At 46.1% G+C, this 58,895-nt stretch overlaps 1 protein-coding gene and 3 long non-coding RNA genes across 4 annotated transcripts; 3 read left to right on the top strand and 1 right to left on the bottom strand.

Annotated features, from left to right (window-relative positions):
• The first annotated feature begins 13,616 nt into the window (after positions 1–13,616).
• On the top strand, positions 13,617–14,807 carry LOC144114209 (uncharacterized). Its single transcript, XR_013310980.1, has 3 exons — positions 13,617–13,709; positions 13,792–13,965; positions 14,141–14,807. It is a non-coding gene; the product is annotated as an uncharacterized LOC144114209 (long non-coding RNA).
• Positions 14,808–14,887: 80 nt separating this feature from the next.
• Positions 14,888–18,192, top strand: LOC144114207 (uncharacterized). The gene is made up of 5 exons (XR_013310978.1): positions 14,888–15,046; positions 15,362–15,893; positions 17,116–17,287; positions 17,846–17,994; positions 18,074–18,192. It is a non-coding gene; the product is annotated as an uncharacterized LOC144114207 (long non-coding RNA).
• LOC144114208 (uncharacterized) lies at positions 17,996–23,027 on the bottom strand. Its single transcript, XR_013310979.1, has 3 exons — positions 22,772–23,027; positions 22,222–22,373; positions 17,996–18,201 (listed from the first exon to the last, which is right to left on the bottom strand). It is a non-coding gene; the product is annotated as an uncharacterized LOC144114208 (long non-coding RNA).
• Positions 23,028–25,371: 2,344 nt separating this feature from the next.
• LOC144114206 (uncharacterized) lies at positions 25,372–57,290 on the top strand. Its single transcript, XM_077647799.1, has 4 exons — positions 25,372–25,396; positions 26,186–26,226; positions 45,388–45,444; positions 48,577–57,290. Exons 3-4 carry the CDS (start codon positions 45,402–45,404, stop codon positions 50,319–50,321), a joined length of 1,788 nt encoding a protein of 595 aa, XP_077503925.1. The 5' UTR covers positions 25,372–25,396; positions 26,186–26,226; positions 45,388–45,401; the 3' UTR covers positions 50,322–57,290.
• Positions 57,291–58,895: the final 1,605 nt, after the last annotated feature.

Below are 58,895 nucleotides of genomic sequence, written 5' to 3'. Positions count from 1 at the left end.
TAAGGGGACCGAAAAATGGTTCTTTCACGCTGAGTTCAGAATAGAGAGAGCCCGACCAGAGGGGTTGGTACGGGTCTATTCGTTCTTATGCGACCGCTCATCAGCACTGACAGCATTAATAGCGGCGCCTCATAGATTCCACACTCTATCGGCCCCGCATGTGCTAAAATAAACTGGTCCCACGTCGTGACAGGAACAGGAGTGCAGCTGGGGAGAGAAACTCCACTTCGAAAGCACCGTGTGACTGGGGTAGTAGACGAGCGGTTCTCCACGATTGCCGCATGCAGCACACTGCACTGCCATGCTTCATCGGTCAGGACAAGTACTCTGTACGGCCGTTGCATATGCTTATATTACCGGCAGGTTTGTCGCACTGAAATACGCGATTTTGACGGGAGCGAAGTGCCAGTTTGTAAATACTGCAAGTTGGAATTAAGCGATTTCCCTGTCTGTGTACAGTACACACCTCACATACCCCTCTGGCAATAATGGCCCTCAGCAGCTGAGAAAAGTTAGAAGAAAAAAATTAATCTGACAGTAACAGGTGATGCGAATTCACTTAACCACATAGCTCAGGCCACTGTTCTGCTTGAGGAAAGATAGGTCACAACAGTAAGAGAAGACTATAAATCAAATTTAGCAAATATTTAGGGCCTCTTGTTAGCAGTTAAAGCTTGATATTACCCAGTTTGTGCATCCGAAGCATAAATCGTGAAAGCCAGGTTAAGTCCAATTCCTGCTCAAAAAGTGCCTTCAAGAGAAATGTAATTTTCCAGTGCAACAGTCTGAAGCTAGCGTATAGAAACTGGCAGAGGGCCTCAATTACAATGTTCAGCAAGAGCTTCCCTAGCACTGTCAATGCTCAAGTGCTGAATGAGGTGGTGGTACGGGTACAAGCATCCCACTCAGTGATGATGCAATTAGAAAAGTAAGAAAGTTGAAACTGGCCCCTCAAATGCAATAAAAGTAGCCACGTGCAGTGCCCACAATCATCCTGTTCATTCCCTGATTTACATTTTCAGTGGGCTTCAGCATCCGTTTAGCAGTTGTCTTCAAGCAGTATGTTAGTGAAATTTTTTTTTTCGTTAGCTTTGTGGAGCATTTTCTGCTGCAATGGCACAAACAGGAAGGCAATATGCGGTTCTGCAGCAACACTTCAGCCTGTGATGCGACACACGGCAAGCACTTACCTCAAAGATGAGTAGGTTACTCAGAGGAAACAATGTGGTGGTTGGGTATGGTCTTAAGAAAAGAAAAACTGCTTTGTAACACGGTTTTTCTATACGGCCAATGAAGTTGGCCGTATAGAAAACTCATTCATTCATACACTTCATTAATTACTGACAAGGCATGTCGGTAGGAATACTTTATTTGGCAAGGAAGTCCTGGCCGACGTGGGCACAATCTTGAGCCAGTAGCCTGGAACGGGGAATAGGTGCCTTGGACCAGAGAATGCCGCGCCATGCAAGGTCGGCTGCTGCAGTCCCTCCACTAGTGTCAGTCATACACAGGGTTGGATGCCATGAAAAGAGAAAAAAGTATGCAAGCTCAGAACAATAAAATGCAACTAATAAACCACTAAGAGAAACCCACAAACAAACACAAAAAATGGAATGCATATGAGGGAAAAAAGATAAGGACATCTTCCAACAGGCTACAGCAGCAGCCCACGCACTCCTGTAGTGGCTTTGCGTATGGACATTAGAAAGATCCTTAAAAAAAAGGATAAAAGGAACATTATTCAAGATGTGCCACAGAAACCACACACAAAAAGAAGTGTGTACAAGGCAGAAACCAAGAATGAATAAAAATAGTCAAGAGAAACAACGAAACGGTCTCTGAAAGGCTTGTGACGCTGGCACACACAGGAGGTCACAAGCTCCATATGCTAAACCCAAAACCTTAAAGGGGTGGAGGCATCAAATTTTTCGTTGGAGTGTTCTTAGTTTCAAACATTGCATACTCCCATCCGGCGCATGATACGTGCTCCGCAATTCAAATATGCACATTAAATATTATCGCATTATTTATAATGAGCGATTTCGGTTTCTGATTGTCGGGGTGCATTATGACGTCACTCCTGAGGAAGAGCAGCAACCCTGGTCATGTGGGCTCCAAAATTAGTGACACAGGGACCACTGCATCGTCTGCTCTCGTACACATGCTGTGCATATCAGGGCCTTTCGAAATACCGGCCAGTATTGTGATATGCTTTATTTTCGAGTAGTTCAAATTATAAAACAGATACTTGAAATTGCAATACAAACATGGTTCCACAAAATGCAGTGATGAAAAGAAACATTTCATTCCTCTTCATAATTTATCGCATCCTAAAGCTTATTGAGCATCTCAATGAATGAGGGAAAATCATGTAGAATGGTACAATTAGTCCGAGCCATAACTGTGTTCTGGAAAAAACATGACAGCTTGACTTTGTAAGCTGCCGAACGACAATCTTTCGGCTTTTCATTTCTCGGCCTTTTGGCGAAGATCATAGCACCGAAGCGCGGCCTTGTGTTAGAGCATCCGCTTCACATTCGGTAGGTGCTGTGTTCGATTCCCAGTGCCGCCGGGTACCCACCGGTTTCAATATTTCCCCGCCATGGTGCTCGGCTCATCTAGGGTGAGATGCTTGGGAGAAGGGTCTTCGACCAAACCGTTGCCTTGACGGATCAGAGATATGTTCCGCCGTCAGGCAACCCTAAATCCACCTCGTGCGGTAGAAGCCCATCTTTTTTTTTTTTTAACCCGTCATGCACACCTGCCGATGCGTGTGAGCCAGCCACAACGGTAGCAAGCAAATACCGCTGGACTTTGCTCGAAGGGGGTTTGTGAGAGGAGAGAGCTATGGCACATCTCTCTTGAGGCTAGAGAAGTGAATGTTGTAAGTTTTGTAACTGGCACAAGGCGAGAGTATTGGACTGCGGGTTTTAACCACGTGGAGACGTTTTTGTGCCCGCATTTGACAGGAATTTTGAGGCGCAGGCTATCCTTCCCAAGCAGTGCACCCCTGGAGAGCCAAGCACTAGGCCGGGGGACCGCCTGTTCCCATTGGATTAATTGGCTGGTGGACCGGAGGCCGCGGGAATCGTACCCACGACCTCCCATAGCCGAGGCGAGCACTCAAGCACGAGGGCACGGCTGCGGTGGAGATGCTCTTGTCACAGTTCAGACACTGGAAAGGCGTGCGTATGACGTGATGTGGCATTGTTGAGAAACATTAATGACAAAAAATCGATGAACAGCAGCTTGAGCTACAAGAGTGAGAGCATTAACAAGACGACCTCTTCCACACTCTCTTGTGACACCTCCAGCTGTGGAATGCTGCCCCAGATGCAGCATTCTTAACGGGACATGGCCCGCTTAACTCTTGTGTATGGGTTTCACCACACTGGAATCCCTGGCCGTAACGGATCCACAGATGCTGGCACATTTCAACTAGGAATCTGTGCTGAAATTTCAGTAGCTGTTTTCCTTCTCACTGGTGGAAAAGTGCCTGACTGATCCGGACTCTTAGATTTGGAAGTTTGTTAAAATTATGCTCACAAGTTTTTGCTTTCTTTTAATGGTTCATAAGAGAGGTGGCCATATGTGCTGACATTACATGTGCTTTCACAAAAGAAACAAAACTCTGAGACAATTCTGGAAAATTTCTAAACGGAACACTCTGCATGCTTTCAGGGGCTACATACACTGCTCATTGTACTGCAAAAGAATATTTCAGGCTTTCAAGAAGGAACCCTTGAACACAAGAGGGCTGACAAAGGTTGGTTTGTTCATCACTGAGAAGCACTGCCTTTTACTGCCTTTACAATGAAGGCACACTCTGGCATCCCTTTCGATAGCAGCAATGCCACAGGACAAGCACCAAGCGATTTCCACAAAAAGTAACAGCTTTTTACGACCTCGTTATCACAGCTCGAACCGCAGAGAAACTAGCCTCTATTTGTTTGTTTCTGCAATAGCCTACAAGATTGACGAGGCCCGAGAGCAAGATTTACAGATCGATTTTGATGCCACACTGGGGTGCGTGGCACCTCGCATCAGTATACTGAAAGTGCATGAATTCTGCACATTAGTATGACTACGGCTTATTCCACAGAAAATATTTTTGAACGTAGCTGTCCATTCATATGCACCAGACCAAATTTAATGAGGAGAGTGGCAACCTGTACAGAACAAACAAGTATATACAATGCTCACTTAATTGAAGACAAGAAAAAGACAGCTAAAACAGACAGGCTGCCATGCCTAATACTCATTAGAAGCAAAAGTATGTCATCTCACAGTATCGTTAAACTCGCAGCAGACCTCTGCGTTAATTTCAGTCCGTCCTTTTCCGAGACTTGACCACTTTCTTGGTGGTATCCCTCACAACTCCCCGATTTTTCCAGGTAAACGAAATTCCTCTTGACAATTCTAGATTGCTAGACACCCTTTAAAATCGTCACAGCCCTTCAAAGAAATACAGTAGAACCTTGCTGTTCTCTTCTTGGTTCGTGTAATCTGCAGTATCACAAAACCAAAAATTATGCGTGTTGTGCTATTTTTATTCACAATACAAATCCTGGATAACTTTTTGAAACGATTCCCTGGTATACATGGCCATAATTTTGACAAATTCTGACCATATGGTGCATTCAGAGACCAAGAGGTCAGCCAAGCTAGTCATCATATTTGGATGCTTTGCCCACATGCATTTGAGCATTGCGGAGAAGACGCCACTGCTGCCCTGCACAAAGGCAAAGACACAAAGCATCTTAAGAGCAGCTGCGGCTCTTCCACAATGCACAAGTGTAACGGGACAAAGTATCTGAGAACGGTAAGAAATAGTTGATGGACTGAACATGCCATGAAACTTCACACCCATGGAAAACAAAAATTTGGAAACAACTTGCAAGTGCTAGAAAAGGAACTTATCAAAATTTGTGCCAGAACATTCACAAGAGTTTTAATGAAGTGGAAGTGCCAATAAATGCCAGGGACTTGGAAATGGCGCAAAACCTGGACATAGAGACAGTCACGTGCAGACCAGCAAAAAAATTTATCATAGGTGCTAATTCAGCTTGTTGCTAAAACATTGCATTCATAACATCAAGTGTGTGTGTGTGTGTGTGTGTGTGTGTGTGTGTGTGTGTGTGTGTGTGTGTGTGTGTGTGTGTGTGTGTGCGTGTGTGTGTGTGGGGGGGGGTGGGAAGGGGGTGCGAGACAAAAAAATAAAAGGGAAGGTGGCACAAACCTTTGCCTTAAAAATGCAAAAGGCCTTGTCTCGTACCATTTGCAGACGCTATCACGTCAGGATTTCGCATTAATTGAAAAGCAGTGTGCAATCACCTTGAAATCATTGTGTGGCAAACTAGCCAGCAATTAAGTTACTGTAATAAAATTACAGTAATTAAGTACTTTTCTAGGTAATTTCTAATTTAATTCATTACTTTTGTGGCCTGGTAATTTAGTAATGTAATGAACTACTTTCAAGTAGCAATTTCACGGAAAAGTAATTAATTACTAGCAATATTACTTTTGCTGCATACCGAGTCCATGCTTCTCGTATCTGCCATGCTTTGGCCTCGCGTTTGTGGAGATGAGCATATACGAAGCAAAGATGCAGTTTATGGGGGTTTAACATCCCAAAGCAATCGACTATGGCCATGAGGGATGCCATAGTGAAGAGCTCCAGGAATTTTGACCACCTGGGGTTCTTTAACGTGCACTGACATCGCACAGTACATGGGCCTATAGCATTTCGCCTCCACCGAAATGAGACTGCCGCAGACGGGATCAAACCAGAGTCTTTCGGGTCAGCAGCCGAGCACCATATAACCAATGAGCCACCGCGGTGACTCCCAAAGCAAGAATAAATTACGGAGGGCACTAGAGACTACTTCCATGCTTTGAAGGTGAAAAACATTCACTTTTTAATTTATATTGTTTCCTTCCTTTCTAGTGACACACCTACTCATTAGCAGTCATAGGGCAACACATACATTACATGAATCATTACTTGCCAGGAAGCAACGCGGTTTTGTGGCCCATGGGTTGTGTGATCACCTCGCAATCTCAAGGCCCTTGGTTTAATTCTCTGCACCCTCGGAAGAAATTTTTCTCTTCGCTGACGATGTCATTGGGGGCTATGGACCACTTTTTCTGGACATCGACAACAACGCCGGGTATCGATGTTAATGTGCCACTTAAGGCTTGCGTCCTAAAAGCACGCAAGCAGTAATAGCCAGCACCCCAAGGAAGCGGCGCACGCGGATGAGAGGTGATGGTGTGCAGGCGTCAGCACTGCCTTTGAGAAGAGTCTGCATATCAGTCACAGGACTGCTACACATCTCCCTGCACTGCATACGGTCTCCCACACAAACGCACTGCATGGCCACCAGGAGAGCTCGATGAACAAGGCATGCCATATGGCACCTTCATGCAGATGCACTGCGAGTGCTTGAGCAACTACTTTGACGTCGCCGCACTGACAAGAAGTCTCAACTGACATGTATAAGAAAGTTGGCCATGAGTTGTCGGTTTTGTGGCCTCATCTGAGGCCGTATTTCTAACTCAAGGGCAAGATAGGCAACAGCATCCCAGCGACATGCAATGTATTTCCATCAACTTGCCTCCAGAACAAATCAATTGAACATCAGCAGAATTGGCAGCTTCTCTGTGCACCTGTGCACTTCTGGGATGATGTGTGGATAAGCAGTCAATGCACTACCGCTGTTTACGCAAATGACAAATTCTTCAAAATCAGGATGGTGGGACCATATTACACATTGAATGATGTACTTCTGATTGAAGAGTGATATGACAAAGACCTCAGCTACATCAGCAAAGCGGCTAGAGGGGCAAAATTTCTGACGCCCACTTTCAAGCTCAGTGGCGATGCAAACAAAAAACTCTAGAAATTTTGCACAAACTATGACCAATGCGCAACATTTTAGCATCTAAACTAAGTAATTTTCATTACTTCAGGCAGGTAATTGTAATGCAATGTCATTACTTTTGAGACCAGTAAGTTGTAATGTAACTTAATTACTTCTGTGATTTCTAGGAAAGTAATTAGTAATAAAATTTAACTACTTTTCAGAAGTAATTTTTGTGGTGTGTGGTCAGCGGCTGCCTAGGGAACTTCTCAGTGTCCTTAAGTCCTTACGCAAACAATGACACACCACCCAGTTCCCTACATGTGACAATGTCCATGAGAAAAAGGAATATTGTGACAAAGACGGCGAAGCTGGCTGTGGTGCGTTACAGAGCAGTCGCGCTAGGCCAACGGCCATTAAATTATAACTCTGCCATCGTTCATCGCGCCTCACTCTTTGGACGGCCACCACGTAACAATATCATACACCACACAGCATTTGCATTGGAGGGAATGGCCAAGAGCATTTTCCATTTGGTTTCCTGCGTGCTAAAGGAATATAGACATGTAATTTTGGTGGCATGTTTTCTTCTCTACAACAATGCAGAAAATACTACTACGCATGAATCACCCTGTGATATTTGCCCATGGCCTCTAAATAATTTATAATTTAATTTTTTTTTGTCACGCTGTTTCAGTTTCAACAGCCGAACAATTGCTGTGACGTCAGAGTGCTTTTGTGCCAAGTGAGGCATGGAAAAACGCCCATATAATCGCTGCTTCATCGTTATGATTTACTGCACTGCTGAAGCCAGCCTTCCTCAAGAGCCGGAATGACAACTAATGTAGAAGCAGCGATTATATTGCAGTTTTTTCATGCCTCACGTGACCTGTAAGCACACGTTGCCGTCGCAGTCCTCATTCGGCTGTTGAAACTGAGACCGAAACAGCACGAGAAAGAAATGCTATTATAAATTATTTAGTGGTTATAGGAGAATACTAGGTGGTAATTCATGTATAACAACACCTTACGAATCATTACAAACAAAAACACGCACCCAAAAGTTAGGTGTCTATACTCCTTTAATTCTTTAGACCCACCAATCTGCTTACTGATCTTGCTTTGCAGTTCATCTGCTGAGCGACTTAGCGATATCACCTGAGAATTGCAGATTACTAAAATATTCTCCATTAACTACTCTAATCCCCAACTGTTCCCAATCCAGGCCACGGAATAGAGCAGGTATTCCTAAATACCTCCTGTTTACAGGAGGTATTTTGTTGCAGAGGACGCATTGCGGAGACTCATTTTTTTTTGCATGATTGGTGATGTATTAGACACTGCAGTCCAAGACTTCTTCAGCACAGTTTGGTACTGCTTCCATCATTGACAAAACGCCATCCAATGAAAGTAGCGCCTACATGGAAGCTGAAGACAGCTAAACTTGTACTGTTGGAAAAAACTGCATGCGTGCTAGACACTTGCTTGTTCACTCAAATACGGCCTAATAGAGCAGCTGGGACACGGGACCTGGCTTACGTACCTTCAAAGCTGCACTCGTAGCTATGTGATTAAAAGGTTTCACCTGCGCATTCTTTGAAATGCCTCAGGTATCATCTTTTACGAGGTCAACGGATATACTCAGGCTGCTTTCAGTTTGGGCATATTGTTACGTGGCGACCAGCCGAATAATAAGCGGCGATGAACGATGGCAGTGAGATCATTCTAATGGCCGCTCGCCTATAGCGCGACCTTTTTGTTTCCGCGCCACTGCCAGCTTCGTCGTTTTAGTGAGACTACCCGGGGCTGCCGAGCGATTGTCCTGATAGTGAATAGAAAGACACCGACGGAGAGACGTGCTCAGTGGAGATTGGTTCAGAGGACGGTACAACAGAAGTGGCATGGGGAGAAGTGCTGGCCGCCATGACGAAAGATACATGTGCATGAATCCTGGTCGACGAAGCTTCCGGGACACAGGTCGCCAGTAGCTGACGGACGAAGCCCTTGAATTCACCGAATGGCATGGGCAGGGGGGCGGTGTCCTCACGTGTGGGCGGCGTCTCTGATCGCGGAAGCCTTGTCATGTCAACGTGTCTTGTGGTCAGGGCGGGGGACGGGACTGGGGTGAGCGGCGAGGTCGGTTCCGGTTCGGCGGGCTGGGGCACAGCGGGGCGAACCAGGTGCACACGGCCGACGATAACGGCAGGCGGAGGACTCCGAAGATCTAGGACCAGGATGGGGATGATACCCCGCATCTCACACCAAATGTTAAGTGGCAACCACCCGAATTATAAGCAGCGATGAATGATGGCAGTGAGATGATTTTAATGGCCGCTGGCCTATAACGTGACTTTTCCGTTCCCGCACCACTGCCAGCTTCGTCGTCTTCGTGACAATATTGCCGCTTTGCAAACAGTTTTTCCACAGTGCCGCGAGGTATGCCTTAACGAGGTTTTACTGTACCTGTGAGTATTAACGTTGCTGAATTTGATGCGTCCCAATGTGAAATCTGAACCGATTCATACACCTCCTGCAGTAAGGCCCATGATCCAACTATAAAATTGAAGCTCTGATCTATTGCTATGCGATGTATTCAGAACAGGTGCTGCCCTTGATGGTCTCACAGACAACTTTGACCACAATGGCAACAAAGGCATCAAAGGTTGCCTCCAAACTATAGCTCTCCACCATTCGTGGCATGTTTTCCACTGCTCTACCGTCTTTTTCCACAGTGGCCCACTCATAACTCACCTCAGTTCTGACTGTGGGGCCAATCCAGCAAACAAGTCTTATGCAGTGCTGTTCGGATGGACCTTATGGCCATGCCACTGCTCTAATTACACCCCACCACTTTCGCTCGGCCCCATGGCGACATTCCTAACAGAGGTGGGGGAAGGAGGAAGTTGCAGCACCATGAAAGCCAAATGTACAACAAGGACGTAGTGCAGCGGCCTCGCTCAAAGCTCTTGCCCTGAGCTCAAACAGCACAGGTACTTCTGGTTGAGCTTACAACTTCGTCATGCTCGAGCTGACAGCTCACCAGCCACACACAACGAAACATTTTTAATTACACATGCCAACAATGCCACATCTATTAAGATATGGAAGATGGTGTTAAGCCATCTATGCTCTAACCAACCCAAAATTCTTACCACTGTCAAGCAGATGACCTCGGTTCTCTTCGGCAATACATACATCCAGCTCATTACTGTTCACAGCTATGGTAAATTATCATTTTGACCTCTCAGATTTTCTCACCAAGAGGCACAATGGCAATTGGTTAACTGTACGGTTCTTGGGACCAAGCGCCATTAAGCAATCACTACAAGCTCTGGGCAAACACTCCCTGAAGTGGCCACCGAAAATCTTGCACCAAAGCTGCAAATTATACTGTTTGAAAGGGCATTACTTTTTTTAATTTATTTGTACCTCAAAGGCCCACAAGGGAGTATTACATGAGGGGTGGGCTGACATGTATTAAAACCTCCTAGAATTTTTCAGAAAAGGCTAACTGAAGAACTAAGCTATTCATCTACATCCTTGAGACTTTTTTTCCTCCCGTAATTCCTACTTCACTAGAAGCCGTGTGTTGGCGCTTGAAACTGAATGCCACACACCCATATGCATGCAGCACACATCCTTTTACCAGCATAGCACCACGTAAGATCATGTCAATGCCTCATTTGGGGAGAAGGGGTGCAAGCACACAGAACAGTAGGAACAAAACGCAAAGACTAATGTTGTGTGAGTCACTCCTGTGCTCTGTCTTTTGGGCTACATGTCTCAAGATGAACAATCCTCTCCCCATTTTCCTAAAAAGGTGAAACTACAAGAAACATCTACTCCTAACTTGTGAAAACAAAACGACGAACACAGAAGGAAGAACATAAACATGTCTCGTCCTTGTCTTTCTATGTATTCTTCAATTATGGGAACTACTTCCTCGTTCAGCTCCCTGTCCTACATACATTCGTCTGTGGCTTCTCGCCTTTCGTCACTGCTTGTCTCTAGGGGCACAAACGTTGCCAGTTTCACAGCAGGAGGCCCACTTTCAAAATTATAATTTGCTAGATCCGTGACAGCCTAGTTGTTTTGTTCACTATACAGGCAGGCTTTGTTCAATTGGGGTCTGCAGGTGAAAGCTGTTGTCTTAATAGTGAATGTTTCCACGTTTCCTTTTTGTTTCTTCTTTCTATGTAATGGCTAGAACAAAAACTGTTGCCCACCCAATGCAAAGGAAATCGCCACATAAATCATAAGGCCTCTTCCATTTGGCTGCACTTTCTGCACTAGTTCAAGAAGTGCAGCACTAGTTCTAGGCTGGCTTGCACTTGCCGAAATGGAAGCGCAGCTGCAGTGCAGCAATACGGCGGTGCCCATGTTTAGGTTGAAGAAGCGGATAAGGTATGGCACTAGTTATTTAATGAAATGATGAGAGTTCTTTGTTGAGAGCTTTATGGTTTATGGGGGTTTACCATCCCAAAGTGACTCAGGCTATGAGGGATGCCATAGCGAAGGGCTCTGGAAATTTCGACCACCTGGGGTTCTTTAACGTGCACTGACATCACACAGTACATGGGCCTCTAGAATTTCGCCTCCATCAAAATTCGACCCCCGCGGCCAGGATCGAACCCACGTCTTTCGGGTCAACAGCCAAGCCCCATAACCACTGAGCCACCGCAGTGGCGTCATTACATTAAAAAGAAGAAACGACGCACCCAAAAGTTAGGTGTCTATGCTCCCTTAAAGAACACCAGGTGGTTGAAATTTCCGAAGCCCTTCACTATGGCGCCCCTCATAGCCTGAGTCGATTTGGAACGTTAAACCCCCATAAGCCATAACCTTTCAGTAAATAACTGTCACCATTTCATTAAATAACTAGTGCCATACCTTCTCTGCTTCTTCGACTTACACATAGAGGAGGTGAGTGATTGTTTGAGGAGTCATAATGAAAACCTAAGCTGTCAAGACGAGTCGCATGGGCAGCATTTCAGCGCTAATTCGTAAGTCGCCTGTGTGTATACATGCAACGACTTTTTTCTCTTTCTGTGAAACGACCATTTCCTAGAGCAGGTTCATGGTAAAACTTCATTGCGATTTAATGCTCGAAAATTCTTCCAAGTGTTTCAGGATTTTGGTGGTTGTTGGTGTCGGCGGCATGCAGTTGGTTGAAATTTCGTGACAACAGCAAGGCTATTGGACAATCGGGCCTGCACTCGACCATTCGTTTTGGAAGCGGCCAGTGCCAAGCTGCATTTGAACTGCCTGAGCTGACGTTGCACGCTGCCGGTACCACCGCAGAACTTCACAGAACTAGTGCAGAGTGCACCCAAATCAAAGAAACCTATCATGACCAATCTTAAAGGGAGACTGATGCAGTTTTCAAATCTGCTAACCTTCTAGGCTTTTGAAGTATACTCATTGTTGATCATGCTTGTAAAGTTATTTTTTCAGTTGTTGCAAAAGCACCACCACAATCACAGATTGAATTCGCGCCGTTCAAATCTCCCGCGTCCTGAGAGAGCGCAGGAGAGGAGAACAGCAGAGAGGAAAACCTCTTCCTTGTCGGCCCGTGTGACGTCATTATGAGGAGCCGGAGACCCTCCAAGTCACCCGAACGTGCTTTCAGCGCGCGTTGTTCCTCGTGTTGCCTGCGTTGTGGTTGTAATCCCAAAGTATTTCAGCCAAGTTTTGAGCATCCGACCACGTGCAGCCGACCTAACATGAGGTACTGCTGTGCGTTCGGGTGTACGAGCACCTACGGCCGCGACGATGTCGTCTTCCACACTTTACCGAAAGATCAAAAGCTCGCAGCGCAGTGGGTCGTTGCTGTGAAGAGGGAGAGTTTCAAGCCGACCAAAGCAAGCGTACTCTGCTCGAAGCACTTTTGTGACAGCGACTACGCGCAGAGCTTGTCCCTAATGCGATCGCTAGGGGTTTCTGTCAAAGGGGCACGGCTGAACCATTACGCGGTTCTTTCACTATTTTTGCACAAAAGAAGCATGCCACCATCGCCAAGAAGTGCATTTGCTAAAAGAAGGAAACATGAGGTGAGTGCTTCTACTTCAGATTTTAAATTCATTACTCTGCGGCAATTCGGGTCTCATTTGCGTGTGGAGCTTTGCATGAAGCATTGACCGCGAGTAGCGCACGCGGAGAGCGATCCCGCGATGGTACGGGCACAGCGCCGCGTGGCTGTACTCGGGTTTCCTTTTCTCGCGCAAGGGGATATGCTATAGAGACCCCTGCGCTAAACGTCACTTAACTCATCAATGAAACACTGCTGATGATTCCTCGCGTGCAGACGGGACGGGCAATTATAATGGTAATGGTCCTGCGCATGCGCACTGGCGCCTCGCTATTCCCTTATGTCCCTAACCGATAGCTTCACACTTTTTAAATCTGTCTAATTCCGATGTGGTTATGCAAATGCGATAAGTCGGCAGGCGTCATAGTATTCTTACGATGTAAACATACATTTCGATGATCACCTAACAGCCGAGAACGACTTCACATACGCAGTTTTCTTGCTTTGATAGAAAAGTTCTCAGTAAAGAGCAATTCAGTAATCCAGTACGCTTTTTATCCTTTCAGGTCCTTGCAGAACTGCTTGGAGAAGGACCATGCGTGGAAAAACTTGATCCAAAATTGGGCAGTCCCTCTGGTAGCTCAACAGGTAATGACGCTACATTCAGTCTGAACATTTAGTTGTGCATGCCTATACTGTGCATCAAATCATGTCTGTCTGTGCTGCAGATGTCAGAACAGAAGCTGGAGCAGATCTTTGTGCAATGCGACATGAAAACTTCGGCATGGAAAATTCACTAAGTATCCTCGCTCTCACTGGTAATGGCCAATCTTCAGCAAGCAGAGTAATGCAAGGCATTGACGCCTTACACATTATATGATAACCTGCTCATTATTGCAGATTCAGCATATGATGTAACGCTGGAAGTCAAACTGACAGAGTCTTGTGAGGGAAGACACAAGTCTGTCCAAGCAACGATGCGGCCAGCGACAAAAAGCACAGCTGTACAGGCATGTGTGAAAAGAAGCATGACATCACACCACTCTCAGACAAAACCACACACTGTATCTATCGGTATGTGCCTCCACAATCAGCGTACATTTTTGATGCATGCATTTGTACAATAATGACGGGGAAGGAGGCAAAGCGTTACAGAGGTTTTCAGTTGTACTAAAATTTCCGCATATTCTATGTTGCGTGCAGTGGTAATAACTACTAAATGTAGCTGCACATATCACATGATTTTTAGGCATTCAGGTTGGCAGCCCCATGACAAATGTAGCCACTCAAACGACCATGCCAATCCAAAGAGGGGCCATTGAAAATGATGACAGCACAGAAGACGAAGGTGGAGATGAGAACTACGATGATGAGGACTACAGTCCGTGTGAAGAATTTGGAGAAGTATGCGATTTATTAACAGTATGATAAAAACCTGTTTGCCTTACTTTCACTCTGGTGCCATAAACATTCACTCCTAATGTTTTTCATGCAAGGTAGCGTGTTTAGGCTGTCCAGTGCGATTGAAAATTTGCCCATTCGTTTCCAGGCAGGGATGTGTCGCAAACTCCCCAGATGAACCTGGCAACAAAATTTTTTTGGTGCAGAAGTACCTTTGGAAGCTTTTTCTACTGTGCACAGAGTGCCTCGCACCTCGTACAGTCAGATTCGAGTGTGAAGGCACACTTCTAGAAGTTTATGGGGAGTGTGCATCTGACCATTTCGTTTACTCGTGTAATCAGGACGTCGAAAAACAGCAGCCGATGCTCAACCTGCAGCTTTGCGCAGCAGTTCTCTTCTCTCGAAGCAACCCAACAGCTACACTGAGAATGCTGGCTTCAATTGGTGGGCCAGTTGTGAGCAATAGGTACTTTTTTGGAATCCAGCGTTCATATCTGTGGCCTGCAATTGACAGGGTAAGGAGTCATTGTGAAGAAGTTTCCAGCTTTCTTTGCATGGCCAAGGTTCAATGCGCACTGTTTTTTTTCAGGTTTGAAAAGAAGAGCAGAAAAGTCTGCTGCAAGAGCTGCAAGGCCAACAGGTGCACCTTGCTGGAGATGGACGGGCTCATTCACCAGGATTTAGTGCTAAATATGGCACATATACTCTGATGGACGTTGAACGCCACAAAGTCTTGCATTTTGAAGTCGTGCAGGTGCGTTTCCACTTTGCTACAACAACGTTCTGTAAATTTCTATAGCTCACTAATGCCGCCAAATGAACTGTAACGCAACATTTAAATATCATGACTTCTTTCTACAGAGCATGCATTATCATTGGCTTAGCCTTGAATCCCCGTGCTGGTAGATGAAGCATCAGTGCAGCGCTACCATTGTTAGAAATACAAAGATTTATTTTCTCAAAAATAGTTACAGCTGGGAAGGAGAGACCTCAATACATGCAGTCTTTTTTTTTAATTGGTAGACACGCTGCACATCACTCAATATCCTTTGCCATTATCATTCCACAGTCCAATCATGCTGGCGGCAGCTGTCGCATGGAGTTAGAAGGCCTGAAACAAGGCCTTGCTTTTCTGGAGAGTGAGAGCATCAAGGTAGCAGTGCTGGTGACCAACCGTCATACACAGATCAATCGCTTTCTCCGCAACAACAATGCTGCAATCACCCATGAGTTCGACGTGTGGCACATGGCAAAAGGTATCTAGCAGCTGCGGCTTTACGGTGGCTGATAAAATGTTATTTTCAGCATATTTATGGAATATATTACATTAGTTCTATTTTTTTTTAAATGCATTTTAGGTATCACCAAGAAACTGCACACAGCTGCAAAACAAAATAACTGCAAGGAACTTGCACCCTGGATTAAGTCTGTGTGCAACCATCTGTATTGGGCGGCAGCATCCAGCGAAGGCAAAGCAGAACTCATTGTGCCCAAATGGCTGTCACTTCTTAACCATATAAGGGACATCCACACACACGACCAGGCATCGTTCCCCACGTGCTTGCACGGTGACACTGAACCCAAGCAGTGGCTCAGAGAAGGTATGTTACATTTTGTAATGAAAATATGTGAAAGGCCCTAGGGAAGCATAATTAGGCACATCTAGGTTTGATATATAAAGTAATAAAATTCCAATAAGAGAGGGTTTCAGGTAGGGAGACATAATCTCTAGAGTACTATTCACTGTGTTTACAGCAGGTATTCACAGACCTCAAATGAGAAGAACTGGCGATAAGAGTTAATGAAATTTGGTGATCACGTTGCCTTGCTAAAGAACTCGGAACTCCAGAAGAGTGGCAAATCGGGCTAGTTGGTGCATGTTTGTCATTTTTCGAAAGCGCTAAAACAACATGGACAAAGAAGGAACAGACAGGGATGAGCGCTTGTCCATGTGTGTTCCTTCTTTGTCCGTTTTGTTTTAGCGCTTTCGAAAAATGAACTCGGAACAAACTGCAAAGCATTATCGATAACCTCGACAGGCAAAGCAGAACAGTGGGTCTAAAAACTTAATGCACAGAACTTAAGCAACGTCCAACAGTCTCTGAAGCGAGCAGTGGTTTATGATAGGCAGCGAAGCATTAAAAGTGGGAAGGGAAGAGGTCTAATTAGTGTAGGTAATGACCGCAGATCCAGACCATGAGAGTGAAAGAAACAGGATAATAATAAGGACCAGTGCATTTAACAAGTATGCTGAAATCATGAATGGTAATTTACCAGATCGCTCAAGAGGAAATTGTACAACAGCTGTATCTTACCAGTACTCACTTATGGTGCAGAAACAAAATTAGCAAAAAAAGTTGAACTTAGATTGAGTACAATGTTGCAAGCTGTGAAATTGAGAAGAGTAACATTATGATATGAAGAGAGCAGGGTGGGTAAGTGAACAAACGAGTTAATGATATCCTAGTAGAAATCAAGAGGAAATGGCAGGGAATGCAATGAAGAGGCTGGAAACCTATGGTTGTTGAGGTAATAGACTGGATTCCAAGATTTCAGCAACCTGTGCAGTGCAGCGGGATTTAAATGAAAAGCTTCATGAGCTAAGTAAATAATGGCTGTTTCAGTTTCTTCCATACCATTTATTACAGTGCACCTCAAGTACCAATGCTTATTAAAACTATCGAAACTTATAAGATGTGCATTACTGAACACAAGTTTATTTACAGGTGTACTGAAACACTTTTTAACTGGTTGATGCAAAGCATACAGCAAGCCGCACACTTAGAGCTTTACAAAGAGATGATAACGGCCGTTTCTTTTTAGAATCACAGGCTTTCCAGAAGCTTCAAGACAGTGCAAATTCTAAGGCCCTTCTGCAAGACATGCCGTGGCTATCTACTAGACATCAAACCTATGGATTAGAGGCTTTTCATAGCCTTCTAGTGCATTTTGCACCGAAGACCTACCATTATTCGTATTTGGGAATGAGGGCCAGGTAAGCTGTTGTCTTCTATTCTCTACTTTTACAGTCAGAAGCCATCGATATCACAAAACAATTGTGTTAAACAAAACAAATGTTAGACATGCATCTGTAGAAAAAGTGAAAGGCATGTAGGCACGTGCCACAACTATATGAGCAGGTGCCCATCTTAAATTACACTTACTGAAATTGTCAATAGTTGCATCATTTCTTATGTCGTCTAAACAGAAATTAAAAACGCAGTCGACCGAATCGGAAGGGATTTTACATGCCGACACTTTGTGGGCATTTAGAGTTTCGGCTGTGTTCACCATGCAAGCACTGCATTTTCATTTTCAATCCGCCCAGCAACTGAGGCGATGCTTTGTTCTCATAGCTCTTCAAAAGTAGTACTTTGCTCCTCCAGTATTTTCATCACGTGTGCTCATGGTGCTTTCAAGCACTAATTGCTAACATGGTGTTGTGCTCAACGCCCATCAGTGGCCTTCTTTTGTCACACGATCTTTACAGTTGGACTGTTTACATATGTTACAAGGTAACACGTTTTCACACTGTCCTATGCAACTTTTTCAGGACCCAACTTGCTGTACTTCAATACAACGAGAACAGTGGACGTGGTCAGGCACGCACAAAGGGTGGCACACTTCGATGGTGTGTGCGTTACCCAAAGGCAGCAGGTGGTGACCCAACAGCTTGTCCAGTAAAGGAGCCACCCACTCATGGTAAGCTTGCACCACCTAGTTTATTTGATCACGAAGAAAGTGAATATTGTACAAGCTACAAGATGGAATGCTCACACAGGCTACGTCAAACGCCTCCTCGACAAGGTTGTGGCCATGGCTGAGAGCATGCAGCCTCAGGAGAGGAAAACTGCTCCAGAATCTCGTCCACAACTCAGCAGCAGTTTTCCAAAGGCCCCAAAAGAGAACCTGGTCGAGAAAAGAAAGTCAAGGTTCAACAGACAATGATCAGTTTCTTACCATCTGCAGAGAAAATACTGGTAAGTAGTATGGGGTTTACCGCATGTCCCAAATCTGAATGTGGCTTGATAGCCATTGTGACAGGTAAAAATGTACAGCAAAGGATGTGATGACATGCACCGTATACTTTAATTAGGAAAAACTAGTTACCAAAATGTTTGGTTCGTCAAAAAAAAAAAGAAAAACAGATATTACTAAACATAAGGCAGAGTAGGAAAAATCATGCAGCCACTAGAAAGTATGTAGACCACTGTGCACTATATGCTGGGGATTGCGTAGATTATAAAGGAAAAGAATGCAACCTTGATAACCACTTTAACGCCTCTATCCTTTCCTTTATAGCATTTTTTTCCTTTAGCTTTTTTTTACCTTTTGCTGTTTTATTGCCATTGTTCATTTTGATTCTGTTGCATATTTTTTGAAAAGGGGGGAAGGGGGGGGGGGTCTGTTTTTGCATTCCTTTCATGTCAGTGTGGCTATTAACCTGCTTCTTTCCTACCTGTAGGTGATAGCCTCCATGGCCAGACAAGAGCTGTTTGAAGACCAAGTGCGCCATCTTCCCACCCTCCTCACTCCACTCCCCACCATAACCCCAGTCCATCCTCCTTAGAGTGAAGGGCCTATATAACCTCCGCCAATGATGACCGCACTTGACCTGACAAAGACAGGTCCTCTTGTTGGAACGTTGGTCGCTGGACTGAGGCTCTCCCTTCATTTTATTTTTTTAAGATTGAAATCTCCCGTACTTCTTATCTGCCATTACGAAAGAAGAACCAATGCACTACTACCACATATTTAGCAACCATTGCTGTCTTCGAGAAAATATTACTAGCGACAGACTGTGGTGAACAAACCATATGGTATACGACAGTATCTGCATGATCTTAAAAGCGCTATGCTTCTGCATTTCTCGACAATTTGCAGGCTAGCACGAAAGAAGACTTAATCATTTTGCTTAGTGTGCTTCATGGAATAGTCATTTGGTAAGCAGAAAAAAAACTTTTTTCTTGCCACCTTTCTGCTCTGCATTTTTGCTGTAAACATGTTGCAATTTTTTGGGCCTTATTGATTGGAAGGGCAATGATGATGAAAAAATGGAAACAAGGCACATTTATAGCTAGGAGTTCAGTGTGTTAGCCCTCGACTATGGCACTTTCCACCAGACTGTAGACGTAGCTCAATCTTTCACAAAATTTAGTTGAACGATATTGTATCCATCATTGTATCCAGTGTTGGATGTCTATGTCCAACCATTTAACCATGCATGAACTGCAAACAGACCAACTACCTCAATCCAAAGTCATACTAGGGAGACAGCTAGATGCTAGGCCAGACTACAAAGGAAAGTTTCACCCCAATTACAGATCTTCAGAGGTGATTTTTTGTCCTTGACACAAGTAGGTTTTGCATTGCCAACAAGCTTCCAACATGGTTTTTGTTTTTTCTGTGACTGTTTAATTTATTTTATTATTCGCAGTAGCAATTCTGACATGATTAGAGTTTTATTGCTTTAGCTTGCCCTTCTAAGCGTTCGATAAGCCAAACAGACCTTCTCTTTTATTTCAGTTCCCTGAACAAGTGTCTACTGTGCATGTATCCATATGCTGCGAGCGTATAATTACTGCATGGAGCCCTCATATTTGCATTTATGCCCTAGATTTTAAAAAATAATTTAGCTGACGTAAAATCTTTTTTGAAGTGGACTTGCGAACTCATTCAGCTGTAGAAGCTACGATTTGTTTAATCCCTGCAGCTGCATCTTTCAAGTTGGTGTTAGTTCAGCCTAACTGCCTTATTCTTTTTGTCATACTGAAAAGCCTGAAGTGATCGAGAAATTTAGGGCAGCGTCGTCAACTCCCCATAAAGGAATGAAGTTTTGCTAACTCAGGCATACTTGCTTGGCACCGGCGGCAATAAATGCCACAATACAGCTATTCAGTGTAGTAAAATGCAACTTGATATTGGTTCAACATGTGCCTAACTGTTTTGTTGCTGCTGGCGTAGTGGATCATCACAAGCAGTCACTGAAATGCTGGATGCCAGGAGGCTGTAGCCTACTACCTATAGCAGAACAATGCTCGGCCAGCTTGTATATGACTGCTCAATGGCAACGGTCATTGACTGAAGTTACAACCCGTGTAATCCCTGCTGTCTTATCTTGCAGGTTGGTATTGGGACACAATTATCTTGTGTGACCTCGCTGAATGGTAAGAGATGTTCTGCCAATCTTCACAAATTAATGCACCTTATTAACATTTTTAGAGGACCACGAATGCTTTTTCCTGGCTTCAAAGCGGAATAAAATTCTGGTTTTTTGCCATGTGGTTTCTTCATGTCAATCACATTAGTGCCAGGTTCCTGCACAGTGATTGCAAGAAAACCTACCAGAACTCAGCAGACCCAGCTAATTTAAATTAGTCCTCACTCCAAACAGCCCTTTTTCTTGCTCTCACTTTGCAAAAACCTCAAGCACTGAAAACAACACACACCTCTGTAGAAACCTCTCTCTGCAGGAACACAGAAAAAAGGTGGTTTTCTCAGACTGTATCCAGGAGACAACTTGGTAGAAAGCGTAGACTGTTTCTCATTTGTTTTCAGATGAGCCAAACAGCAAGTACACTGCATTTCGCTATAGTCTGTGAATGAAAAGTGCTAAAATTTCCCCCAGAGTTGATTCAAATTTCTCACTCATTAGTGAGCATTGCTGTTTTTTTTTTCAGGAATTGTTGCGTTAAACCACAGGCTATCATAAATTTCGCAGTAGCCGCACAGAGCAGGTCTCTCCTAGCGATTTCTGGCACTTGGTAATAAATGCAGCAGAAGTACTCATCTTCCATTCTGTGCATGCATACAAACACCTGCTATGAATGAGTAATATTGCAGCCACAGCGAAAATACGGTTATGCACAACTGGCACCCAGTTGTAGACGGTAGACGTTCCTGGCTGCTCTTCGCTCCCCGCCACGGAGATGCTGCGTCGTTTGTGTGCGCAACTGGTACGAACACATACAGTGAAACACCGATGTTCACGTGAGTGTCAAAATTGTCCTATAATTGCTTTTACAACAGCGTGAAGAGCTGCAATCAGCACGCAACGCAGCCTACGCAGCACTGGAGCCATATCGGCAGCTTCGCCGGTCCTCGAAATGTCGTCACGTCTTCGTGGCCAATCAGAGGCGGTGGCGCGACCCGCGATGTGCCCCGAGGCGCCGGCTGCGTATTTCTGCTAAAAACGACAATTAGCGCTTGTTTTTACCCAATTTTAGTTCGATATTCGAGTTTGCAGCATCAAAAACTCTAAGGGGCCGCCGCAAGCCCAATTTTTGCAAAAAGTGCTTCAGTCTCCCTTTAACAAAGTTGTAGTTTGGGCTTGTTCGTATAGCATATTGGAAGACAGCGCAGCACAATGGGACAGAGAAAAGGAGCACACAGGACGAGCGCTTATCCTGTGTGCTCTTTTTCTCTGTCCCATTGTGCTGCACTATGTCTTCTTCTAATATCACCACAATGACCTGTCACACACTGCAACAGTGTCTTGCGAGCTTTATGCACCTCACAAGCTTCCAAACAGTCAAAGGACATCAAGCACATTGCCCACAATGTTCATCTCTTTAAGGGCTCTTTACACCATCAGCTGTAAAAAGGTCTTAAGCTTAGATCCATTCTTGTTGACAGCGCGTTAAAGCACAGGGACAGAAGAAACACAGAGGACGACGTCACAGGCGCTGAGTTTCTTCTGTCCCTGTGCTTTAACGCGCTGTCAACAAGAATGGATCATTACCAACTAGCCCGGCAATATGTCCTATTTAAGCTTAGAGGCCTTAAAATTAAGCTTGGTTCTCCAGTTGCCTCATGCGCTCCATTCTAGTTGGCTACCTGGGCCCAAGCACCTTTCCCACGTAAAGCCAACGCTCGACGCAGGTGGCACAGCACTCATTTTAAAATTCTCACAGAAGGTTGAGGGCTCACCTTGTGGCGCCTTAGAGCCTTTGCTGCCTCAGCATTTTAACGTCCCATTTGTTCAGCCTCTGCGCCAGCAAGCCAACGCCGGACTCGAAGCAGAAATCGGGAAGGTCCGTGCAAGCCACAAAACTGCCAGTCAGTTTTTAAAGTCCTATTTTCTGAAATAAATATCAATTGCAAAGAACATGTTTCGCGCTGCAGACACCAAAGCGTAATCGCTTATCTTGCCGCAATTTTTGCATTTGTTTTAGAAAGCGAATTGTAACAGCAGCACACAATTGTAAAGTGCAGCATTAAGTCAACACTCTACAGACTTTCCCAGCCGCGGGGGCCACACAAAATCGGACCGCGTACAAAACTCATCGCACAAACGGTTAGTTCAACTGGACTGTTGCCGAAAGTTTCCCGCCTTTTTTCGGGAGCACGCAGAATATGGTAATTATGCGTGTTTTACATGACCATGAGTTACGTTGGGCTGGGTTGACAAAAGATATAAAACACGCTTAGCGCAAGCTCTTTTCTGTTGAACTGCACACTGCTTTTGAGCAGAACTTACGAAAAAACAGATGAGTCTTTCTTTCCCTCCGGGCCTTTGGGTCCACTGCCGGGCAAGCGGGCTCAGCGCTTATCTGCTAACACAAAATATTCGGGCGCAAGGGAGTTGACAACGGAATGCCGAGTGTCAGATAACGGGCAATCACTCAGTATGTGCATACCAAAAGATAGCAAGTACAAATTATGTGCAACACGATCGCGCGCTCTTTCCGTCAACCAGCCATAGTGGCTCGGCTCGACTCAAACATGACTCAAACAGCAAAAAAATTGCCAGACGTGACGTCTTTTTTTAAACCGGATGCGACGTCTTGGGTTGAAATAACGTTTGGGCCCCGCCGCGGTGGCTCAGTGGTTAGGGCGCTCGACTACTGATCCGGAGTTCCCGGGCTCGAACCCGACCGCGGCGGCTGCGTTTTTATGGAGGAAAAACGCTAAGGCGCCCGTGTGCTGTGCGATGTCAGTGCACGTTAAAGATCCCCAGGTGGTCGAAATTATTCCGGAGCCCTCCACTACGGACCTATTCGTTCCTATCTTCTTTCACTCCATCCTTTATCCCTTCCCTTACGGCGCGGTTCAGGTGTCCAACGATATATGAGACAGATACTGCGCCATTTCCATTCCACCAAAAACCAATTATTATTATTTCGACCTCTATGCATAGCACCTGAATCGTCAGGGGTTTTTCTTCCCGCCGTAGAGCGCGCGTCCGCCGTACGGCGGCGCTGTCAGATGACCCTCTAAAATCACCTGAAATATAGTCAGGTACCACGAGATAGACACGTTGTGCGTTGCGTGCGGAGAGGAGGAGGAAACGGCTGAGCACTTGATAGTTTTCTGTAAAGGGCTTCACCCTACAGTGGAAAGCAGCGAGGCTGATTCATCCAAGGCATTGGGGATTAAGGACAGTGAAGGGAAAGTAGATTTTAAGCGGGTAGAAGTAACCAAGCGAAGGTTATCTGATTGGTGGCTAAAATCAAGACAAGAGTAAAATTTCATAAGTCATGGCTAGGTGGCTTGAGCCACCGGCCGATTTAAAGGGTTCAGCTGTAACCATCCATCCACCCATCCATCCATCCATCCTAGCAGACGACACGCAGGCAGCACAGAATTTTCTTGACTACCGTTGCAGCCCGCCGCGGTGGCTCAGTGGTTAGGGCGCTCGACTACTGATCCGGAGTTCCCGGGTTCGAACCCGACCGCGGCGGCTCCGTTTTTATGCAGGAAAAACGCTAAGGCGCCCGTGTGCTGTGCGATGTCAGTGCGCGTTAAAGAACCCCAGGTGGTCGAAATTATTCCGGAGCCCTCCACTACGGAACCTCCTTCCCTTCTTCTTTCACTCCCTCCCTTGTACCTTCCTTTACGGCGCGGTTCAGGTGTCCAACGATATATGAGACAGATACTGCGCCATTTCCTCCCCCCCCCCCCCCCAAAAAAAAACAATTATTATTATATCGTTGCAGCTAGAGTCACTAAATAAAGAAGACTTTATTTAGTGACTCTAGTTGCAGCAAAAAGCAAGACCTACTGAACTAGAGACCTGCACATTTGGCGGGGTCCTATGGGACTGCGTACGCCAACTTTCGTTAACTTCTTAGCCGCTGAGGACGCTCAATCGACCTGTTTGTCATCATCATCATCATCGTCAGCTTTTCACAAATAATTTTTCTCCTCTCACTTCCTCCCTGTGACTTTGTCCTGTCTTATTATTTTTATACCTAGTAATTAACGATGCAAATATAACATTTCTTCAAATCCTAGCGGTGAATATTTTGTTTGCGCGCATGCATGCGTGAGACTTTCCGGCATCTTTGCTAAGGCAATGGATGAATGATGAATACTCAAAACATAGACAAATGACAAAACTATTACATCCTTGAAGTAATAGAACCGTCGCCACTTTGCTGAACAGGTTATTTGTAGCGCCACGCCGCCCGTAGCTGCCCTACCCTAGCGGCAAAAACATGAACTAGAAGGTGCGCGCTGGAGCAGTGAAAAGTGTGCAGGTCTGTAGTTCTGTAGGTCTTGGCAAAAAGTATGTCTTCTGGTGCGCTGTTTCTTATATTATTTGTGTGGTGTGTTTAGTGTTACCGTTTGACAAGTGACGCGTCGATGACTGCAGTTGCTGGAGGGAGTAGCGAGCGAAAATGCATTGCTGTTACGTTCCGTTTTCATGTCCAGTCAGCGAAACAAGAAGCCCTGCGTTTCGTTACATGAAATTCCTGCCGACTTAGAACTCCGGGAAAAACGGCTCAAGGTAATTAGAAGAAAGAACTGGCAGCCAAGCACAACATCAAAAAGGGGCATATGGGTTTATTTGAAATTTGTCAACGTTATTCAAGGAGGTATCGTTCGACGAAAGCTCAGAAAAATGACCAGAAACAGCGCAGGCTGGGCCTTCCAAGATCTGCTTCACCCGATCGAAATATCTCTCGCAATGCTCTGCAGCAAGATTGTAACAGACGCGCACTTCGCAACGTTCTAAGAACATTAGATATGAGGGATGTGCCCCCAGCGGGCCTACGACTCCCCAGGCAGCTAGGTTACCGCGACGTCTCCGGCTTCCATCCATTGAGGGCCATGCAGTCCTCTTTTCGCACGAGTCACCTGGCTACAGTTGAGAGCTCAGGTAATTCCGGACTTCCTCCTGTCTTTATTCTGTCTCATAGATTATTTTTCCTTTTTTGCTTGTCCGAAGTAGTGAATTTCTTGCCATTGGCAGCAGTACAATATACAATCATGCATCAAGCAGTGTAAATACTTATTTTTCGGCATTTCTAGCCACTTCAAGCACTTGTGGCAATATGGATGTTTCGAACATGTTCCTTTTGTTGTAAACCGTCGAGAAGTTACTGGTTATGCAGTAGACAAAAGATCCTAACGGCATGATAGAACGGCGTGCACAGCACGCTTTTCGATTTCTAAATCGATACTGATGATCCTCTTTCAGTAATAAGTGGAAGTCAGTTTAGAATTTTTAAGCATTTGCTGTACTCTGAGACATCCAAAAACATGTTTTTTTGTCGTTATCAAACTAAAAGTTGTTGCTCAAAGCCCTAAAAAAGGATGAAACAGCATGATCAAGCGCCGTGCACCACAGTCTCCCAGCCATCGAAACCGAAATTGAGGGTCATTTTTTAGCGCCGCTTAGCGGCCAGTCTGCGCAATGTCGAGGCGATCTCGAGGCCCATTGAAATCGAGGAGACGCTTCAGGCATGTTCTTCAGGAGGCATTGGCTCGGGCAGCGCCTCCTCTGGTTTGGAGAATAGACGGAGGCATAGTTTGGAAAGAGAAATTCAATAGATGCGTTTGTATGAGCCCACAATCACTCGCTGTAGTTTAAAAAGTATTTGCAGATGTGCCGTTGCTAGTGAGCCGCTGTCGTTTAAAATTGGTTCTTTTATGGTTTGTCATACAGACGACGATTCGCTCAGGACTGAAACCGCCAGCTGTCAACACGTAAGTGCGCGTCGATGTTTCATGCAATATTGGTGTTCTTGTAAGGATCGAGAGCAATTTAGCATACTTCGTACATGGTCTTTTTACGGCGAAAGCTATGCGGGGGACTTTCTAAGGGTGAACTGGCGTCAGCCGCATAGTGTGTCGTATTTGAAAACTGCCGCGTTACTGCGGGGTAGGCCGGGGAGTTGGCGCCCTCGAGAATAGTTGCAGCACATTTTTTATCCAAAAAACCCAGCCCGGCGCTCCTGCAGGAAGTTAAAAGAGGGTACCCGAACCTGTGTGGTCATGTCCAGGCTGGCGTGCCTATGGGATGCCTAAGAAAACTGGCTGTTGAGAAAGGAAAGGCGCATTGAAAGTGTCACTTTCACCGGACGCCTCAACTGCGCCTTGAGCAAGAATCTAGTAACGTTGGCCTTAAGGGGAGAGGTGAAAGAATGGCATGGTACGATATGTGGAGTTTTACAATGCCTGACCGCGGCGGCCGCGTTTCGATGGAGGCGAAACGCAAAAGGCGTTGGTGTGCTGTGCCAGTGCCTCATCTATTCTTTCTGTGCCTGGGAAAAGGAGAGGCGAACAACGGGAGCCGTCCGTCGGGGCTAGTACGGACTTTCGCTCCACGCGCCGCCACCGGAGTAGGACGCCCGTCGCATCACCGTCGCTCATAGAACGCAGACCGTTCGCAGCTGTTCTGGCGTTGACTTTTCGACCGCGTTCATGTTGTTTCAAGTACAATCAAAACTTTTTTTAAAAATGGAGCTTGGAAGCTCTTGCCGCTATGGGCAACCGGCCCATTTCAGTCATGTCGTTTGCGGCTATTGCTGTGCAATGCGCTCGCGCGTCGTCTGCTGCGCTGATATGACAGCGCGCGCCTGCTTGAATCCAAATCGTGAAAAATTGTTCTGTCACCTTTAAGTTCGCTTGTCTGAGGGTCGTTATTTGAAAGCAGTGTTTGGCAGCAGCTAATACTGAAAGCTTGGACGCTGAAAAAGCGCTGTTGCGTGCTGTTTACTCGTGTAACAGTCGACGGAAGCCGGAAGGGCATGCGCTAATTCAGTAGCACGTAAAGCCGTTAGACTGCATCCAAAGCGATACCTGATCCCGCATTTCCTTAGTAAAATTTTTGAGTTTCCATTGTCGCCACCGAAGCCTCATTTGGCGCCAGCAAATGTGCAGCTGTGCCATGTGGTTTCGTCATTTGATCGGCCGCGCACTTTCCTGCAGCACTGTTTCTCGAGTCGCAGTGTTGACGCTCAACTTGAGCGGTACGCGCGAAAAATGCGCCCTGCTGTCAGTGCCATCAGTTATGTAATGTGAGGCGCTGCACCATCTGCCCGAAGATAACACTGCGCAGACTACCTCAGCGCAACGGGTCTTCAGTCCTTCTTTTAACTTTCTATCTCCCGCATTCCTTCCCTTTTTTCAACTTATGCCTCATGGCACAGTTCTCGAATAAAAAAAAAGATTTAGGGGTTCATGTATTCAATATCGGTGCATTGTGACTCAAAACTTACTCCAAGTCGAAAAAAAAAAAGCGTTTGTTGTGGAATACCACTCCCACATGGCAGTAAAGCATATGCCACTCTCACAGTTTCGCATACTTTCGCGAAAGGGGCTTTTTTGCAAAATGTTTAACTAGTCCTTGTCAGTAACATTGAATGCGTAGTTGCAGAGGAGCGGCCTCAGGAAAAGAACCGATTCATGAGCTTAAGCTTGTGCTCGTTGCTGCCATTGCTCTTGCACTTAGCAACTTTGAAGCACAAAGAGCTGGGACAGTGTGCTCTACTAATGTAGTGAGAGGCTTTTGCAAGGTCTCATCTTCCTGCAGGTCGTGGTCAGCACAAGCTCTTATTGTGTCGAGAACGAAGAGAAGTTGATCTGATGGGTAGAGCAGCCCATCTTGGTCTTGGTTGCGGGTGAACTGAAAGAGTGGCTGGTTGCTAACCGGCTTCGTACACAAACTAAGGCAGTTCTCGCATTCTATATCCTTGCCGACAACTCGTGCAATGTAACCGCCCACATAAGCAGTAGCCGAGTTCTGAAGCGATGGCAGGTGCTGTGGCAAAATTGTGGTAGTAAGCCTCTTAAGCACCAATCTTTCTTTCAACAGCCTCCGCGATGCTTGCACAGTCGACGTCAGGGGAGCTAGGCTTATTGAAGCTGAGGTAGAAGTTGGTTGGCAGAAGAGAGATCAGCGGGTATGAGCCTTGACATGCACATTCTTTGTGGGCAGTATTGGATGCTGAATTAGACGCAGCGATCATGGTCTTCAGTAGCTTTCCGAGACCTGACAGTGCAGCCTGAACATCCAACATGTCATTACACCCGGATGGCATTCGCAAACAGCCAAACAGGATTCAATTGGATCGCTGTTGAATTTTCGGGTGGGGATGAAAATGAACTTCTCTTCTGTCAGCACATATTTGACACACACCACTGTGGAATAGGTAGTGATCAGAATCGCATGATACGTCTCGTCTGTGAGAAATTCACGGGTATGCCCACATCTTTTTCTTTTTAGCGCTTCTAAATACATAGGGACAGATTGCATGCGGAATACGAACTTGAAAAAGCCTCAGGAAAGCATGAATGCAATTAAACACGCATGCAAATGCAAAAGCAAGAATCGTACTGCGCGCGGCCGATCAGCGCCAGCCCAGCTGCTCGTATTCTCGAAGAGAGCGGAGGCACCCGACGCGGCAGACGTATTCTACTCGCACAGCGCCGCCATGCGGCAGCCGCGGGCGGCGGCGGAGCCGGCGCCCGACGGCCTGAGGAGAGCGTTCGCCCAGGCACAGAAAGTATACAGGAGGCACTGGCTGTGCTGTGCCAGCGGAACGCCATTACCACTGAACATGGGGTCCCATGGAGCTTGCGCTGTCATGGTGTAAAGAGGAATAGGGAAGTGGGAGGGAGGTACAGATAGCTTTCACTTTGCACCCTAGGACGGTGAAATTTATGAGTTTTTTTAATGCATAATCAGTGGGAAAAAGAAGGTGCTTTGACCTCCTCATTGCTGTACAGGCGCGGACAGAAGTAAACGGAGCGCGCCGCACAAGAAACAACTGCGTGTCAGCGCCGCCTAGCCGAACCAGACGAAAGCTCGAAATCGCTGCGCGCATGTGCAGGCTCCCTTCCGGCGCAACCCTCTCAATGGTCTGCTTGCCTCGCATTCGTCCGGCGTCTATGTCGTGCTGCTGATGATGATGATTGGATGGTCGCTTTCTGTGTAGCTAGCGAGCATTTCGGAATACACAGACCTTTTTCTTGATAAGGCAAATTGTGCGGGGATGGCTCTACCATTAAGCCGCTTCGAGTGAGACAGCTGGAGGCGCATTTGCGCCGCAAATAACCCGCGTGTTTCGAACTCTTGCTGCCGCTGGGGCTCTTCTGCGTCTCGCTCGCAACCAAACGCGCTCGAAACACTCGGCGTACTGCTGCAGTTTGTGTTACTTTTTTACAGTTATCACTGATGATTTGCCTTGTCCCTGCCAGGCGCCGACGCCGCACTAGTGTGTGCACCCTGCCTGTCTCCCGCGAAGCACACTGTCCCTATACTGGAACCTGCTCTTATCGCGACTGAGCAGCGCGCTGCGTATCGCGCTGTCATGTGCGGAGCGGGGAGCAGAGCTCATGGTAAGCACCTTGCGTACACCTTCGGATCTTAGGAAGTCTACAAGCTGCAGCTGTCTCACCCACGTGAATGCCGCTGCAGCGGTGTGTCACTGTTGCGTGCCCCATGTGCGAAATTCGGAATATAAGAACCCGCGTGCGCCCACTAATCAGGGAATGGGCCACGACAGACACCGACAAGCGATCCTAACTCTTCTGTGCGAGCTGTATTGCATCACTGCTACTGGTTACATATAGACATTGGTCTGTTTGGCAATATAGGCGTGGCAACTCAGCAGCTGCATGCAGCACCTTTGGAAGCAGTCACTATACTTGTGACGCTGGATCGCACTGCAAAAAGCGCCAAGAGCAGCGGTTTCGTCTTATTTTAAGCTGACCTCTTAGGCCAGGTTTCAATGCATGAGCAATGTGCTGCAGGCCAGACACACAGGGCGCATGCTTTGCCGCTCCATCAGTTCCACGTATTAGCAAACCGAAAATGAGCGGTAACTGTATTAAAAGAACCCGAAACTGCGGTGGTGGATCGAGTGTTTTGAGTATATTTGGTCGATTGAGAGGCGGAAATGAATCCCGGAGGCTACTAGAGTTCGAAGGGCGTGCGCTATTTGCGATGGAAACGCGCCTACAGCTGTCTCAGATGAAACGGCATAATGGTAGTGTCGCCCCCGTGGGATTTGCGGCATCAAGGCAGCAGTGTGTGCGTTCCAAAAGGCCCGCTCGCTACAAAGGGCGCCACCATCCGACAATAATCATCATCAGGGCGACCCTGACACCGGCCAAATGCGAGGCAAGTGGAACTATGAGAGGGTTGCGCCGGTAGGGGGCCTGCATATGCGCGTTCCGATTTTGAGCTTATGTCTGGTTTGGCTAGACGTCGCTGACGCGCAGTTCTTTCCTGTGTGGCGCGCTCCGTTTACTTCTGTCCGCGCCTGTACATAGTCATTGTTTGAGTGGATAATGTAAGCTGTTACTGCTGCCGGCGCTGTAAATAAAACCCTTAATGCTTGTGGAATACGTTTAGCCAGTTGTTCCATTTACAAAAAATAAAATTTCCATGCAGTTTTAACGTCTTTGTGTGCTGCCTAATTTTGTAGTTTTCTTGCAACTTAGACATGCTGTGGTGACACCATGCAGAAGCACTGTAAGCAGGGTTGAAGAAGCTGACACTATAAGTGATTAAGTCAGATCACCGCAGTTGCAGCTGTGAGCTGATGGAATATATGATCAGTCATGTTGCCTGGTGTTGCTTGTCATTTATAGGTAAGGTTTAATGCTTATGTGAATGCTATAAAAAATGCTAATAGACAAACTGGTCACTAGTAATACTGTTATTTTCTTTCTTTGTTTTTGACGTAGGTGTGTTAAACTTTTTAAAAAGTCTGTAAAGAAGGAACTCTTGCAAAGGCAGGGTGTCTGCTTTAAGCCACACTTTCTCATAGAGTAAAATAGCAAAATGCATATTTCAGCATGCATTTCCAAACCTATTAGAGAGAGAGAGAGAGATGCTTTAATGTGAAGAATGTTGGAGAAGTCAGCCAGAGGTTCAAGAGAAGAGATGGAGACTTCCTGTGGTTGCCCGGACAACATGTGCACCTTACTGCGTGTGTGTTTCATTGTGGCACTGCAATGGTTGCCTGTGGCTTGAGCATCTGCCTCGCATGCGAAAGATGCAGGGTTTGAGCCCCAGTGCCACCGGGTACCATTGTTTTACCAATGGCTTGGAAAAAATGGGTTTTTGAGCCTACCTAATGCTGACCAGACACAGCAGCAATGGAACTCTTGGGCTAAGCTACACTTACACTATTAAAACCTGATCATCATCATTATCATTTTATCAGTGCTGTGCTTTCCTTCCTTCTCGTCCTTTTGTTCCTCAGCACCCTTCCGAAGTTTAGGATAGGTGACTGGCAATTTGTGCAGGGCTGACCTCCTTGCCTTTCCTTTTGTGTTTTTTCCCTCCCTTTGGCTATCAGAGGCTGGTTTTCTGGAACATACCAGGCTCTCCATGCTTTAATTATTGCCCTTCTGTCCTTGCACATACTGCTTGACTGCTACCTTACTTTAATGCTCCACTGGATAACATCAGGATTTTCATTTACATTTATACTGCTTGCATGCTTGTGAAACCATTAGCAAACTTTAGAGCTAGATGTGTAATTTGATATTTATAACAAACCAACTGTTCTGAATAAACTAATGTGTATTTTGCTCACTGGTCTGTATGAACACCAGCTAGCTTTCTGTTGCCCATTGCCATTCAGGATGAGGAAGCTTTTTCTCTAGAGAGTAAAACAGAAACAATGCTGTTGCATGCAGAATTACACAGTTAAGCTTCGAGAAAATAAAGAATGTGGTATGACGATCTTGATGCCACCTGTAAACTTTCTTTGCTATGAAAGTGCAATTTTATATATGCTTAAGAAAGTTTTAGCCCTTTGACTTACTAATTGAAGCTCGGGCAGTGTTTCCTTTGGGACATTGAAAGAAGGTAGAAGAGAAAAAAAAAATGTTATTCATGTAATCTTTTCGGAAGGTTAGTGGGAGGGTTTTCATGTAGTACACTGTGCCTGAGCCATTCAGTATATTTATTTTGTGGCTCTAGCCAAAACGTCTAGCTAAAGCTTTAGCTAAGTGGTTGGCCTGACTGAGTCATTGCCTGGGTCCAACTTCAGCTCTTTACTTCAGCTCGTCACTGTTTTAAATGGTTGCATGCTACGTATGCATAATTCTTTCTGAGAGGAATTGCATTCTTGCGTTCTTGCACCCCTTTTTGCTGAATGTCTCATTACTGTGGTGTTCTTGGACCAAGACGCAAGCTAATATTGTAAATGTATGACAGATGAGCGAAGTGCAGTTGATCTACGCCTTTGCTAATATAATTTTTTAAACAAATGACTTGACCCGGTAAAACTTGGAAGACAATACCTTTTCACTTATGTGTTCAGAGAATGGAATGCACGAGGTGACGATATGGGCTAGGGGTAAGAGACACATAATTTAAAGAGACTATGCAATAAATTAATTGAGGTTACATAAAGCACGAGAGATAGGCATTTCATCACTCGTCACCCCAACGGAAGAATTTTTGAGCTAGCATCAATAACAACGAAGATATAGACGATTAAAAATTACGCTCCTCCTCTTCCCCCTCAACTCGTACACGCGGGGCATCAGACAAAAATAAAGAAAACAGCTCTGGGACTGGGCCCTGCCCATGAATACGTCATCCGCTGACGTTCCTTTTGCAACTTCCGGTTGTTGCTCCTAGCACCCCAGCAGCAGCGTCGGCGGCGTGATTGCAGCGCGCGTAGGGTTTCTTTGCTTGTCGTCTGATGGACCTGGACCTCGAGGCGCGACTGCTCGCTCTTACGGCCGCGATGGGCATCGAGCCCTGTGCGTTCACGCCGTGCTGGGCTGAACGCCATTGACGACAGTAGCGACTCGGCGAGCCGCTGCGAGTGGCTCCGGAACTCCCGACAGAAGGAGGCGGCAGAGGAAAATTGAAACCATATGCACGAAGGCAATGTCCTGGCTCGCGCTTGCCCGAGAGGGTCGCGCGGCGGCACGAGCAGACGATTTTCACGGCTACCGGAAGTGTGCCCGTGATGTCGTGGCTGCCGTGACTCCAGCGAATGAGAGCGTTTGGTGGCCTGGCGACGTCGTGGGTAGAGTGACGTCTTTTTTCACGATTTTAGTATCAAATTCGGTCACTACGAGCACACCAATCGGCCCGCGAATTTTAAAAACATGGTTTTTAGAAATTGATAATAAATTGCCGGCTCAGTTCCGAAGACTCATACTTGGTGTGAGTCCTTCTTAGCATCATTTCTAAGCATTGAAAACATTTACAAGCGACTTTTTATTCATTGCATAGTCCCTTTAAGTCTGCTTTTAAAGGACCTGCATTTGATAACTGATTGATGGGAGCTGGTATCTTGTAAAACACTGATGTTTGGCAGAAGCAGGTAGTGTCTGAGGTCTGAACAGCAAAATGAAAAATGAGTTGCCATTGGTGTTACGGAGTTAGAAATAGATGCAGTGAGTTGCATTTCTCCTTTGCATCGAGATGTTGTACGTAACTTTAGGAAAGAAAATCCTATCAGATACATGTTAATGAAAATATTTTCAAATATCAGATGCAGTGTATGTAGGGCCCTTTGTTATCACTCTTTATTGTTAATGATATTCAGGGTGTAAAAAATGGGCACCGTGTGTGGATCTGAGAATCAGGTACGGAGCAGGTTTTTTAGAGACCGTTACATTATCTGGGGGGAGGAGGCACTCTTTAATGAGTACTCTAGAGGTTACCCTGGTAATCTACTTGCCAGACTGCTCCGAATGAGGGTGATAATGACGAAGCGAAGCACGCTTACACAAAAGTCTCGTGCATGTACAGTTGCACCAAAAGTAAAATGGAGCACATGAGCGGTGGACAAATTGCTTTCCAGCATGCTCTTATCAGCAGAAGCACGTGCAGACTGCGAGGGTCAGGCGGACACATCTTGCAATTTTGATGCTCACGTTACCTTTGGCACTGGTGCAACCATGCTGTTTCCAACAGTGTTTGTCAGGGATGCTTTTAATGCTTCATGCAGGCATTTATCGAACGTCATACTTCGGTGGTTGAAGAATAACCGAGAAGTGATGTGAGAACCACAGTGGGCACGCGAGCCTGCATTTTGAAAGTGGTTGCATTGGTGACAAAGCAGAGCGCATGGGCTACCAAAGACCAACTCATTTGGCATGATTCATGCCAATGATAAATCCTTGAATGAAGCATTAAATGCACCCATGATGAGCATTGATGGAAAAAACGCGGTTTAGACCGTGCTGATGATAAGGTGAGCATCAAAACTGCAGAATGGGTCTCAGACCCTAGCTGTCTGCATGCGCTTCCGCTCCTAAAGCATGCTGGGAAGCAGTTCATCCACCACTCGCATAGTTTATTTTACTTTTGGGCCACGCATGGAGTTATCACAGGGTGCATATAAGACCCATGCCCCTCTGAAATTTTAAGACGGCTTTCGTAGCATATAATGCCAAAGCTGGGTCCAATTATGTTTTCCAGGCTGGGGGTATACTTCTCTCAGAGACCTTATGCAGTCTTTGCAGTGCTGCGAAATATTGTAAAATAACTGCAGCTGCAGAATAAGTGCTGAAGGTTTTCGCATACACGATGTGCTCAGCATAGTGAATTGCTGGAGTGTCTGATTTTGTTTTGGAAGTACGTGTAAGCTACATTGAGGTGAATCCAGTGCAAGCAGGTGCATTCACACCCACCTAGGTTACACAGCATGTGGGATCCACAGGTGGGGTCAGTGTGTTGAAGGGGACCATATTGGTGGTCTCTGTCATACATATCACACAGTGCACTGCGAGCGCCAGCATCAGGCTACAGCAGCCATTAGTCTTGTTCCAAAAGAAGGGAATGGGGATTACCTTGGATGAACCACCCTGTGCTGCTCTCACTGTGCCATCTGCGTGGTCAGTGCCTACAATGCCGCAGTGAGCAGGCGAGCACTGCAGTACTACGTTGTTGTGTAGCCCACTGGCTTCAGTGTTTAGGCTGTTGATATCAGTGATTAGCCTGGGTGTTTGATGACCTCACTGATTGCAGTGCACTCAAGAATCATTGAAGATAAGCCATGCTTTGGGTGGTTGCTTGAGAATATATGCAAAATCTCCTTGAAGAGCTGGCAGTTCTGTGGCAGCAGCTGATGTTCTTTGGCTGAGTGTTGCCAAGATTGTGGCGTGCATGAATGGTATCGAGATGCCAGTTGCAGATGATGTGGACGTGACGAAGCTATCGGTGTAGACATGGCAGTGCTCACTGTAGCATCTTGAGATGTGCTCAAGGTTAAAGTATGTTAGCGCTGTCCTGAGGGTGTTTGCTTTTGTTTTAGTGACAGAAATTGTAGTAATGATCCATGGGGAAAATTTTCATGGTGGTAACGAAGACGTTGTAGCGCATTGGTAGTACGACAGAAGGAGGTCAGGCACTTCGGATACACAACGTACTGCAAGCTGATGTCCAGGTTCATGAGTCACAAGCCACACTGGGGCATGAAGCAGCTCCTATGTGCTCACAGGCAAGGAGAGGCGTGTCTGCTCTCTGCCAGTGTACCTGCAGTAGAGGTGTTTTAAGAAGTCTGAGACAGGTTCTCAAGGCCTTGGCTTGCAGTCATCTCAGCAGCTTGATGTTGGCTTGCAAACTATGCTGAAGAGCAGGGAGACTGTACCATAGAAGGCCTTCATGCAGCACTTTATACAGTCGTAGTAAAGATTCAGCGGAGCACCCACACTGTAGCAGTGGAAAGTTTCCGGAAGATGGACGCAAATGAGCAAAGCAAGCTTGGTCTTTGCATTTCATGTTTCTTCAGGTTAATCCCAACGATGAAAAGAAGAGCGCTCATTTTGTGTGAGGACATAAGAGACTGAACTTCAGGAAACAAGCTACATGTAATTGCTTAAACTCATGTGATGAATTCTTGTTTATGTTGTATAGACATTTATGCTTGCATTCGTCATTTTTATGAGTGTATATATTTAACGTTGTTCCATGGCTTAGTTTTAAACAAGAACGTTTCAAGTTTGTTCTGCGGTCAATTAAGGGGGGGGACATGGCTTCAAAATCCCCCAAAGAGTGGCCAAAAAATTGATTTTTTTAATAATTATTGTATTATCTTGCATGCCTTGTTTTTTAAGCTGTCCCAGAGTTTCATTGCTGAAATCGATCTGGAGTACTATAAAAAAATTGTTTTGTGAACTGCTTGCAATGGCTATACATTGCGGGGAAACAGCGTTTTTGGGCGGTTTTCTCACGGGCGTTTTTCTCACAGGTATTTTTCTCATTGTTTTCTGCCTAGATACTTTCCTTACAGAACAGGTTTCTTCATGACTGTTTGATCTGTTTGGACCTCGTCTGCTTTGTTGCACCTTTAGGGCCATGTACAGGTCAAGACATTTTTTATTTTTCAGATTTAAGAATTTTAAATTTCTAGACCATAGTGCAGGTTAGACATGTTTTCAGATTTAAGAATTTAAAATTTTAAAGTATAAAATTTATAAGATATACAGTATAAAATTTTAGAGTATAAGATTTCTTTCACGCACTGAATATTGCAATAGATATTGCATCACAAAAATTCAAAACAAAAATTTCTGCGTTGGAAAAAAAAATTAAGAATGTCTTGACCTGTAGCACACCAGTAGGAATGCAATGTACGTTGAACCAGCCTTCTGCCACATATTTTGAAATCTGCAGCCCTTTTACAAGATTCAGAGAAAGCATGTAACTTAGAAAACAATTTTCTGGAGATATAACAGTGGTATTTTGTGAGAGTGGTCGTGTGTGTGCGTGTGTGTGTGTGTGTGTGTGTGTGTGTATATATACTTCCTTCACCTTGGGGGCTTCCCCTAGACATTTGACCAACATTGTTCCCACTTCGAGTTATTGATCAGTTCGCTCTTGCCCTATCATAAATTTGCGGTCCCGGTTAGCTCAGTTGGTAGAGCGACTGCTCTGGAGAAGCGGTGATCCCGGATTCGAACCCCAAACCAGGACGAATTTTTCTTTCACTGTGAAGCTTCTGAGAAAGCTGTATGGCTTTCCTTTGCAGCTTTGCAGCCATATGGCTGCGCTTGGATGGATGCCAATGAGTAATTACTCCCTTATTTTAAACCAATCTTAGAGGGCCTTTTTCATTGATCAGTGATTGTACAACATCTCTCTCTCTCTCTCTCTCTCTCTCTCTCTCTCTCACACACACACACACACACACACACACACACACACACACACACACACACACACACACACACACGCACACGCACACGCACACGCACACGCACACGCACACGCACACGCACACGCACACGCACACGCACACGCACACGCACACGCACACGCACACACACACACACACACACACACACACACACACACACTTCATGGAAATACATCAAGAAATAAGCATCCCCCTATGCACAGGATGGGTTAAAAAGATGTTTTTCAATCACTGATCAATGGAAAAGGCCTTCTAAGATTGGTTTAAAATAAGGGAGTAATTACTCATTGGCATCCATCCAAGCGCAGCCATACGGCTGCAAAGGAAAGCTATACAGCTTTCTCAGAAGCTTCGCAGTGAAAGAAAAATTCGTCCTGGTTTGGGGTTCGAATCCGGGATCACCGCTTCTCCAGAGCAGTCGCTCTACCAACTGAGCTAACCGGGACTGCAAATTTATGGTAGGGCGAGAGCGAATTGATCAATAACTCGAAGTGGGAACAATGTTGGTCAAATGTCTAGGGGAAGCCCCCAAGGTGAAGTAAATTTGTAATAAGGGAGTAATTACTCATTGGCATCTACCCAAGCGCAGCCATATGGCTACAAAGGAAAGCTATTCAGCTTTCTCAGAAACTTCGCAGTTAAAGAAAAATTCGTCCTGGTTCGAAAATTCGACCAAGATATCCAGATCAAACAATCGCAATTACTTATTCCAAGCTGCATATGCATATTTGCCAAAGACTGCCACTCAGACAGCTTTCCGTTTGCCATGAAATCAAGTGCGAGAAGTGGCCTTTGACGACTGCTAAAATTTCAGTAATTATGAGGATGCAAAGTTAAAATAATGCATTATACCTCCTCTCCCACTAAGAACTGTTCTGGAATGAAAGCGTTTCGCATGCCGTGGCTCGCATACTTTGGATCTATGTGTTGGTTTCCTGCCATCTTGCTTGACCTGCGATTCCCTCTTTTTTTCTGCGTGCGCTATCCCGAGAAAAGCGAAATAGCTGCTGTCCTTTTCTAATATGGGCAAAACAGCCTTGAACACAACAGTAGCTCATTGCTTGATCTCCGAGAGCTGCATTACACACACCACAGAAGCTCACGTCAAGCAGAGGGGCGTTGCCCAGTCCGCGAAACTGCCCACTTTGGCACAGTTTTGCTTGTTTCGACCGTTCCTCGCCACCTTTGTTCTCCCAATTAGAGACGCCTCGTTGTGCGTCGCAGTGTTTTTTCGCTCGATTACAGCCGCCTCGTTACACATCGTACCTTTAGCACCACACTGTCAAAAGTTGGATGCTTTAAAGGTCCACTAGACCAAAGCACGTAAACTGATGACGTACGCCGGGAAAGCTAACTGTCCCGCAGCTGACCGCGCCAAGGGGAGGCTAGGGTAAAAACCTGCCAGGACACATCATAATTTGCCGAGTGGTTTATTCAGAACCTGACGATAAAGATGTTTCCCAGTAAGGCAGCCATATTATTTAGGCGCTGTTGCTGGCAAGCGGGTATTTGAAGCTCTCGTTGCTGCAATTGCTCTGTTTATTATTTTCTACATGTAGACAACACCGTTCAGAGAGAAACTCAATAGTCTGCGTAATTTTGTTATGGAACAACCCAAGGGAAGCCGTTGAGGAAACGTGACAATTTGGTTTCAGATCATGTCCTCAGCTGTCCACCCCAGAGAAATGTGGCAACCGGCCATTTGGAGGAGAAATTCGCCATTATTACTGCGTGGAATTCCCTCTCTACGATGTAGTAATAAGTCAAAAGGGATTCCAGGGAACGTTGGAAAAGCGGGTGTTAACTATGCAAAAATAGTTATATTTTGCAGGCCATCCTCCGCACTGCTGGCATACCGAACAAGCTTGGGGTCTTGTGAACAGTCCTTGCGTTCGAACAACAAGTGCAGCTGAATTCTGATGATGATCGATTTTTCTGGTGCAAGGGCATCTGTGGCCAAAGAGCACCACGGCACAAGGTTATTTCTTCTACTCAGGGTGGGACCAACAACCCATTTCCCAACATTTCACCCTAAATAAGCCGAGCTCCAGAGCAGGGGAAAGCTTGTACCCATTGTATCACCGGTGGGTACCCGTCGGCACCAGGGATCAAACCCCGCACCTCCCGCATACGAGGCGGATGCTCAAATGACTAGGCCACCGCTGCGGTACAGCTTAATTCTACAGAATTCGGCAACCCTAGTACTAATCTAAATCATGACTATGAAGGAGGACCAAACAACCGCTGTCCTTTTTCAGAGCAGCCAGCAACTGGAGAGCACAGCAATCAGCCATAACTTCTCAGTTGCCGTGTAGTCTGAGCGATTGTACCATGCATAACACACACTCAGAAGTGCCAGAATATTATTGCCACGCGAGAAACAACTATGCACTGCCTATTTCCAGTTCAATCGCATTATTTCAGCCACCAAGAAATTGCATACAAACCACGTCGCACACGCAGTACTCGACTGGCACGTGGGACCCAACATGCACCTGCGAGGGGGAAACAGGGGTGGGTTGGTACAAGGGGTGTCCCCACCCTCAAAGCGGAGGCGAGTGGACATTAAGGCACCTTACAGGTGGGCAGCAATGTGCGCCCTCTCTCAGCACCGCGTTCCTGGTCGTGTTAATTTAGAAAATAATCGAAAAGCTCTAGGCCTGTCTACCACTCTGACAACGACCGCCATCCAAAACAAAGACCCGGAAAGGGTTACGTGCAGCAGTAAGGAGACGTCGCCATGTAGAATGGTCCTGCCTTGCTCACTGCATGTAGCAGCTTATGAGCGGTCGGTGCCCACTGTTTCGGACGCTGTCGGAGTGCCCAGTGCCGAGCTGCAATACCAACAAGCTCATTGTGGCACCTGTGGCCCAATGCCACAGTGCCCCAGGCTACCCGGCTCTCGGAGCTGCGACTCCCAGAGTCTAACCAGAGCCAGCAGAGAAAATATGTACAGGAAAAACTCTGGCCACCCATGCGGCTTCCGTACTCGCACGCTTCGGGCTTGACAACTCCGTGGGCATTATTCTTCGTGATCCCTCGATGCGGACCATGTGGTTCTCACACTAATGAAGCTTTTGGGGAAAGCTTTAAAAAATATGCTGGGCATGTTGACAAGTTCAAACATGCTGCAGTGGAATCCTTGCACTCAAGAAAGCATGCTACAGGTCCTAGAGATCCAGAAATCGCACTAGGCGTAGCACTTGTCAGGTCCGGGCAAAGAACATTCTTTGAAATGAACAGACAATCTACAGTGTTCCAAGAGTTCCAGTGTTCCCACGTGGGCGCCTGATGTGGGGTTTCGATAGGGAGAAGGATACGTTTTCCCCGTTTGTTCGTGGCTGACAGTTCAAACCACCATCCCACCCTGTGGTTGTGAGCACTACCGACCGCGGCGGGCCATGCTGTGTGGAAACAAAGGAACAATTAGCTGACATTTCATGCTGCCGACCTGACCCCATGGTTGCAAGAGCTACCAGCACGCGCCGACCATGGCGGGCCATGCTCTATGGGAACAAAGGGACAACACGTACTGACATAAAAAAGTGACTCAAGATTACGGTATTATATTATGCGAAATTTTAGTGACGCTTGATTTTGCGATATATTGAGGCAGAAAACTTGGACGATGCTTAAACTATCCTTAAGAGTACAATGCGAAACACTGCCACTTTGTCGCACAAGGTCTTGAAACTATCGTACTGAATGAACGCTCCTCAGTGGTAAAGAGTGGCGCGTGCAGTCTCTATCTGGTTGCGGTGTCCTCTCCCACGTTTGCTGCTCCTTGTGAAAACGCTTTGCAGCGTGCCTGTCTCATTGCTTCAAGGAGGAACGCTGAAGCCACAAAGGACGCGTCTTCATGTGGAATGGGCCAAGAGGCGTATGGCCCACACAGTATGCGTGCTTGTTTCCATGGTAAACCGCGTGGACTCCACAAACGGCCCCCATAGACACTTGTGTATGTGCTGGTTGACAGTTCGACTGCCGATTCATAGCTGCCTCAAGTTGCCACTAGTAGTTCTGTGGTAGACCTTATGCTGATTCGAACATAATCAGCCATGAACCTCTGCGACAATTATAAGGGGTCCACAATCTTTGCGCAAACAGTCGGCTCACTTGGCAAGGCAGTGCATCGTTTTCACAAATTCTGCAATGTTTACCGCCTGTAACGGAGGGGTCACGTGGGTATCTGCCTGCTACCACATCCGCCGCAGTCACTTTTGCATAGGTGGTTGCGGTGCATGTTCTAAGCATGACGCCTATCTGTAAACACGTTTCGGAAGTCATTACGCAGTAGCCGGCACAAACTGATCGTGACCCCTCGCCTGCCCCCGTCATATTCTCCTCCTCCACTTACCACCTTAGCTTCCACTATTCTCTTCCACAGCTCCCTCCTCCTCTGCCTTTTCATTCTTGCCTTCCCTTCGTTATCGCCCTACTTTATCCTTCGCCGTGGTCTTCGCTCTGCTAGTTACACCCACGACGACGACTCGTAAGCCAGGAATGGGCGCCTAAGAGCTGCACCCTAAAAGGCATTTATTGCTACTTCAGCAATAACGCTGGCCAGCTACAAAGTACGCTAAAGATTCGAGGTCATTCACTCATTAGCAGGGTTACAAGCTAGTGTTTGCCCACGCCAGGGCAAGGAAGACATTCCAAGGCCGGACGGGACAGGCTCGAGGGATATGTTCCCACGAGGCTTCACCCCGCTGGCGGAGCACGCAACTGCACCAAAATGTCCACGTGCAGTCACTTATGCTGAAGTGAGAGATTCCTGTACCTTGTACCCCCAGCGCCCACAACAGTCATGCCGTCTGTGGCGCTAGTGCTGCTGCGACGCCGGCGCCCTCTCTTGATAGGGTAACTAGGGAGGACGTGTCATCACGGGGAAACAAACCCAAGGGGACGGGAGCAGGGAGAGTCCCCACAACTGCCACAGGAGATGTGAGAAAATTTTCAATTTATAAGCAGTAGGACACGAGCAAATCACCAAACTCTGCAATATTACGAAAATTCCCTATATTCTCTTCATGTTTTTGTTGCACAAAGTGCACATAGCTTCAAAGACTCCTAACAATGTGGCTGGTCATACTTGCTGGTAGCAACTGTGGCTGTTCCAGTTTGGATGTACAGTCCTGGCCAAAAGTAAACTGAGCACGCCATTGCCTTCTAACATTTTTTACTCGCTTCATAATTGAGACTGGCAACTGTGGTATGTGCAGGCTAGTAGTAGACGATAGTTCACTTTCTCATGAACAAATAATGTTTCCTGATGTCCTATAGGAAAGGCGAGATTGCAATTAGAACGGAATGGAGTGCTCCGTTTGCTTATGTCCGCGCCTGTACCATGGAAACCTGCACTTCATGGTATTGTTGCATTTTTAAAGCTGGCATTTGGGCTGGAATCATTTTGGTTTCTTTGCACTTTTTTCTGAACATGTTCCATGTGCTCTGAATAAAGGTGCTGTTGCAAATTTACAGCATTTGTGTTTGACGTGAAAACGCTACACTTTTCAGGCCAAAACTTTTTGCATATCTCCTGTGGTTAAAATTTGATTTGTTCACTCTCATCATTGGTGCAGTTTTTACATTGAAAGATGTAGCATTTTTTAAATATTTCGTTCCATTCATGGGAAACATCCTGTGTATGGTGAAGCTGTTGCGCAGAGATATTTCCTTTTTGTCATGATAGTTTCACTTTCGATTCTGTCATTTCTGACTTGGTGCATCAAATGAGCCAAAATTCATAATGCCACAGCAGACATACATGTGTCCTACTTAAAGGTGGCCACTGTTTACTCTGTCACAGTTCAAAATTAAGTTTGTGTTTGAAGAAAAAAACGCATGGCAATTTGGTCAAAATAGTGGAAGCAGGTAGCAGACCGCTGTGGTATCTTGCCACTTGCTCACGCGAATAATGGCAGTCATTTGGAGTGAATAGCCTCCTATACGGGTTTAAGCATTGGCATGTATCGGTATGTACCGTGGTGCACGCTTATTTTTGAAGAGGAAGGCAGTGCAATGACTGGGTGGCGCCTCCTCTGGTCTCCCGCTACCTTTGGGAATATGGGGTATTGGGCTCGGTTTTTATGGATGTACTACTTTCAGCACAGATTTTACTGTTTCTTTTTCTTCGCGTGCACAGGTGGGACATGTATAGCCATGATTAGTTACATTTCTATTCTGGGCTATCTTTTAATGGAATGTGCTGTCAGCCCATCATTTTTTGTTATCCAAAATGAGCATGAAGTGTACTGAAGAAGCACTGCAGGCTTTACATCGCAGTTCTGTGTCTGGCTGGTCAAGTTAAAAAGTTACTTTTTGCATCCTTGCTAATTAAGCTGACTAGTCAGGCACATTGATGCCTTTTGAATATCTGGCAGATATTCACCTACCTTATTTTTGGGCATTTTTGGACTTTGAACTGAAGGAAAGGAAGAAAGGAAAAAAACTTTATTCAGCAACACTACTGGCTCAGGCTAGTCCTGTGGTGGAGGGCTGCAGTGTAATTTCTACTACACGTAGGGTTATTTAGTGTGCACTGAGATGCAAGTACATAGGTGTGATTAAGATGTGGTAACGATGGCTAGGTGTTGGTACCTGCAAGCGTACTGCAGTGGGTTGGTAATTAACTAACTGCCAATATAAGAAAGTCTGGTAATGATCATGCTCCAAATATCTGCTGTTAAAGTTCTTATTGTGCACGTGCCATTATTCCAGCCTGCTGCAAGGTCCTTTCCCAGTTTTATGGACAAGCGGCCTCATGAGATCGATTTCCTGCACATTTCTTTAAACTGCTACGTAGATAAGTTGCTGTCAGCTTGGGTGCATCGTTATACACGGGGTGGAGCACCGACATTAGCATCCGATTCTGCCAAGTCACATTTACTTTGAGGCGATGTGACCTTTACTGGTGTAGCTATGGCATTTAGCTGCTGAGCTCAAGGACAGGGGATGGAATCCTGGCCATTCCAGCCACATTTCTATGAAGGCAAAATACAAAAATGGCTATGTGCTATGTGATGTCAGTGCACATTGAAAAACCCCATGTGGTTGAAATTAATCTAGAGCCTTCCACTACGATGTCTGTCGCAGCCCATGTGCTGCTTTGGGATGTTAAATCTCCTTCAGCATATATCGTTTGTTCATCAACTTGAGGATTGAATACTTTGTTGATGACAGATTTTCATGTGCTTCACTTTGCATGTTCAGCGTGTTTTGCGGGGCAGTAATCATGGCTGAAGTGCTGCTGAATGCAAATTAAAATGCTGAAGAGGTGTTACATGACTGTTTCTCTATTTAAAACTAATATTTGTTGTGCAAATATACGAATTAGTCATAAAGTTTGAGTTGTTTGGTTTCCACCAATATGAGCCAACCTCATTTTCCAAAATGACACTTTGCCAGCTAACGTGTTTAATGAAAGTAACAACTTAGGTGAAGTGGGAAGAGGGAAGTGCTGTGGCTTGCACCACATTTATTTTGACATGGCACAAGATGTGATTTCTGAGAGAAATCACTTGAAGAAACCTTCTTTTATACTTTTTATTTTGATTATACACATTTTGATTGTCATTTCTTGTACCATTTATTAAAAGCAGGCCTAACTTTCACCAAACACTGCATATATTTGTGGTTTACAGAAGATGTTTATTATGTGGGATCACTTAATTTTGTCACAGTGTGAAATGTGCTGTGCTTAGAGATGAGAATGAAAGATCACCTTCTTGCTGAATTGCAGGTTTTGCTATCAGGATGGCTGAAGACCCCTTTCTTACCTCTCATGGAGCTAGCTCCGGTAAGTAGCATGGCTTCTGTTCCTTTCAGGTTATGGGTAGTGTAGAGGATCCGATTCCAGCGCCTCCGTGATCCTCTCCTCACCGCAGCCACCGGATGTTTGTTTGTAGCGCCGGGCTCCTCGGTGCGGCAGGCACGCGCAAACAAATACCTGGCAGGAGGGTTCGTGCCCGATTAATGATACATTGTGATCAGAATAGGAACTGTTAGGGTAGCATGTGTAAAACATAGTGTAGATGAGGGAAGCATAGCGATTAACTAAATACGCAGCATCGTGCTGTTAAGGAGGTATGGTAGGGTAAGCCCACCAAAAAAACAAATTTGTAATTTTTGGCAAAGAAAAATCGACTGCAATATGAGGAACAAACCTGCGGAAGCGCGGCCTCGAGCGCCCACTCAAAGCGGTGTAAATGTTGTGCGGAAGTGTGCCGCGCGACCTGGCGTTTAAAAATGGCGAGTGGTGTTCGGAGGCCGGTTTGTTTATTGTGTTCTTTCGCGGTTTTCTTAATTAAGGCGCAGTTCTTTTTTTTTTTGCTTGTGTGTGTGTGGAAACTAAATGATGTGTATTAAAAGATAATATATTGTTGGAAATGATTACTTTTATAGCAGATGTGCCGCTAGTGGTGCTCTTGTAGCGTGTTTCTACTTTGTTATTGTTTCCAACATTGCGGTCGTGGTCGCTCATGTTTCAAGTTTCAAATGCATTACTTGCCCAGAAGATGGCACGATCATGCAGCAAATGTAGCATAAAGAGAACATTTAAAGGTAATCGGTTCACTAGCAAGAAGGGCAGTGAGAAACCGACACGATGAAGCGCAAACCTTACGAAACTTGGTGAGAGGATCGTTGGTGAATCCTTCGATGTAGACGGCTCAAGTACGACTGGCTATCGTCTAATCAACATCGCTATTCTCCGCAGCTTCTTGCAAGATCTTGCTGTGAGTAAATGGTGAAACAAGGGAGAAATTTTGGAAGAAGCTATTGACAGGCGAGACGGTTTCGCATCCTTCATAAATGTCACCTGCACCGAGAGTGATGCTCTAAATGCGCTCGAGACATCCAAATCTACTGCTGGCAATGTCTTTGAAGTAAATCAAAGGTTCGTTTATGCACTTCGGTCCTGCGGAAAAGGAGTGGCATCAGGTCGCATCATATGTGCATTATGTGTATTTTGCAATATTGCCCTCGACAGAATGGACAAAGAGCGTGTTGACAGGAGAGAATTCTGTGTTGACAGCAAGGAAGACAATGGATAAAAAGGAACACTAAGAAGGGTTTTGGAGACACCTGCAAGAAAACCAGCAGTATGCGAACATAACACTTCATTTTTCTCGAATTGCGTTTTTTATGAATTGCTCAAATTCAATGTACCTTTTCTCAGAAAGTATTCATCCGGTTCCAGTGAAACCTTGCACACATGTGTCACAACCAGTTGTAAGTATTGTGAACTAAAAAATGACTGATGATTTAAACGATAACACTGGCAAAAAGTTACACTGAAAGACAGTGCCTTGTGGCTCTGTGCATGCAAGATATTTTTTTGGACACAAACTTCGAAGAGACTATGATATCTCTTTAGTTCAGATGTAACTTGGGGGTATTTAGAATAACACTGCCTAATATCATCAGATTCCTCTCTGGCTGGAGAGAAAAGGTATATTGAATAATGAAACACCTGAAATTTTGGGAGTGGGCCATTGGAAAGGTATACCATCTAGACATAGACAAAGTGTCTCATGTTATACCCAGGGGAATCTTTTGGTGAGCACATGAAATTTGATGCAAATATCTGCACTCATTTCTAAAATATTGCGTTAAAACTAATATGTGCCATTTACCCTACCATACCTCCTTAAACATTTAGCCGAGCGTTGCTGCATGCGTTTGCTGTGTACTGTTACCGCCAGCCACCAACAACGCATGCACAGGTGGCTCCAAGCGGTAGATGCGCCCGCACTTGGCCCGTGGGTGCTATCTGGGCATGCCGTTCTGGCGGTAGCGGTAGTAAAAGGTCGTTATTTTTTACTCTTAGCTGTTGAATTATCCGAAAGTTCGAATTGTCGAAAGACATCCGAAAAAACTGCTAAAAATTATTTGCATCACAGTAAATGTATTTGGTGAAAAATTGGTCTATAGTCGCCTGATTTTGGAGTGAGTTTTCCTGTATGTTTTTTGGAGTGTTTTTCAGTGAGTGTTTTTGAGTTTCAACGCCTTCTTGCGTGCACACTGTCGGGATTGTAGAAGCAAAACTGCTGCTAAATGGTTTGGCATCCAGCACATCCTTCACGGTGTGACGCGGTAGTGATGGAGCCCCCTTATAAGTGGAAGCATCGCGTATGAGTACGTTTCACTGTACAATTTCGGCTTTCTGGAAGAACCACATCAACAGATACGAAGGAGACGCGCATTACTACGATGCGCTAACCAGCGTCTAAAACCGCGTCATTCGTCGGTTGGCTAGCTGATGCGTGGCTGATAGCTGCCATCGCTGTCATCGCCGTGTGCAGGCACGAAGCTCAGAAAGCGAAATCAAAACTATACCGTTGGACACGGATGCCATCCGATCGTCGTCAGGCCTGTTGTTGTGCAGACTGAACTGCACTGCGCAGCTAGGATGGGCTATTTGGATGTTCATTTGGCGTGCCGGTCATTCCTCGATTGACGGCCTCCATTCGGAGCGAATGTTCGACGGCATAGAACGTAGACGCCATGAACTTTGGCCAGGAGCACTCCGGTGGTCCGAATTAACGGGGGTGGTAAGGCTGTGCTAAAACTCTTATAATGTATTCAGGCTGCTCGAGTGGGCAATAATGCGCACCTTCATCCGTGTGCTCCCCTTGCTGAATGTTCTCATGTGTTATCCTGCATTGACAGCGCAAAGAACTGCTGTCCATGGCTATGTGGTCTGCCCCATTCAGCTGATGTTAAACCTTCCTGTTGTCCTCACTGAAGGTGTGCTGTTTGTGCCTAATGGAAGCTTGGAGGAGCTTCTGGAGTGTAAGGATAGTGTAGAGTTGCCCTTTGATGTCTCAAGCAATGCTTATTGAGCCTTGGCTGCATTGCCGCACCTTTTTTGTGTGTGAGAAGTGTGAACCATTATCTACTTCTTATTGCTCACTTTCCTTTTCTTCAGGGCATCACCTGGAATATACCAGAGGCTGTAGAGTCATTGAAAATGCAGACCATAGCATGGAACTGGTTGAAGCTTGCCCAAAGGTCAACCTGACGTGCCTATTCCAGTGTGCTTACCAAGTGCTGAAAGCCAACAGTCCTGCAAGTGACCTTCCTGTGGTTGTGGGTCTCAACAAGCAAGACGAGAATATTGTTGCATTCTGTCAGGAAAATGCATACAACATTGTGTCAGAAATTGGAGCAGCCATTGATAAATGCTTACTGCAGGCACTGGGAAAAGACGTCAGCGCAGCTGGTTTGTATGGACTGGCTTTTGTTCGTTGTGGGGAGCTTGAAGATGCAGCGTTTATAACATTTGTGAAGAGTAACCAGTTAGTTATCAGGTATCTCGTGTCTTTCAAACAAGGTATGGCTTCTAGCTTTGCTGATGTGCTGAACGCCAAGTTGCAGAAGTTGGGCGTTGCTGATTCCTGCCGACTCGTAGCGGCAACTGTTGATAGAGACTGTTTTCATGTAGAGGAGATTGAGGCGTTATTGAATGCAAAAAAAGATCGATCTAATGCTCTTCTTGAATTTCACTGTGTCATTTACAAGCTGGAGTCTGTGCTGGGCCACGCACTACAGAAGTCGATGCTAGACGATCCCCAGGTAGCCATCATAGCTAATCTGTGCAACATGCTGAAGAACTTGGCTCTGGCTGATGACCTCAACCTTGGAGACGCTATGTTTCAGGGACCAGAATCGTCGACGAGTACGTTTTTTAACTACAAAACCCTTGTTACCTTGCACAACCACTGGCTGGACATTGTGACTAAACTGAACAAAGTTTTGGTGGACTCGCTTGTGGAAGATGACCGCCAGGTGATCTCATTCATTCTGGCCACCCTCAAGTCTACAACGTTTATCGTGAACCTGGCGTTTTACATCGAGCTGTTTCGAAGCCTGCATGAGTGGACGAGCCGAGTTGTGGCGTTAGGCATCCCTGCTTACCAAGTGCTCAACGAGTTGCAGGGAGCCTCGAGCACGCTGCGTCACCACACTGCCACGGGTGGCGTCCGTGTAGAAGAGCTGCTTGAGGAGCTGCGCCAGAGCTGCGGCCGCTATCGCGGAGTCGACATCAGCTGCGACCTGGACGAAGCACTGTTCACGGCCACCATGAACAAGGTGTGTAGCCTTATGGCTGAGATCCTGGATGACATCGTGCGCCAGACCAGCCCGTCCATCAGGAAGTTCAGCATACTAGACCCCAAGGTGTGGCCGGTAGACACCTGTCAGTTGGATGACTTTGGATTTGACTCAATTAAGGCATTGGCGCGAGAGTATCGCTACTCGCTCCTAGATAACGTTGACGTGTTCCAAGAATGGGGTTCATACAAAAGGACGGTGCAGAACTCGTTTGTGACACAACTGAGGGACAACTTCGACGCGTTGGCCGTCAGGATGGTCTCCTCTTTCAAAAGCCTGTATCCCGGCATCGTGACGCTTTTAAGCGCAGTTACACTGCTGTGCCCAGCGTCCAAGGCTCTCCAAAAAAACACCCAACTGCTTTTGGAAGGAGAGCAGAGCGAGGAGGTGCGAAACATCCAGATCAACGGTCCCCCCGTGGGATCGTGGTCGGCGGCTTCAGCGCTCTCTTTTTTGCTGCATGAGCGGTGTGTTGAACAGACTACGCAGTTTTCTGATAAGACATGTGATCTCATGCTGCCCATGGACATAGTGAGAAGCATGTTTGTGACCACCGCGTAATTGAACGGCCCAGGAGCGGCTGTATGGTAGCGAGGCACAGGGGTGACGCTGTATGCAATTTGCTGAGAAATTGGGTGGCTCACGGTGGTTTACTCTTAAAATCTGCCTCCTTGCTGTGAACGTACAAGTGGTTTTATGTTTTATTGAATGACTTATTGAATTTTACAGGCTTTATAAGCCTGTTATATGTGTACAATAGGTAATTAGCAATCGCAGTCTCGAAAGGAAAAAATACGACAGTATCGGCCTCTGCGCAGGGTGCGCAGAAACGGCCATAAAATGAGTTTGTGATGTTCCAAAACAGATTGCAATGTATGCATCCACCACCGTAATGGAACTCAATGAAATTTCATCAAGTTTATTTACTGTACCTTTTTTGCTGTTTATTTGCGGTAAGTGTATTGGATCGCAGTATCAAAACTGTTGTAATTCTGTGCAGCCCTTTTCCTATGCTCACGCATGATTCTTTAGTATAAGCGAAGAAAAAAAGTGCTGCCGGATTCACTGCACTGATTGTCGTTGAAATGCGATAGGCATCTTTACTCTCATCAAGGGGATGTTGCCCACATCAGGTCTTCCATTGCCAATGAACCCTAGAAAAACATAATCGTTAATTGCTGTTGGCTGCATATGTTGTTCTATACTGATTATTTGATCGGAATGGAACCGAAGCATTTCTCTGTAATGTTGTACTTTCTCTGGGACTGGTGTCGGAACCTGATTGCACGTCTTCGTCGATGTCCATAAAGTTGTCCATAAAAGTGTCCATGCTTAATGTCTTTCTATGGCCATGGCTTGTTCCATGAACGTATCATCGGCAGTTTCTTCGGAAAGTGGCACAAAACATTATATGCAGAATACTCAAGAAGCCGTTTTGTTTCAAGTGAAATTTTTTATAGAAACGTGCAGAACTTACCCGACGACGCAGTGGAGAGGCCTGTGTTGTACTGGAGTAACTAACACTCTTGCGCATAACTAGCTTGTGTGTGCGGCCCTTGCAAAGGTGCAGTCAATCACAGTACGCGCGGCAGATATTGCTCCTCACCCCAGCCTCGGTCACTGTGGGGTGGGTGCCAGGTTATGCAGTAATTTGTGGCAATAGGCTGGTTTGGTTCGGTTTCCTGACTACAGCACAGGTACACGTCTTCATCGCTATTTGCCCTGATTCCTCCTGTGTCATCTGCCCCGCTCCATATGCAAACGTAGAGCGCGTCCTGTCTCGCAGCTGTATACCCTAGTTACCTAATAACTCCCTACTGGCGGGTGTGATTGGCGTCAGCGCCCTTCGCCTATTAGTCATTGCCTTTCTGGCTGAAGACTACCTATAGGTCTTAGTATGATTGAAAATAAAGTTGTTTTTTTCTCAGTCTCTCTGCCTCGTCGCGGACCGATTCCACTACCTTCTTTCGCAGACTGCGCGTTCTAGCTGTTTCTGCTGGCCCAGTGATGCCTGTGGTCTTCACTGCAATGTTCAGATATTTGACAACATTCGGACGAATTCCGAGTCTCTGCCAGTGCTTTCTCCCTACATGTTTTGAGGGTCCTATATTTGGCGCACGTACTAACTCTAGTGGCAAAAAATAAGCAGCAAATCTCGTCTTGTGATTAGCTTTTTGTTTAGGCAAAAGGTTTAACAACAGAATATTTCCTTGTCTCGGCGTTATAGTCTGGCGGTTATGAATATGGGCAGAGCTTCACAACAGACCTAAGTTGTATCCGACCATAGAACGTGTCGAGAGGTTTCTTTTCGACGTATGTATGCAGTAAACTTTAAATGCAAAAGCATTACTAGTCCCATGACAAGAAAAGCCGGCGGCGTGTGTTAGTGTACTCGCAGATGGTACAGAAAATCCCAGCGATGTCAAGAAAAATAGGGTGACATCATGCGGTTGTAGGACGCACACAACAAGCCGAGCGCCGCCATTTCAGGCAATCGTATACATGTCGTTCCTCTATATATACTCTCCACCAGCCAACCTCAATGTGGCGCCAGTTTTCCCGACTACATTCATACCAAAATTGTGATGCAACCGTTTACGAAAGTACAACGTTCCCGGTGGTGTCATAAGATTTCTCGCTGCATATAGCTTACACATGCTTGTCAAGTTGGTGGCTAGCTTGCGACAGGGATTCGAACCGAGGACATATGCACCTTCAATTGTATGCCTTCCCAGACTTTTTACCTCTTCCCTTAAGGGGCAGTTGAGGTGTCCACCAAGATGTGAGACATTTACTGCGGCATTTCCTTTCCTCAAAAACCAGTTTTCACATCAAAATTTTGATGGTTGTGGTTACAACTTTATTGCCACAAAATGGAAGGGATTAGTTGGGGCTGGGGCGAGACCAGGGTGGCTTCCAGCAGGGGGCAACCTCTTGAGCTCATGTAATGAGGGCCAGCATGACGTTAGTGAAATTGGGCGGAGGTTCCCAATCTCAAGTCTTTTTCCCGGTTTAGGACTGAGAATGATTTTAGCGTGCTTCCATTCATCGGGGATGCTGCCTTCTATCCAGTATCTGTTGAAGAGGTTCGTAAGGGCCTCTACCGATTTGTCCTCTAAGTTGCGCAACATCTTATTGGTGATGCAATTGTCCCCGGCTGCCGAGGTTGTGTCAGTTTGATTAAGAGCAGCTCTGTCCTCCGTTACGATAAAGGCCCTATTCATGTGAGCATTATCCGACCCTGAATACCCATCTGGCATAGGTATTTCCTGCGAAGTGTTTACGTACTGATTTTTCAATGTGGTCATGAGCTCTTCGCCGCTGCCCTGGAAAGCTTGCGCAATCCCCTGTAGGGTCTTGTGAGATTTGGTCCTAGTTTTCGCAAGACCGAGTAAATGCGTGAATAGCAACTATGTGTTCTTATTGCCCAGTTGCCCATTAAGGCGGTCGCATGTCTGATGCCACTGCTCTCGGCTAAGCTCCCACATGTATGCCTCGATGTCCTTTTCAAGCCGGGTTAATTGAATTTTTAAGTGCCGATTATGCTTATTTTTACGCCATCGTACGTGTATAGTTCATTGTGCTTCCATCATGTGTACTAGCTTAGCGTCTAGACTGGGACCGCTTTCCTCCTGCGTCACAGTTTTCGAGGTGTTGGCGGCGTCTTGAAGCAGACTCTCCATCCACTGTCGTAAATCTATGCCCTCGGTCGGCCTTTGCGAGCAGACATATCTGAAGGCGTCCCAATTCGTGTGCTTCACTTCCCGGCGACGCATTCTGCAATGTGTGGCTTGGAAAGTGGTACACAGCACATAGTGATCGCTTCCGATGTTGAGATTCTCCCATCTCACAGTGGGGATACTTCTTGCAAAGGTAAGGCCGGGGCACGCATCCCTGGTTACACTGTTACCAGTGCGCATAGGTTTGTCAGGGTCGATAAGTAAGGTGTGGCCTAGTGCCCGAGCTGTCCCAGAGTGTAGTTCCCTTTCTACTGTTAGTTGAGTAGCTCCATTCTGCATGGGGCGCGTTCAAGTCTCCGACAGTCAGCAACATTCCATCTTGCGCGGCTGCATGCGCCTTGCGGAGGAGGGTAGCTATTTTCGTGCTGTTGTCTTTAGGTGGACTATATACACTGAGAATGTAGAGGGGAGATTGTGCGTGCGTGTTTGGTAAGATTTCTATAAAGGTGTGAGAGACCGACATTTCCAGATCTAGTTGATTTACTGTGAGATTGCGGTGTACAAGTGTAGCTGTGATCAGGCGGATCTCGGCCGTCTTTTTCTCATTTTATGCTGCATATCCCGTGAGCTTTACTTCTGCATTCGTCTTTTGAAGGGCTATGATTGCCGGTCTGTTTGTTTGGGCCAAAATTGCATATTCCAGAGCCTTACACTTGGCTCTGAATCCCCTGCAGTTCCATTGCCATACTATAACAGGGAGTTTCCGCTCGCGCGGGTGGCACTACTTTAGGTTTGAGAATACTGCTGGCGAACGCATGCGCCGATGCGCCATCAGGTGTGTGGGAGAGTGCAGTGTAGGTGCGAGGAAAAGAGCCTGCATTTAGCGTTGCCGATGTCATGGTCAGGTTGCTAGGGGCTGCTAATGTGTAAACCCTACTGGTTAGCATGTGGAGCTTAGATAGCACCGTTTCAAAAGTACGACATTGGACATCGCCTCGGTTACTTTTTTAAGCTGTGGTATTAGTTTCTGGATAGTCTCCTCCACCTTGGCAAGTCGTTCGTCTATTTTTGCAAACCTCTGTTCGTAATTGTCTAGCTCATCTGGATCTGGCCGAGGTACAAGAGATGTCTTTTGTTGCGGAAGGTTTGATCCACTTGCATGTATTCATTGCGAGTGACTTCGACACGAGCGCAAGCCTTAGTCGATTCAGTATTATTTTTGGATTGCGCATTTGCAGTTTCTAAGTGTTTGATGTTAACGTTGGACTGCGCTTACTTTTGTTGAAGCTGTTTGACTAACTCTGCCAGCTCCCTTACCTGTGCGTCGGGCGCTCGTTGGCATTGCTTGTCGTCAGTAAGTGGCGTTTACCATGCCAAATGTTCGGCAGGTCTATCTTCTGCTCTGGAATTGGAGTTGGTCCGAGAGCTTTTCCGAGATGACGATGTGCTCCTACCTGCGCTCCCACGGTGTCCACTTTGAGCCGGAAAAGAGTCCTCCTTTGGTGCCCTGTTCGGTCGACTTCTGACCCGTGATCGAGAGAGACGTTGGCTCGCCGAGGGCCCTGGCTCCGAGACACTTGTGTCCGGGCTTGAGCTTGACTGAGACTGATGGGACTAGGTGACACAGCGATTTTGTACAAAACGGTGCTTGGAGCTCCTGCTGTTTGTCGGATGTGGGCCCTCGCACACGATGCATACCGCTTGGCACGTGGGTTCCAGTCCTTGTGGTGGCGCATCTTCGATGCCGCACCTGTGCCAGGTTGGGTGCCTTGGCTGCGGACAGGCATCCGCTCGATGTCTCGTTATGCGGCAATTAAAACACGTGCCTCCAGTCTGCTTCTAAATGGGAAGACCTCGAATGTGAAGTTCAGATATCCGACGTACTGGGGGAGTGTGGTGTTGGCAAAAGTGATCATGAAGTGGCGAATCTGGCCCAAACGCCGCGATGGGAAGGTCAGGGTTACGAGTTTTCAGCTCGTTAAAGATGTCCAAGTTCGTTTTTTAGCTGTATGCTAGGTAGATCACAACTCTGATGGAATTGTTGGTGCCGGGGCGTAGGCAGTGACCTTGATCCATCAGTCTTCAATCTTGAGAGTTCCTGTATTTTAGTGTAGGCTGCGGCCCTCGCTGGTTCAAGGGTGCTCATCGTGACTGTGTTGTTGAACGGGTGTACCCACCTGGTCAGTAGCGAGGGCGGCCTTTGGGTCGAATTGGGCGGCTGCACAGATGATCTCCACCAGCCTTCCTGGACCGATGTCACATAGGCTGAGTTGGCCTTGTGCTCTGAGAACGACTTTAATGTCTTTGGCCGGTAGGCAGGGGAGAGGCCTCTTCCTTTCTTTCGGTGGCGGTCTGCCACGTGGCAGCTGTTGCATCCCGGTGTCGTTCTCAGCCGGCGGCGCTGTTTTACGTTGCTCCGCTGAATTCGATTGACGACAGTACTTCTTTTGCATAGCTAGCGCTGTCCACGTTCCGTCAGTCAGTTTTTCATCGGTGATGTCGAGACCCTCCTCGACGTAAGGCATGATCGGAGCGTGCCCCAGGCACCGCCGAATTGGCGCCGTCTCTGTCGTAGTCGACACGCAGCTGTTACGCTTAGCTGCCCGTGTCGATGTGGCCGGCCGAAAAACGGTGGAAACATGGAGAAACTGGCTCGCCTGGTCCTCCCCGCTCTCAACACCAGGTCCGGGGTAGTGTCCGAGAGTCCACGGCGAGAAATTGCGACTGTTGGTGATGTCCGCCATGAAAATCTGGCGACAATTGCTGAGCTCATGTGAGTCACGTCTGACCTGCTTTCGGGTGGAACATGGTCCTCAAAATTTTGATCCAATCGTTTGACTTATTGCAGCGTTCTGGATGGTGCCGCGCGTGTGTGAGTGCTGTGTATGTGGATGGGTGTCAATGCACCCAGGAACAGTAATGCTTTTGCATTCCCACACTTAAGCAGTCTTAAGTGTCTGCCGAATTTTGTATAATTAATTTGCCTGCAATGAATTAAGAATGGCTAAAGGCAACTATCGGCATCTTTTGCGGTGGCATGGTGAAACTTGCAGTGAAATCGGCCCACTGACGCCTTCTCTGAGGATCGGGCCGGTACCGTGTGCGGTTGTATTCCCTAGAAATGATGAAGGCTGCTACAATATGTGAATGTGGTATTTGAACTAAGTTCACGTTACAGTTGCTGTTCCTATCTGAATTAAATGAGGCATTCTTTTGGCTGAGATTCTCTCTGATGTGTGTGTGCTGCTCCCCTTATTTATTTGTTTAAATAAAATTCCTTCAATGGGTCTGTCATTCTCCTTGCTCCATCTTATTGAAATGCGGGTTTACAGGTGCTTCTGACTTGGCCAGCACTTTTCTGCCCGGCATCCGACAGTGAGGAAAGGCGGATGGAACACGTAACTGGAGGTCTGTTGAAGGATGGTGGGGAGATTGTGCTAGAAAAACTTGCCACCCTGCGTACGAAGTGCTTCACGATCTTGAGCGTACTGGAATCTTGGAAGAATGCGAACGTTATCTTAACCCATAAGAAAGAGAATATCAACACTAAAAAAAATGAAACAAAAAATTTCTGGCAGCAGTCCTGCCAGAAAATGGCTGTACAGTTCTGTTCTTAAGTTCTTCGGTTATTTTACAATGATACCTTTTTTATTATTTACTGAAAATCCCTGTCAAATTTCTGTGAAGTTCCATTTTCTGTTCTGAAATTCTGTGATTTGCAAATTTTTCTTATTACTGAAACATTGTAAAATGTCTGTGAAGTTCACTTTTCTGTTTTCAGTTATTCTGTTATTTTAGTGTTTTTTTTTCTATCGTGTGCAGAAAGTCTGTGAATATAAATTGAGTTCAATTGTTTGTTTTTGGCTGCCCTGTTAATTTACACAGTTTTCTTTTTCATTTGCAGAAGATGTATTTGAAATTAATGCAGAGTTATCTTTCTTAGTTGTTCATTTCAGTTTTTTTTTGCAGAAAATACGGTTTCTGTGCAAGCATTTGAAGAAAGTGCACAATAAATTGCAAATACGATCTTTACGTCGTTTACACCAATGAAAGCGTGAGGTTCCACTGCTCAAGGGAAGTTGCCTGTAGATAATTTAACAATATCTAAATATGACACGTTTGCACAACATGCTGACTTTCATCGGTATAGCATTTCCTGAGAACCAAAAGCCAAACAGCTTGATAGGAAAGAACACTTTATTAAAATGAAAGTGAGAACATGCGACCATGAGATTTAAGCAGTATCCCAGCTCCAAACTACTTGTGAGCGCATTTATCAGTGCAATAATAAAACACTTATTACATTAGAAAAGAAATCTGCTGTCCTAGAAAGAGCAACACAAGCCCGAAGTTTCTGGCAAGTCATCGATGCTTCTATTCGCTGTCGTAGCCGAACCTTATATTATCTGATTTCATCGCCTGACGCGAATGGTGTAGAACTTTGTGGAAGGCACGCGGGTCCCAACGATTAGTCTGGAACATTCGACGACTGCTATATAACAGCCGACGCGCTTGACCCGCGGATCAGATTTTCGACGATCGCCGACCGTGTTGGCCGCTACCGTTGTGCTGTAAGTGTAGCCTCTTTTGTGGGCACAGGTTCGCCCAATAAAAGTTAGTTTTGTCTTTCACAGTATTGCTACAGTGTTCTTCAACGTCACCACCACGTTGCAGTATAGTTAAATAATGTGGGCGAGTCAATTGAACAAGCTTTGCTTTGATACTTCGAACTATACAAGTTTCTTTTTACTTGTTTTTTCAGATATTACAATCCAAGTTTTGCTCGAGAGAGAACAATTAACTGCGTGAAAAAAGAATAGTTTTCCTCATGCAGTGATTCTTTGATCGCTAGACGGCGGATGTTATACAAGAACAAAAAATGACAGAAAATAGAAACTGAAAAATTAAGGCAGAATGAGGACAGGGAAAGGTTTTCGCTTTTGCGCTCTTCAGCATACTTATGTGCAACCATTGTAATCTTTATTAAACGGATTACTCTCAGGACGACTGTCTCTGGACTAGTCTCCGCGAGGACGGCTACAGCGAAGTCTAGAGCCTTCGGAGGAGTGCACGGCGCCATGGCTACTGACGGGGACGCCCCTCGCGTGAAACACGCAGAAACGGAGGGATCCGGCAGGGATTCTAGCAACAATTCAACTCGGTAGTGCCACCGTAGGCGGTGTCTGGCGACAAAGAGAAATTTTACTAAACCGATTGATCCACGGGCCTTTGCCCCTCTGTAACAAAACGATACAAGAGCGACTATAGTGTCGCCATCCTGAAGCTGGAGTGATAACTTAAGTCGAGGCAGATACTCGCCTCATACCTTCATGCAGTACTTCTGAACGGTCCTGCAAGCACTGGTTTTTCTTATGGGTTTTCATCTAGAACTGCACAATATCAGTGAGATGTCAGCGCACCCCGCACAGCCTTCAATCATTGCGTCTCTTCCGAA

This window comes from Amblyomma americanum, chromosome 1 (genome assembly GCF_052857255.1).
Source record: "Amblyomma americanum isolate KBUSLIRL-KWMA chromosome 1, ASM5285725v1, whole genome shotgun sequence".
NCBI lineage: Eukaryota > Metazoa > Arthropoda > Arachnida > Ixodida > Ixodidae > Amblyomma > Amblyomma americanum.
The sequence above is the reverse complement of the archived record's forward strand: the minus strand, read 5'-3'. Positions and strand labels throughout refer to the sequence as shown.

What these genes read in the sequence shown, in the direction of transcription:
- LOC144114206 (XM_077647799.1), top strand. Translation starts at nt 45,402, where the DNA reads ATGGCTGAAGACCCCTTTCTTACCTCTCATGGAGCTAGCTCCG. An exon ending in CTCTCATGGAGCTAGCTCCG is followed by an intron (nt 45,445 to 48,576) that starts GTAAGTAGCATG and finishes CCTTTTCTTCAG; the next exon opens with GGCATCACCTGGAATATACC.